Source organism: Scylla paramamosain, chromosome 19 (genome assembly GCF_035594125.1).
Source record: "Scylla paramamosain isolate STU-SP2022 chromosome 19, ASM3559412v1, whole genome shotgun sequence".
NCBI classification, from domain to species: Eukaryota; Metazoa; Arthropoda; class Malacostraca; order Decapoda; family Portunidae; genus Scylla; species Scylla paramamosain.
Window position 1 is genome coordinate 9,425,606 of NC_087169.1, and position 72,089 is coordinate 9,497,694.

The 72,089-nt window shown below is 43.4% G+C and overlaps 1 protein-coding gene across 1 annotated transcript; it reads left to right on the plus strand.

The window, feature by feature from the left end:
- The first annotated feature begins 23,735 nt into the window (after positions 1–23,735).
- Positions 23,736–57,642, plus strand: LOC135109472 (uncharacterized protein K02A2.6-like). The gene is made up of 4 exons (XM_064020851.1): positions 23,736–24,001; positions 24,098–24,579; positions 24,622–28,330; positions 57,503–57,642. The coding sequence occupies exons 1-3, from the start codon at positions 23,736–23,738 to the stop codon at positions 26,313–26,315; spliced, it is 2,442 nt and encodes an 813-aa protein (XP_063876921.1). The 3' UTR covers positions 26,316–28,330; positions 57,503–57,642.
- Positions 57,643–72,089: the final 14,447 nt, after the last annotated feature.

The window sequence follows — 72,089 nt, forward strand, 5'->3', positions numbered from 1 at the left end:
CTCTCATGACCTCTGGCACCTAGCCAAAAGCATCTCCAGTAACTTTGCTTTTTCTTTCCCTCCTTTACTTCAACCAGGTGGCACCACTGCTATCACATCTATCTCTAAAGCTGAACTCTTCACTCAAATCTTTGCTAAAAACTCTACCTTGGATGATTCAGGACTTGTTCCTCCCTCTCCTCCACCCTCTGACTACTTCATGCTACCTATTTAAAATTCTTCACAGTGATGTTTTCCATGCCCTCACTGGCCTAAACCATTAGAAGGCTTATGGACCTGATGGGGTCCTTCCTATCGTTCTCTGAAACTGCACCTCCGTGCTTCTACCTTGCCTAGTTAAATTCTTTCAACTCTGTCTATCAACATCTACCTTTCCTTTTTATTGGAAGTTTGCCTACATTCAGCCTGTTCCTAAAAAGGATGACCATTCTAATTCTTCAAACTACAGTCCTATTGCTTTAATTTTCTGCCTATCTAAAGTTTTTGAATCTATCCTCAACAGGAAGATTCTTAAACATCTATCACTTCACAACCTTCTATCTGACTGCCAGTATGGGTTGCATCAAGGCTGCTCTACTGGTGATCTTCTGGCTTTCCTTACTGAGTCTTGGTCATCCTGTTTTAGAGATTTTGATGAAACTTTTGCTGTTGCCTTAAACATATGAAAAGCTTTTGGTAGAGTCTGGCACAACTCTGTCTATCAACATCTACCTTTCCTCCTTGCTGGAAGTTTGCCTACATTCAGCCTGTTCCTAAAAAGGGTGACCATTCTAATTCCTCAAACTACAGTCCTATTGCTTTAATTTTATGTCAGCAAATCACACCTCTGCTAGAGGTCGCTTCCCCATGAGATACACTTTGCCGCTTCACCCCACCAGTTGCTGTGCTTCCTTCGCGCCGTCCTGACAGTTTTCAGCAGCTGTGAGTTTGGCAGCCTTCTTCCCATGATCCTTCTGGAGAAAGGCTTTGCTACAGCCTGTGACCCAGTTTGGGGCTGGCTGCAACACCACCCGTGATCCGTTTTGGAGCGGGGAGGGAAGTGCTTTGTTGATGCACTTGTGGAGCTGACGACTCTCACACTGAGCTGCACCGCCACCTTGCTGTCGCCGCCACCATGTCAGATGTTCCAGGCAGTTCCACCAGCAAACGGAGGTCGAGTAAGGATGGCGATTCTGAACATGCCAGGCATGTGAGGAAAGGATCCTCGCATAGGACTAGCTCCAGGAGCAGCCCTTCTCAGCAGGAGGCTCTTCAGGGCAAAAACAAAAGGCCCCAAGGTCATGTCTCTGGTGATGGCGGTGACTCTGCTTCCCAGCACACACGTTCCTTGTCTTGTACCTCACGGGATGAGGCATTTGTGCCATCCTGGCACATGGTGATGGACGCTTTGGCTGCTTTACGTAGCGATATGGAGAAATTGAAGGAGGAAAGAAACTTAGGCCCCAGTCGGGGGGCTGATGATGCCATGGTGGCCGCCGATGTAAACATTGGCCCTACTGGCCGTGTGGTGCCTCCCTTGGGCGCGTCCATAGGATTTTCTGGTTTTACTCCAGCTGAGCATTACCTTTCCAGTGATGATTGTGTCTCGCAGGATGGCTGGCAGCCTGACAGTGTTCTTCTGCAGTATGCCAGGGCTTACGGTCCTGTGGATGAGGTGTCTGATGGTACTGACCAGCATGTTGCTGATATGGTTAACCATGTATTTGTTCACGGATTGCAAGAGGAGTATAAGGAGAATTTGGAGGATGCTGCAGCCAAGAGGCCAGACAACTGTCATGCCTTAGCACCCGTGGCTTGCAACTCACAAGTTTTAGATGCACTGAAGACAGATGCCAAGAAGGCAGACTTCCGTTTGAAGGATGTTGGAAAAGACATTATTAAGGCTGCCACAATTTTGACTAAGTCACTCACAGTGCTTGACAAGATCGCCCAGACTGGCCAACCAGATGTTGCCCAGGAAGTGGGCATGCTTAATGGTGCCCTGGCACTCCTGGGTCATGCTAATCATAAGAACAACCTGGCTCGCCGGTTCATCCTCAAGCGCAAAATCAACCAGAAGTATGCTCATCTCTGTTCAGACAAGGTGCCCATGACTTGTCTTCTGTTTGGGGATGATGTCTCACTCTCGGCCAAGCACATTAAGGAGTCTGAAGTTAAGGACTAAGATTGCTCCAAGGAAACCGATCTCTACCTCGAAGTTTGGTCCTGGCAAGTTTAGGGGCTCTTCTGGGAAACTGCCATACAGGGTTTTATGTCCAGGTTTCATCCATATGGCCAATGCACACATGGTCCCCGGAGTGAGCACCGGCAATCCTTCTCACGGCAGGATCCTGAGACAAAAAACTTCCAAGGCCGGGGTCACAATCCCCGGCAGTAACTGAGATGAGTCATCCTTTTCAAGCTGGCAGACTTCACAATTTTGTACATGAGTGGCATGCCATTACCAGTGATCCAAATATTTTAGATATTGTTCAGCATTGCCATTTAGATATTGATGTTGCTAACATTGGTCCCTTATTTGCTGAAGAAGTTGAGTATGTGTTTAATGTCGAGGAAAAGGAAATTGTTTGCCAGGAAATTGTACAGCTTTTGGGTCTGGGGGTTATCAAGGAGACCCAGAGACTGGAGGGGCAAATTCTTTCCCCTATTTTGTTAAGAGAGAAGAAGGATGGTGGGTTTAGGATGATCCTTAACCTGGCAAAATTTAATAAATTTTTAGATTACAAACACTTCAAGATGGAAAATTTTGAGCAGGCGATTTGACGTGTTAACAGCGGTGTCTTCATGGCCTCTGTCGATTTGCGGCATGTCTATTATTCTGTTAAGATAGCTGAGGAGCAACAACGTTTTCTGTGTTTCAAGTGGCAAGGAAAAATTTATCAATTCACATGTCTCCCTAATGGGGTTGCGGATGGTCCCCGTCTGTTCACTAAATTAATGAAATCTGTTTTTGCTGTACTTAGAGAGAAGGGACATATCATCATGAGTTTCACTGATGATACTCTTATTTGTCACAGCACTTTTGATGGATGTTGTGAGAGTGTGCATGCCGCTGTTGACTTGCTCAAGAAGTTAGGTTTCTCTATTAACGAAGGCAAATCTGTCTTGGTCTCCACTAAGCACTTGGAGTATTTGGGGAACATTATAGATTCTTAGACTATGACAGTAACATTACCTGATCGTAGGATACACAAGATACTGCAATGCTGTGAGGAATTGTTACATAGTGACAGAGCCAAAATTCGGAATGTGGCTAGAGTTGTTGGGCTATTAGTTGCAGCCGTTCCAGCAGCAAAGATGGGGAAACTGCATTACAGGCGGTTAGAATGTGCTAAGATTACTGCATTAAAAGATGCAAAAGGTAACTTTGACCAGTGGATGGTGGTCACTCATGAGATTGGACTTGCTTTGGTAGGTATCTCACATTGCATTGCAAAACAGACAGATTTTTCGGAAGGGTACAGAATTGGAACTATACTGATGCATCGAATTTAGGTTGGGGTGGCCACCTCAATCAACAAAAAGTTAACGGGAGATGGTCATTATCAGAATCTGCCTTGCACATCAACGCAAAGGAACTCAAAGCCATCTTCCTGGTAGTGCGCTCATTTGCATCTCTTCTCAAAGGATGACATGTTCGGGTGTTTTGTGATAACACGACGGCGGTGAACTATGTCAATGAAATGGGCGGCACACGGTCCTCACTGTGTAATGACATTTGCTGTGACCTTTGGGAGTGGTGTGCGGTGAATGATACCTGGCTTACCTGCTCTCATGTACCGGGTAAAGTCAATCTCATGGCAGATGCTGCATCTCGGACATTCAATGACAGGCATGAGTGGAAACTGAATGAAGAACTCTTTAGGGCCCTTTCTGAAGTATTTGGGGTTCCGAGTATTGATCTCTTTGCTTCTAGACTGAATGCTCAAGTGACTCGTTTCTGCTCCTGGAAACCTGACCCAGATGCAGAACATTTTGATGCCTCTTCCATCTGCTGGTCGCAGTTTGAACTAATCTACCTTTTTCCACCCTTTGCTCTGATTGCCAGGTGCCTACAGAAAATTTGAGCAGATTCAGTGAAGGGGTGGATGGTGTTGCCTCTCTGACCGTCCCAGCCCTGGTTGGGGACTCTACTCACTTTGCTGGTCAAAGGACCACAGCTGATTCCAAGGGGGGCACACGTCTTGCGTCACCCATTGATGGAGGAGGAACATCCCATTCTCTGACACACCCGACTGATGGCTTGCCTCTTATCTGGCAACGTCTGCGAGACAGGGGCATTTCTCAGGCAGGTACGGACATCATCCTTGCCTCCTGGAGACCTGCGACTGCGAGGCAGTACCAGCCATATGTCAACAGGTGGCTACAGTTTTGTAGTAGCTGGAACATCGATCCCTTTGCTCCCACTGTAACTGGTGTTGTGAATTTTCTGTCTGTCACTCTCCACAGAGGTGTTGGTTATACTTCAATCAACACTGCCGGGGGTGCACTTTCCTCCCTGGGGATTACTGTGGATGGTTGTAGTGCAGGAAGCCATCCTCTTGTCACCAGGTTCTTAAGGGGAGTTTTTAACTTGCGGCCGTCTGTCCCTAGGTATACAAGAACTTGGGATGTTCAGCAGGTGCTACAGCATCTGCATGCCATGGATCCTTTGTCCTCCCTCTCTTTAAAGGACTTAACACTGAAGCTTGTGATGTTGATGGCACTTACGCAGGCTGCCAGAATACAAACTTTGCACTGTTTGTTGCTGAGGAATATTAGTTTTGGGCAGGATTCTGTTTGTGTTTGGTTAGGGGAAACTTTTAAACAGTGCAGGTCAAAGTTCAATGTGCAGTTTGTGACCTTTAAAGCATATTCTACAGACATTAGATTGTGTGTGTGTGTGAAACTCTGAAAATGTATATTGCTAGGACAGAGGAGTTCAGAAATTTTGCAAATCAGGAGAATGGGAAGTTACTCCTAAGTTTTATCAAGCCCCACAAGCATGTAACGAGGGACACTGTTGCAAGATGGATTCGAACAGTGCTCTATCTGTTGGGCATAGACTCCAGCCAGTATTCAGCAGGCAGTGTTCGGCCTGCAGCTGCATCAAAAGCCAAAGCCATGGCTCTATTGATTGGACACATCATGGCAAGGGCTGGGTGGTCCAGGGCTGCCACTTTTGCCAAATTCTATGACAAGGAGATTGTCCCGAGTCACGATCCTTTCCAAGATGCTGTCTTTCAATAGTCTGTTCATTTTGTTTGCATAAGAGATGTTGTCTCTTGTCACCTGGTCCATGGCTATGTAAATTCCTTATTATATTGAAGTTTGGTTGCTGCATGTCTACAGTACGACACCCACATGGCTTCAAAACCTCATGGGGAAGTGACCTCTAGCAGAGGTGTGATTTGCTGACGTAAAATTAATGAAGTACATGAGACTTACCATGGGTCAGTTAAAATGTGCTTCGAATTTTATGAAGCAAATCACCTCTGCTAGAAGGGAGCTTTCACATGCCCGCCTCCCCCACCCTACGCTCAGTAGCGTCTTGTGGCTTACATATTTCTAGCAGTGCAAAATGTTCAGTTACTTTCTCGTGGTTGGTCGTACTCTTTAAAGTCTGGTGGCGTGAAGCGGCAAAGTGTATTTCATGTGAAAGCTCCCTTCTAGCAGAGGTGATTTGCTTCATAAAATTCGAAGCACATTTCAACTGACCTACGGTAAGTCTCATGTACTTCATTAATTTTCTGCCTATTTTCCAAACTACCCTCTTACGACTTCTATCCTTCTCTCTGTAACTTCATCTCAAGTTTCCTTTCTGACCACTCTATTGCTGCTGTGGTAGGTGGTCACTGTTCTTCTCCTAAGTCTATTGATAGTGGTATTCCTGTCACCCACTCTCTTCCTATTATTCATCAATAATCTTCTCAACCAAACTTCTTGCTCTATCCACTCCTACACTGATGATACCACCATGCACTTTTCACATCTTTTCATAGACATCCAACCCTTCAGGAAGTAAAGAGTTCACACAGGGAAGCTACAGAATGTCTGACTTCTGATCTCTCAAAAATTTTTGATTGCAGCAGAGCAAATTTAGTATTGTTCAATGCCTCAAAAACTCAATTCCTCCATCTATCAACTCAACACAACCTTCCAGACAATTATCCCCTCTCCTTTAGTGACATTCCACTGTCCCTCCTCCTCTACAATGAATATCCTCAGTCTTTTCTTTACTGATAATCTAAACTGGAAACTTCACATCTCATCTCTAATTAAAACAACTTCTATAAAGTTAGGAATTTTGAGACGTCTCCACCAGTTTTTCTCACCCTTCCAGCTGCTAACTCTGTACAGGTGCCTTATCCATCCATGTATAGAGTATGCAAAAAAGCTTTTCATTTCACCAACTCCTCTCCTCTAACTGACTGTCTTCAGCCTCTTTCTCATCACCACAATGTTGCATCTCTTGCTATCTTCTACTGCTATTTTCATGTTAACTGCTCTTCTAATCTTGCTAACTGCATGCCTCCCCTCCTCCCACAGCCTTGCTGCACAAGACTTTCTTCTTTCTCTCACCCCTCTGTCTCTCACCTCTCTAATGCAAGAGTTAACCAGTATTCTTAGTCATTCATCCCTTTCTCAGGTAAACTCTGGAACTCCCTACCTGCTTCTATATTTCCACCTTTCTATGACTTGAACTCCTTCAAGAGAGAGGTTTCAAGACAGTTACCCTTCAATTTTTGACTACTGCTTTGGACTGTATTCAGGAGTAGCATCTCAGTGGGCCTTTTTTTCTTTTTTTTTGGATTTTTGCTGCCCTTGGCTGGTACCCCTCCTACATAAGAAAAAAAAACATGCTATGCGAGTAAAAAGCATTGCATATCTCTTAAGCTCTTTATGACTTTCTTTGGCATAGAATGGTCCAAAGAAATCTGCTGCTGAGTAGGTAAATGGAGGTGATGTTTCTAGTCTATCAGTAGGCAAGTTTGCCATCTTCTGTCCCTGTATTGTACTTTTAACTTTAAGACAAGTAATGCACTTTGAAATATGCCTTGATTCTAGGGATGATCCTCCAACTATCCAGTATCTACATGACCTGATTTAATTTATAGTTATGCCCCTGCCTTGATAATTTGTTCTTTTGTGGTGGTGGCATATTATCAGGTTGGTTATATGTGAAGTTTTGGGAAGGATGACTGGATGTTTGGATTCATTCCCCAGATTAGAAAGCTTTAATCTTCCTTCAACCCTCATGACACAATCCTTATCAATGAAGGGATCCAACTTATAAAAGGAACAGGTGTTGTCTATTACTTTTGCTCTTTTGCCATATCCCCTTTAATTAAAGAATTATGGGTAGCAGTTGATTTCAATACTACTTTGGAATGTCTTTGCTTGGAGTTGTTTTATAATTTCATTTTTAGCTTCTGACACTTCTGCTACATTTACTGGCACATATTTGTGTCTCTTTACTTTAGTACTGCCATCGCCTTTTCTTTTGAAGCTGTTCAGAAGCTTAAGGCATACAGCAACTCCCCCCTTTGCTTTAAACCAATCAGAAAAATACTCAAGTCTTTTTAGGATGTCTGTGGACTGTTGTGTACCTACAGCATGGCATACAACTTTTTTTTCACTTCAGGGTCATGTTCATCCATGACTTTGTACTGGGGATAACTATCCTTTTCACTATGTTGCCAAAGGAATCCTGAGCCATTCCACCAGATTTTGCTATTATAAAGTTCATTTGCTGTGATGCCTCTAGATGCATGATCTGCTGGGTTATTCTGTGTCGCTATAAATTTCCACTGATCTCATGAAGTATGATCTTTAATTGTTTCTACATATACATGGAATCTCTTTGATTCATTTGCAGTGTAGCCAAGGACTACTGTGCTGTCTGTCCAAAACATTTCTTCAACATTATTGTACTCAAGTTCTTCCTTTAGGAGTTTATGGATCTAACTGACACCACTGCTATTACTAGTTCTAGTCTGGGAATTGTCATGGATTTTAGAGATGTGACACATGACTTTGCCATTGCTAATGCACAATGAATTTGGCCAGTCCTGCTAATTAACTTAACATATGAACACTGACCATATCCTTCTTGGCAAGCATCTGGAAAGTAATGGAGTTCAACCTTTTCTACTTCACTAAAGTTATCAGGTTTGTAACACCTAGGTATTTTTAGCTGATCTAGCTTGTGCAGCTCATCCCCCCATTTTATCCATTTAGGTTTAACATGATCTGACACCTCATCATCCAACCAACTGCACTCTTACACAATTCTTATAAAATTTGTTTTCCAACAATTATGAGAAGTGACACTAAAACCTAATGGATCATACATAGAGCTCACTGTTGATGGAATGCCTGTCCTAGTTAGTGGCTTGTGTTTCAGCTTTATTCTAAATTGAAATGTGTCAGATTTTATGCACCATTCAACTCCCAGATTTCTTTCTATAGGCAGTGTATCTTCATTCTTACTAAAATCAAAACTTTTAACTCCATCTACTGTCTCAAGAGAAGTTGCAGCTAATACATCTTTGTTGTTTGACGAAAAACTTATGAAACTTCCCTTTTGACATAATTCTTTTCTCTGTTGAATAAGAGTGACAGTTTCAGTCAATGTGGCTACTGATTTCAAACCATCATCAACATAAAAGTTATTTTTTCAAACTTGGCTGCATCAGATCCACACCCATAGTCATCTGTAGCTTTCTTAAGTGCAAAGTTAGCTATACTTGGAGATGATGTAGTAGCCCCAAACAAGTGAGCTGTTGTTCTATTTTCAGCTGTTGCATCATTAAGGTCACCATTTTTCCACCAAACAAATCTTAACATGTTCTGGTGTAGTGCTGGAAAAATAATTATGTATATTTCTACTTTTTTTTAGGCTAAGGCCCATGTAATGTGCGGGGATGACCAGAGTCTCAGTACCATGTGACTAACCCCCCCCCTTCCCCTCCTCTCTTCAGTGTCCTTTTGTCCTTGCTTTTTCCCCCCCCCCCTCTCAGCGTCACTGTGTTGACCACTTCTATGATAAATTTACCCCGTGAATAAACGTAATTTCTCCTGCTTGGCCAGGTTATAGAGGCGAATTTTTCACTTAATCCCAGAGAATGGGGAGCCCTTAATACGATAAAATTAATTCTATAATGGTAAGGTCTTAAACCAGCTCAAACAAATCCCAGATAATTACGCCGCGCCAATGAGGTTGACGAATCTGATAAGTCTTCTTTGCTTCGCCGTCCTCTTACCCCTGTTGCTACACAAGCCGGGAAGAAATACCAGACTTTGACTAATTCCCCAATTGATTTCAAAAGTCCATTGAATTAAACTTCTTAAAGTAACAACTATAAAGTAAACAGTAACTTAATTATTCATATTTTTCATCCCTGAACTCACAACCTAGTCGCCCCCCCCACTAAAAACAAAATTATGACTCTTAATAAATTTCCCCATTGGAAACCTTTATCCTTAGTTTCCTGCCGATTTCCTCACAAGCAAAGCCAGACTCTCTTGGATTCTCCTCAGGTGAGCATGTAGTCTGATAATCTCCTCCTCCATTCCTGTTATATTAAGTAAGTGTTTGTTTAACAATAATTTTACTAAAGCCAGACTCTCTTGGATTCTCCTCAGATATCCCTGTTGATAAACTATTTCTGAGTGGATAGATATTCGCATTTTTTCGTTTTTTTTTTTTTGTTGGTTTTCTCCATGTGACTAGTGAAACCACCTGGTTCGAGATCACCGTGTGAGACTGTCCTCAGGTCTATACATACTTTTTGGTTATATTTGTTGTTTATTTATTTATTCTCTGGTCTCCCCCGCAACTCAGTAGTCGCGAAAATATCTCCATCGTAGTTTTTTATGTAACTGAAGAGTACGCTACCATTTATTTTGTATTTCTGAATTATGTAACTGAAGAGTACGCTACCATTTATTTTGTATTTCTGAATTCCTTTCTTTTTATTATTATTATTTCGGATTATTCCATTATTTATTAAAAATCTATAAGTGTCAGTATTTGTATTTCTTTTAATCCAGTGAAAGGATTTAGTAATTATCGTCTGCCACAAGGGAATTTTTTTTTCCGTGGGCACTAAACTGGGTTGACCTTCACTTGATGGTACATTGCTTCTATATCACATACAAGAGCAATGCTTTCTTGCCTAAACCTACATAGCACTTCAATAAGTTTGTTGGTAAGGTCTGGGCCATATAACAGATGGTTGATTAGTGACTGATTCCTGTAATTTGCACTACAGTCAAATACAACTCTCAACTTCTTTGGTTTCCTTGGATGATAAACTCCATAATATGGAATGTACCAGCCCTTACTATTAGAGGTGCTGATGGTCATTGATTATGGCTTTATTGGCAAATGTACAACAAGCAGCCTTGCTGGGCTGTGAGTGGCTAGCCGGCATAGGGCTGCAGGCAGCCAGTGGTGCCAGCCAGCCCAACCTATCATATGACAATAACTACCTCTTACATCTCCCTCCTCAGTTAATGGTACAATGCCATTGTATAATTAAAGAACATAAACATAGTAATGAGAATAAAACAATATGGAACTAAGAGTGAGGCAAAAATACTGAAAACCATAGCAGCAAAAGCAAAAGAAAAAAATAAAACTAGCTAAACAAACGTGGTTTACATGACCCACTTGTCCTTAGTGAAAACAATGGGTAAGCTGCAACTACATCACGTATTCTTGTGACCATACTGGCTGTCTATGTTGACAGTAGGACTGAGGAGTCCTGGGCATCTTGGTAGCAGGGTCAGGATCAGGTGGCTCTGCCTCGTTGTCTGAGCTGTCCTGCCCAGAACCTGTTGGTAGGTTCGTTGGTGTGAGTGGCTGCGTCTATTGCAGATGGAGATCCTTCTGCTGCTGGTTAGCTTCACTAGGTATTGCCAGTGTGGGCGAGCTGCTATTATGATCCCAGTTGTATCCCACATTTTTCTGTCCGTGTCTTGCACCCGCACCTGCATGCCTGGCTCCAAGGGTGGCAGGCAACACTGTACCTCACCTCTCACCAGGGGAAGCTTATCTTGAGTCTTCACCATTGCTTGTTCCCTTCACCTCAGGCTCCTTTTCCAGTGTTGGTTGATCTTGTAGTGCTGTCTTACTACAGGTACACTGTCACACAGCTGGCGGCCAGTTGCCAGCTATGCTGGAGACTTATTCACATCTCTTAGGGGTGTATTAAGGTATGGGAGGAGAGCCTTTGATGCCCAGTTGTTGTCTAGGCTGCCACCTGGGCCTGTGTTACTCCTCAGGAGCTTCTTGGCAGCTTTGACGGCCACCTCAGCTCTGCTGTTCGACTAAGGAAAGTGTGCTGAGGGGAACCACACCTTTACTCTCCATGTCCCCAGAAAAGCAGCCATCTCTGCACTGACCAAGTTAGTGCCTCTGTCAGTGGATACCTGCTCTGGCGGTTCCCACCTTGTGAAAAACTGCCTTAAGCGATTGATGATCTTGCTGGAACTGGCATCGTTTGGGAAGAGGGTGAGCTCCAACCAACTAGTAAGTCTATCAGCATAAGCCAGGTATGTGTTCCCTTCCAGCTGGAACATGTCAGCGACAACTTACTGAAATGGATAGCTGGGCGGTGGGGTGATAATCAGTGCTTCTGGGATCAGGGACGCAGCATGCTCCTCACATTCCTGGCACAGATTGTGGTGGTGCTGAAGGTCACCCTCCATTCCTGGCCAATATATTGAGTGCCTGGCCCTCCATAGCATGGAATCTAGCCCCTGGTGTCCTGCATGGAGGCTGGAAATGACTCTGTGGCAGAGGGGAACAGGTATTACCAAACAAACACTCCCCTTGCTGAAAGTGTAGGTGATTAGGTCTTCAGTTATCACCAACCTATCTCTCACTGCATAACAGGGGTGCAGGCACAGTGTTTCTTGTGCTTTGTGTGGATGCCAGTCTCCTGACTGCACCTTGTTGATCACCAGCTGGTATTCTGGGTCCTCTGCTGCTGCCCTGGCCACAGTTTTCTCATCCATGATGATTCTGCTGTCCTGGTTCAGTACTGCCACTGTCACCGCACATGTTGCAGCCACTATGTTCCATTTTTGGTCCATATCGTCCTCATCCGGCTTTGCCTCGAGAGCAGGGAATCGCAAGAAGGAGTTAGCTGCTTTGTTCTGCTTGCCCAGCAGGTATTTAACAGTGAACCTGTACTGCAGGGTCTTCTCCTTAAGACTAAACAGTCTCGGGTTCAATACGTCAGCAAGGGACCAGTCTCTGAACAGCCCCATTAATGGACGATGATCTGTCACCACAATGAGGATGGGGCATCCAAGGAGGAATAAACAGGCCTTGCGCAAACACAGTTAACGCCTCTCCCTCAATTGCTGAATACCCAGCTTCTGCTGAACTTAGGTGGCAGCTGCTGCAAAGAGTGAGATACTAGCCCCCTTTGCAGCACAATGGGAAATCTGGTGAGGTGCATGTGCAGTGCTGCTGCAATACCACAAACCCAATTCCTTCCTTGGACCAGTCTGTTATGACCGCTGTAGGCTGGGATGTCGTAATACATGAGGCCATCCTTGGCCAGCTGGCATAGGGTAGCCTGTGCTTGGTGGAATTTCTGTTGCAGTTGGTCATCCCAGTATACTCATTTGCCAGCTGGTCTCCTGAGAAGCTCTCGGAATGGCCCCATGACAGGTGCAGTAACCAGAAATGGTACTAGTTGATTAACTATGCCATGGCCATGCCAGTGGATTTGAGATGATTGATTGTAATGTGGCAAATTGATTTGTACTCTCTCTCTCTCTCTCTCTCTCTCTCTCTCTCTCTCTCTGAAGTAATAAACATTGAAACATTTTGAAACATTTATTTATAGCCAAGTCATTTTACATACTGGTATATATATGAGTATATCAAATCTTTACAGTTAAACCAAGCTAGCCTATATAAAGTAGAACTTTTCAGGCAAGTACTTATCAGAGTATAAATCGATTATACTGACTGGTGGAATAAGAACTATTTTTATAATAATAGTAACTAAAACGCTAGCTACAACGAACGAAATGTTTTTTCCGAAGTGAATTTAAATAATTAAAATAATTAAAATAATAATAATAATAATAATAATTAAAATGATAATAATAATAATAATAATAATAATAATAATAATTGTAATACTAATAATATTAATGGTAATAATCATAATGAAAATAGAAATGATAACAATAATAATAATAGTAATAATAATAGTAATAATAATAATAATAATAATAATAATAATAATAATAATGACAATAATAATATTAATATTATTGATAATAATAGCAATAGTATAGATAATAATAATGATCATAACAAATAATAACTAATATAATCAATAATAATAATAAAAATGATAATGATAATAATAGTAATAGTAATAATAATAATAATAATAATAATAATAATAATAATAATAATAATAATAATAACAATCACAACTAACTGACACAATGTATATTTTACAAATCATCAATAGTAAAATTAGAACAACACTTGGTACATATGATTTAGCAGAACATAAATTAGTAGCTAGACAAGATATGTTTTTTTAGCATTGTTTTAAATGCATTGAGAGATGATGCTTCTTGAATTTTGCGAGGAATAGTATTCCATATAACAGGTCCTAGATAATTAGTTGAATGCTGAAACTTAGAAAGGCGGTGTATTGGTAAAGTAAGATGATCACGGTGGCGCGTACTATAATCATGTGATGGAAGAATGCTGTGAATATAATGTTTATTGTTATACATGTGTGTGGCTATAGCAAGCTTTGTTATATCATTAAGTTTTAAAAGTTTGGTCTGTTTGAAAAGAGGGTCAGTGTGTTCAAGGTAGGTGCTGTTAGTTATAATTCTGACAACTTTCTTGAGCTGTAATTTTAAAGGAGTTAGGAATGTATGGTAAGTAGTGGACCAAATAGGGTTACAGTATGTTAGCAATGTGTGAATGTGAGCAAAGTAGATGGATTTTAGGACATACGGTGGCATAAAATCTCTGATTTGATAAAGTAATGCAATATGTCTCGATATTTTTAGTGTAATATTATCTATATGGTACCTAAAATTTAAAGAGCTATCATAGTAACACCAAGGAACTTGAATTTATCGATTTTAGTAATTATTCTGTTATTTATTCGTACATTAGGTAAATCCAGCATAGTTTTACCAGTGAATAGCATAAAGTAAGTTTTGTCAGTGTTTATTGTGAGCCTATTGCAAAGGCACCATTGATATAATTTTTTAAGTTCATTGTTAGCACTAAAAAGTTGATTCGGATCTGTTCCTATTAGATAAACTGTCATATCATCGGCAAATAAGATGCTTTTAGAGTCAGAAAAAATATCAGAAATATCATTGATGTAGAGGAGAAATAATAGAGGTCCAAGCACACTACCTTGTGGTACACCGAGAGTAATTAAGGTTGAAGATGATTTTGCATAACTAAAGGAAGTGTATTGACGCCTGTTTGTTAAGTAATCTGTAAACCATGAAAAAATAGGGCTGCGAATTCCATAGTGGTGCATTTTACTAAGGAGAACTTTATGGTTTATTGTGTCAAATGCCTTAGCAAAATCAATGAATACTGATAAAACAGAAAACTTCTTGTCAATAGCTGTAAATATGTCATTAGAAAATTTATTCAATGCTTTAAAAGTGCTACAATTTTGTCTAAAACCATACTGCGAAGGATTAAGAATATTTTTGTGTTCTAAGTAATTAATTAAATGTTTTCTCATTAATGTCTCAAATATTTTGGAAAATATTGTAAGTTGAGAAATTGGTCTATAATTTTTGGGGTCATCATGAGGGCCAGATTTATAAATGGGGGTAATTTTTGCAGTTTTCAACTTGTCAGGGAAAATTCCATTTGTTACAGACTGATTAAAAAGTATTGTTAAAGGGATTGATAAAAGATTAGAGTTACTTTTGATGATGGTAGCCGATATATCATTTATATCAGAGGTTTTGTTTTTAAGAGACTTAATTACTGAATTAATTTCATATATAGTGATAATGGGAACTACCATGGAATTTGAATAATTTTCTTTGAGGTAATCTAATGGATTTTTATTTGAGTGAGGAAGTTTGCTCTCCAGATCAGGTGCAATTTTAGAAAAATAATTACTGAAGGCATGTGAGATGTCTAAAGGATCACTTAGTACTTTATTATCATATTGCAATGTCTTGATTGTGTGTTTATTTTGAAAGTTACCTTTTAGTTCATTTATTCCTTACCAAATTTTCTTCGTATTATTTTTAAAGTTTATGAAGATTTGGCGATAATAGTTAGTTTTGGCAGATTGAACAACTTGAGTGAGCTGATTTCTGTACTGTTTAAAAATGTGATGTGAAACTATTCCTAATTTATACATTTTAAATAATTTACATTTATGTTTGACTGAGTTAAGTATTCCACTAGATAACCATGCATTATGAAGTCTTTTAGCTGTTATAAATTTAGTTTTGATAGGAAAGCATTTATTGTAGCATTCATTACCTATATTGTGGAAAAGGTTAAAATTTTCATTTGTATTTGGCAGGACAAGTAGTTCTTCCCAGTTTATGCCTTCTAATTCACTAGTAAATTTGTTATTATATATTGGCATTAATAACTCTGTATGTTATCTTATGTTTAGTATTTGGAAAGGCTTCAATGTTGATATTTATGAATATAGGAAGGTGATCTGATATTGAAAAGTGAATGATACCTGATAGAGAGCGAGGTAGGAAATTAGTCCAGATGTGATCTAGCAGTGAAGGTTAGCCAAGGGCAGAACTATCAGGAAATCTTGTAGGTCTGGACATATGAGGGAAAAAATTAAGTGATTGTAAGGAATTCAGAAACAAATTGGTAGGGAGGTGAGATGAGTGTTCTAGTAAGTTAATGTTGAAGTCACCTATAATGATTGATTTATTATGTCTGAATGTCGTTATTTAATAACTCATTCATGATGTTAGAAAATTCATTGACAGCTATGTGTTTGCTGTTGGGCCTGTAAATTACTGAAATGATATATTTAGTGTTCCCTAATTCTAGCTTAGAAGTGCAGATTTCAATGTTTTCATTAATGAAAGAATATAGCATTAGTGGTTCTGCTTTCATATGATTTTTAGTAAAAACAGTGATCCCTCCGTGTTCTCTGACAGTCCTTGTTAAGTGGAGTGACTCATAACCCTCCAAAAAATAAAGGTGTTTAGTGTTTTGCTGTAGCCATGTTTCTGTAACTGCAATGACTTCAGGTGGTTTAGGTAAACAATTTAGAAAAGACTTCAGTATATCAAAGTTTTTCTGTAAAGATCTAATGTTAATATGTATAACACTGATGTAGTTGTTAGCTAATGGGTTTAAAGCTGAAGTGTATTCTTCAAAGTTGTAATACTTAGATAAACAGTTGATGTCTTGATGTCCTGCAATTTTTTTAATTTGACTTAATTCTAGGTTGAAAGTGTTAGTTGTGTTATTAATGAGATTATCATCATATAATGAATTATATAAATTTTCCATAAAGTAATACTAAAGAACAAACAAACAAGCAAATAATAGAAAAAAGATAGAACAACAAAGCATATATGGCTCCTAAGGTATGCCAAAGAAAATAAGTAGATGGGCTCATGAATCAGATGGAATAAGTGCCATCTTAAGAGGTAAATCAAATGATGTGATAATTGTAGTATTAGGGACATAAACAATATCAACAGTTATAAATAGTAGTAGTGATAGTGGTGGCAATAATAGTAGTTATAGTAGTAGTAGTAGTAGTAGTAGTAGTGGTAGTAGTAGTAGTAGTAGTAAGAGGATTAGTAGTATAAGGAACAGTAGTAGTAGTAGTAAGAGGATTAATAGTATAAGGAACAGTAGTAGTAGTCGTGCAAGTTAATGTATTAACAATATTAGCTATAGTAATTATAGTAGTAGTTGTAGTAGCAGGAGTAATAGCAGTAGTAGTGGTGTTAACAGTATAATGTAGTAATAATAACGATAGCGGTAGTAGCAGTAGCAAGTAGTAGTAGTGGTGGTATTAATAGCAATGGTGGTAGTAGTATTAGTGATAGTAGTAGTAGTAGTAGTAGTAGTAGTAGTGGTAGTAGTTGCAGCAGCAATAGTATTATTGATGTTATTAATAGTAGCAGTAGTAATTTTAGTAATAAAAGTAGGAGAAACCATTCAACATAAACAAACAGTTATATTAATTTACTTTCACATCTAAGTGGTTGTTACTCCTTTCAGTGCTGGGTACTTATCTAGAAAGTCTGTAAGTGCTGCTTCAGTAGTGATGACATGTTTTTGATTAGAAATTCGAAGCTTCACATATATCCTACCATCCTGTGTATAGCACTGTTGAAAGATTTGCCTATGTTGTTTTCTTATATCCCATACTTTTTAAATAGTAACCGGCGTTTGGGTGTCAAGCTTTCATTGATATATAAGTTTGGCTTAACTGTTACACATGCACTCATTATGTCATATTTCTGTTGTCTACTGTGCAGTTTAACAATGATTGGTCTTATGGAGTTTTGGGTATTCCTTGAGCCAAGCCTATGTGCTACATTTATGTCTTTATTTTCAATATTTATGTGGAGGTTATCTTTAATTGTTCTTATTGTTTTTTCTGTGGTGTTTTCATTCTGCTCCTCCACTGGCAAGTTTGGCCCACTAATAATGAGAGTATCCCGTCTTTCATACAGATTCACTTCTTCAATTTCATTTTCTAATTCTGCAATTTTGTTTTCAAGTTGAACAATGTGATTTTGCATCTTTTCTACTGTCTGGTCTTTCTGATTAATTAGGATCTGCACAGCTTTCACAATGGTGTTAACAATAGTTTTACCTTCCTCTGATGTGGTGGCGGTGTCAGCGGTAACGAGACTCAGAAGGTCGGTGGGTGAGGTACACACAGGGTTAGTCACGTTGGTAGTGGTCAGCACTGATGGCGCAGAAGGGGTAGGTGAGGAAACCACTGGAGGAGCTGCTGGCCCAGTAGACGTACCCTGCTGGGCTGTCTGACCGGCCGCCTGGTTATGCTGTCCTCTTGTCTTTGTCATCTTGTTGCTGTTGGAATATCACTAACACAGAATATTGTCGCAAGTAATCCTAAACCACAGGTTGAAATAGTGAGGGTCGTTCACTGTTGTTGATGACGTCACAGTAATGGGGAGCGGATCCAAATGTTACAAGCTACGTATTTCGTATATATTTACTCCCATGTCATGAGTATTATATTGCCGTTTGTTAGAGGGCTTGTGAAGAGAGACGCCAGCTGCCGTTGTCTGCCTTTATTGAGACTGGTACAAGAACAGCACGTCTACCCCGTATGCTGGTCGTGGTGCAACTGCCCCTGTCGCGGCGCGACTCACAGGCGCCGCTGGTGGCCGCGGGTCCCACAGTTGCCAGTTCGCCATATACATATACATAGACATCCTACAACTTCCCTCCCCCGGAGATAGTACAGGGGCATGACAATGGCACTGAACAATCAATGTGACATAATAAGTAAAAAAAAAATGTGGTCCGTTACACAAAATTAGTGACAATGCCTGTGGACACTGACGAGTGAGCACACATCCTTTCATTAATCAACATAAATCATCAAAACTTATATCTTTGCCCGCGGTGCTACCAGTCACAACACAACATAACATGTCCTGATACTTAACATTAAGACATTTTCACTCCACATAGTCATCTAGCCATCCAGGCCTGGCTACCCGGTGGCGGGGGCGGTTAGGCGATGGCTCTGGTGGTGGCTCCTGTGGCTTTGGAGGTGGTACTGGGTTGGGCTGGGCGAGCGGTTTCAGGTGCAGGCGTGTGCGGAGAGACAGCCTGCCACTTCCGTCGAGCTTCACTAGGTACTGCCTGTTGCCTCTTGCCTCCACAACAATACCTGCCCTGTGCCAGGTCTTGTTAGCCTGATTCTGCACCAAGACCCTGCTTCCAGGGGCGATGTTGGAGCGGCTGCACCCATTTGCGTGATCCTTCATCTTGCTGTGTTGTCTGGCCATCTGCCGCTCTCGTTCACGGAGTGTCCGTCCCCAATGTTCGTCAATCCTGTAGTTTAGCGAGATAGCGGGGACACCATCCCGTAGCTGACGACCCGTTGCCAGCTGAGCCGGAGACTTATCAATATCACGGAGGGGCGTGTTCAGGTACTGCAGCAGGGCGAGAGAAACCTTGTCACTGTTGAGGCTCCCGTTCGTTCCTATGTTGCCCCGCAGCATTCTCTTCGCAGATTTTACTGCAGCTTCTGCACGCCCGTTGCTCTGAGGGTAGTGAGCGGAAGAGAGACGCACAGTGACGCCCCATCTCTTGAAGAATTCCGTCATCTCTTCACTCACCAAATTAGTTCCGCCATCCATCGACACTTGTTCTGGTGCGCCCCACCTCGCAAAGTAGAGCCTCAGCTGGTTCATAATCTTGCTCGAGGTTGCACCACTGGGCAGCTGCGCCACCTCCAGCCAGCCAGTTAGCCTGTCAGCATAAGCTAAGTATGAGCACCCATCTAGCTGAAAGACGTCCACTACTGTCTGCTGGAATGGATACTCAGGGGGTGGCGTGAGGATCAGTGTCTCAGGTGGCTGCGATGGTGCGTGAGCGTTGCAGGTGTCGCAGGAGGCCCGGTGATGTTGCAAGTCTCCTTCTAAGCCTGGCCAGTACACCGTCTGCCTGGGTCTCCTAAGCATGGAGTCCAGGCCCTGGTGGCTTGCATGGAGGTTTGCTGCCACTTGACGGCGCAGCCCGTCAGGGATAACCAGACGTACATGACCCTGGTCATATGTGTAGGTAACTAAGCCATGTGACACCGACAATCTGTCCCTGACGCTGTAGAAATGCCGCAAGCATTCAATCTCCTGCGCTCTGTGGGGATGCCAGTCACCTGCCAGCACCTTAGCCACCAAGAGCTGGTATGCCGGGTCCTGCTGTGATGCTCGAAGAACCACTTCCTCATCCAGGGTGAGACACTCATTAAAGGTGAGTGCTGCTATGGTGGCTGCAGCCATCGCTCCTGCCAGTTCCTCCACCTGCTCTTCGTCGTGTCCATCGGGTGACGCTTTGAGTGTGGGGTATCTTGAGAGGAAGTCGGCTGCACAGTTCCTTTTACTGGGCAGGTAACGGACAGTGAAGCGGTACTGGAGTGTCCTCTCCTTCAGGCGGAACAGCCGCGGGTTCACTATGTCCGTGAGCGCTCGATCACCCAGAGGCTTTACCAGGGGGCGGTGGTCCGTCACCAGCATCAAGTTAGGGCAGCCCAACAAGAACAGGCGAGCCTTATGGAGACACCAAGCCACGGCGAGCGCCTCACCTTCCACTGGAGTGTAACCTGCCTCAGCAGCTGTTAGGTGACGGCTGCCACACAGCGCCAGGCGCCAGCCAGTCTTACAGCAGAATGGTGCGTCCACAGCTGAACAACGGCAGTGTTGCTGGAGGATGACGAAGCCTAGCCCCTCCTTGCTCCGGTCAGTCATCACAGCAGTGGGCCGGGTACGGTCGTAGTAAGTCAGTCCGTCCTTAGCCAGCAGACATATCGTGTCCTTTGCCTGTTCAAGCTTCTGCCGCAGCTGCTCGTCCCAGTACACTTTCTTGCCAGTAGGCTTCTTAAGTAGGTCCCGGAAGGGCTCCATGATGGGGGCTGATGCAACGAAGGGTGCCAGTTGATTCACGAATCCATACCAAGACCTCACATCAGTGATGGAGGGCTGTTCAGGCATGGAGAACTTCCGTATGGCAGCCAGGCGTTCATCTGCAGGCCTGTAGGTGACCCAGTCGAGATGGAAGCCAACGAACTCTGCCTCACGACGACAGAACTGAAACTTCTCTGGCTTCAGAGTGATGCCCTTCCTGGCGCACAGCTCAAGGAAGTCAAAGGTGTGCCAGAAGGCCTCCTCAATGCTGGCATCATAGAGCAGAGTGTCATCGATGCACTTATGCTTCCGGGGAAAATCCATGATGGCATCATCGAATCTCTTCATGTATGCATCTGTTGCTGAGCAGTGCCCCATAGGTGTTCTGCGGTACTGATAGCGACCCCAGGGAGTAATGAAGGTCGTCAAACTCCTGCTTTCTTCATCAAGCTCGACTTGGTGGAATCCCCAGTGAGCGTCCATCACAGTCTTATAGGAGTGTGGGGGGATGTCTGACACCATGTCGAAAGGCGCGGTCGTGTGGTGTGTTTCTCGGCGGCACCATGCATTTAGCCTCTGGAAGTCCACAGTCCTTCGCGGCTTGCCAGACTTTTTGGCCACCACCACCATATGCGCACACCATTCCGTGGCCTCGCCCGCGGGAACAGGGCGAATCACGCCTCTTTTGACGTCATCGTCGAGTTGTTGCTTAACCTCAGCCCTCCAGTGCTTGGGAACTGAAGCAGGGGTGTGGCAGGCGTGGGGCTGCGCGCCATCCAGCAGGTGAATGTGATGCGGAGCACCTTCCATGACGGGTAGCGGGTTCCTGTCAGTGTTGAATGCTGTAGACGAGAACTGCCCCAGCAACCATTCCTCCAGATGGGGAATGTTCTCCTCCAGTGGTGGCAGCGGCAGCGAGGAAGGTCTGGTCGGGGGGCAGTCGGAGAGGCCTTCCGTAGTCTCTGCAGCAGCAACATACGACTGTGGGTGAGGGAAGCCGCTGTGCACCAGCCTCAACTCCTTACAGGCAGTGCACGAGAGATACAGGCGCTCCACTGACTTTACAAAGTGCACCTCCTGCAGTGTTGAGCGTCCTGGGAGGCTGATGTGGCAGGGCGCTGCTCCAAGGCTAGCCAATGGTATCTTGGCCAGGTCTCTGAGGCCAGCCCGACGCTGCAACAGCGCAGGCCGAAGACCGAGCGAAGACATCAGGGCTGGACCAGCCACGCACACCTGGGCCCCCGTGTCAGCCACCGCTGTAGTGGTGCAAGCTTGGCCTCCCACCTGTGGGACCAACTGCACCTGCAGGAGTGGCTCTGGGGCGATACCGGCGGCGCCGACGGTCACGTTTCCCGGAGCTCCTGCACCTCCTCTTAAAGTGCCCAGGCTTCCTGCACGCAACACAAGTGGCATGCTGCGCGGGGCAGGAGGCTCTACCCGGAGCATGCCTATACCCACACCAGCAGCACGACTTGTGGGGGTCTCTGGCAGGGTGGCGGGAGGCGGCAACCATGGTCTGGGGAAAGGTGACGTCATCGTCGCTGACGTCATCAGGCGTGACGTCAGTGCCCGCCAACTCACATTCGCGCGAGTTTTTCCCGCCATGCATGGAGGTGGCGTCCCGGCGTGCCGCCTCAAACGAGACACAAAAGGCCCTAAGGCTCTCCACATCACCAAATGTATGACACTGTCTAAACACCTCTTGTTTTAGGGCCGAGTCACTCAGACCTACCAACACTTTGCGCAGAAGTATATACTCGTACTCTGAGAGGTCGCACTCACATTGCGGGCACTGGAATTCACAATCCATGGCGCGCTGGGCACACCGCACGAAAAAAGCACTGACAGGCTCGTCGACGGCCTGACAAACACTAAAGAAGTCAGACCAGCGCACTGCCTGATTCGATGCCCGCAACACAATCTTCCCTATGGCATCCAGGGCGTCCTTCTTAGACAAGGCTTGCCACTCATCTGTAGTGAACTTTACGTCCAGGGCGCGCTGCAGGTCAGCCACACACAACAGGCGGATGTGGAGCACGGCTTCCTGGTCCGGCCATCTTGAGAGGGACAGCCATGCCTCCACCGAGCGCCGCCATGTCCTGAAGCCTGCCGAGGACATCTCCAGCATGCATTTCTCCGGCGTGGCCCCTGCGGGAGCCTTTCCAGAGGGACGCTGGCCAGTGGCAGAAAGTGACGCCAGGCTGGCTTGCAGTGATGCGATGGCCTGCTGCTGTGCCAAGAAAGCAGACTGAGCTTGAAAGACCAGCGATGGGAACACTCTGCCTGCTGCAGGACTCCGGCGGCCTCGCGGAGTTGCACCAAGGCGACGTGGCAACGGCATGATGAGCAGTACGTAGCTTCGAGGTCACTGCGCCATGTTAGAGGGCTTGTGAAGAGAGACGCCAGCTGCCGTTGTCTGCCTTTATTGAGACTGGTACAAGAACAGCACATCTACCCCGTATGCTGGTCGTGGTGCAACTGCCCCTGTCGCGGCGCGACTCACGGGCGCCGCTGGTGGCCGCGGGTCCCACAGTTGCCAGTTCGCCATATACATATACATAGACATCCTACACCGTTGTAGACATGTTAGGGTATAAGCATACCTGGAGCAGCCAGTGCAAGGGACTGGCTGGCGAAATACGTAAACAAAGCGATCAGGTGGTGTAGGCAGTGTGGTAGTGCGCAGCTCAGGTATGGACGTCCGTTCACCACGACAGTCAGTTATAAATATGATTATAACTGAGCAGCATCTCTCATGGCTGACTGTGATGGAGTGGAACTGAGTGAGAGACCAAGACTGACTGCTCATGACTGGATAACTGACTGACTGTGTCTCAGACTGGTATTGAACTCAAACTGATCTGAACTGCCTGAGCTCCCTACCTGTGGGTTGTATTTATCCCATCTAAGGACTGGAAGTTGGTATTATTGGATAATTTGTACGATATGTTTTCCCGGCGGCAAGCCAAGCACTGCTTGTCGCCAAGAGTGTATACTCAGTTCCGGGCCGAGCCCAATAAAGGAGAGATGTGTGTCCCTGTGTCTCGTTCCCCTGCCTAGCTATCTTACATGGCGCCGTGAGACCCTTACCTACACCGGTCAAGATGCCTCTACCTCGCCGATCCCCTCGCTCGACGCCTAGGGCCTCGACGACAGTGGTTCCTCGCAGCCTCCAGCCGCTGCTCCAACAGGCAAAGCAGACCATCAGTGACCAGCAACAAGCCATCACCACCTTGCAGGCCAACATGGCGGCGCTCATCACACGAGGCAACGTGGCGCCCGCCCCTCGGGTGCCTCACTCGGCTGCCCCCGAGAAATGCGACCTGGATATGACACCAGCTGCATTCAGGTCGTGGAAACGGTCCATGGAGTGCTGGCTTCTCCTCTGCAAGTGGCCACGCTAGGAAGCGGTCCATCAGGTCAGACTCCTCTGTGGCCCCCTGCTGCAACGTGCCTTGGACGCCAGATTCACCTTCAACCAGTGGAGCGCCCTCACACAGCAGGAGGCGCTGGACGCCATTGGTAACCTAGTGCTTCGCTCCTCCACCCCGGCAGTGCAGTGGGCAGAGTTTTTCGGTGTCAGCCAAGGGCAGGACGAGTGTGTTAGTGACTACTTCGTACGGGGCGCCCAGAAAGTCAACGACTGCGCTTTCGAGTGTCCCCAGTGCAGCCTCAACCTCTCTGAGTACTTGCTATTGAAAAAGCTTGTGGTAGGCATCCGTGACACGGGCCTCAAACAGCAGGTGTATCAGGCGTGTGACTCGTTAGGCAGTGTGGACGCCCTAAGGGCCATGTGTTGTGCATATGAGGCAGCCCGCCAACACACCACAGGCGTGGGCGGTTGGCGGGAAAGCAGTCGCGCGGCTGGCACCGTGCGGGCCGAGGAGAACGGGAACCAGACGCTCGACGCCGCCGCTGCCACCACCTCTGGCAAGACACAGCCCTCACGTACTTGCTGGAACTGTGATACTTCGCACGCCCCTGACTGAGCTTCCTGCCCGGCCAGGGAAGCAGTCTGCGTCGCCTGTCGTAAGAAAGGCCACTTCAAGAGGTGCTGCAGGAGCTCCAAGCGCCCACACGGCACTGCATCTGCCTACGCCGTCTCGGGATCAGTGACAACGGCAGGCGCGAACGTGTCCCGCCAACCCACCATAGAGGTAACAGTGGCGCTTGGCAAGGGCGCCAAGCACCGCACAGCAGCTGTGGCGGACACCGGCGCCCAGGTGTGCGTCGCGGGGGCGGCCCTCCTGTCCAGTCTCAACATACAACCCACGCAGCTACAGGGATGTGCAGGCTTGCGGGATGTAGCGGACTTGCCCTTACGGTGCCTCGGATCGTGCCGGTGTGACATTTACCTTGGCGGCCATGCTACACAGCAAGAAGTATACTTCGTACCCTCCGCCAGGTCGCTGTTCCTGTCACTGAGCGCGTGCAAGGAGCTGGGGCTGGTGCCCGCCGGCTTCCCTCACCACTCCCTGCCGACAGTGCAAGCAGTGGAAGCGCGTGACACGACCGCCGAGCCTGCCCAGCCGCCTGCCAAGCCCGCTACGATACCATTCCCGCCACACGAGGAGCACGTACGACGGCTAGAGGAGTGGCTACTACAACACTTCTCGGCCTCCGCCTTCAACACCACAAGGAGCCCGCTGCCCGTGATGGACGGCGAGCCTCACCACATCCACCTGGCACCCAACGCTGTCCCCTACGCCTGCCACACGCCCGCCTCGGTGCCGAAACACTGGGAGGACGAGGTGAAAGCCCAGCTGGAAGACGACGTACGGCGAGGCGTCATCGAGCCCGTCCCGGCAGGGGAACCCACGGAGTGGTGTGCCCGCATGGTTGTGGTAGCAAAGAAATCAGGGCAACCGCGGCGCACCGTCGATTACCAGCGCCTCAACGCCGCATGCCGCAGAGAGACACACCACACCCCCGCCCCCTTCGACATGGTGTCTAGTGTCCCCAAACATTGCTTCAAGACAGTGGCTGACGCTTATTGCGGGTACCACCAAGTCAGGCTGGACGAGGAGAGTCGAAGTCTCACCACCTTCATCACCCCATGGGGGAGGTTCAGGTACCTCCGGACCCCCATGGGCCACTGTTCTGCTGGCGACGCATACACAAAGCGCTTCGATGACGCCATCCAAGGCATCGTGAGGAAGCACAAGTGTATCGACGACATCCTCCTCTACGACAGCAACATCGAAGACGCATTCTGGCACACGTACGAGTTTCTGGCGACCTGTGCAGCCAAGGGGATTACTTTGAAGCCTGAAAAATTCCAGTTCGCACGGAGGGAGGTGGATTTCGTGGGTTTTCGCCTCGGCTGGGAGGAGTACAAACCCACAGACGAGCGCCTAGTGGCAATCAAAAGCTTCAGGATGCCTGACAAGCCCTCCATCTCAGACATCAGGTCGTGGTACGGGTTTGTCAATCAACTTTCCCCATTCCTCGCCACAGCCCCAATCATGAACGCCTTCAGGGAGCTCCTGAAGAAGTCGTGCGGAAAGGCTGTGTACTGGGACGAGCACCTGCAGGAGAAATTCCGCCGCGCTCAGGACACCATATGCCAGCTTGCAAAGGACGGCCTGGCACATTACGACAAAACCCGCCCCACAGTTGCCCTCACAGACTGGAGCAGGGAGGGCATTGGATTCATTATCCTGCAGCAGTTCTGCCACTGCTAGTCTGCTGCCGCTCCCTTCTGCTGCAGGGCGGGCTGGCGTCTGGCCCTGTGCGGAAGCCGCCACCTCACGGCCGCCGAGACTGGTTACGCCGCGGTAGAGGCACACCACAGCCACCTTGGCTGTGGTGTGGTGCCTCCAGAAAGCCCGGCTGTTCTTGTTGGAGTGCCTGAACCTCACCATCGTCACCGACCACCGCCCTCTCACCAAGCTGCTGGGGGACAGGGCCCTCACAGAAGTCATCAACCCACGACTCTTCCGGCTCAAGGAGCGAACGCTACAGTACCGCTTTCAAGTCAAATATCTGCCAGGAAAAAGGAACGCCGCAGCCGACTTCCTGTCCAGGTACCCAGCCCTCAGAAGCCCCACCACAGACACCGACGCCGACCTGGATGAGGACCTCACCGAGGCAGTAGCAGCCGTGGTCATCACCACAGCCGAACACGAAGGTCACATTCTCGACGAGTCAGCGGTGAGAAAATCTGCAGCCGACGACCCTGTCTACCAACTACTACTGGCCAAAGTGTTGGCCGCGGACTGGCACCCACACAAGGCGCAAGAAGTGGCCTGCCTGCGCCCGTTCTATGGCGTGAGGGACCGGTTGGCAGTCTCTCAAGACCTTGTCACATACACCTTTGACCAGGGTTGTGTGCGACTCGTGATTCCTGAGCCCCTCCGCCCACAGGTAGCAGCAAACTTACACGTTGGTCACCAAGGGCTAGATTCCATGCTGCGGAGGGCAAGGCAATGTGTATACTGGCCCGGGTTGGAAGGGGACCTGCAGCACTACCGGGCGTCGTGCACGTCATGTGAGACGCACGCTCCCTCTCAGCCCTCAGAAACACTCGTCATCACGCCGCCCCCAGAGTACCCATTCCAATCCACAGTGGCGGACATGTTTCAGCATGAGGGGCACACCTACATGGTCTACGCTGACAGGCTCACTGGATGGCTAGAACTCGCCCATTTCCCACACGGTGCTACATCTAATAAAATCGAGTCAAATGAGGCAGTACTTCACGCGATGGGGCGCCCCGGAACAGCTGTCCACTGATGGGGGGCCGAACCTGGCGAGCGAGGAAATGTCGGAATTCCTCAAGAAGTGGGGTGTCATTGCACGCCTGTCCTCAGCACAGTACCCACAGTCAAACGGGCGGGCCGAAGCAGCGGTCAAGACGGCCAAAAGGATCATCAGAGCCAACACAGGTAGCGGGGGCTCATTGGACACGGACAAAACCTCCCTCGCTGTGCTGCAGTACCTTAACACCCCGCTGCGATCTGTCAACAAGTCCCCCGCCCAACTTGCCACCGGAAGGCAGCTGCGTGATGGCGTGCCAACGGCCCGACGACATTACAAGGTGGACAGGCACTGGGGAAGGACGCTGCGTGAGAGAGAAGTGAAAATGGGGGAGGAAGGCAACACCCTGATGGCAACCTGCACACCCAGACAGCTCCGGCCCCTGTTCCCCGGCACACGAGTAAGGATGCAGAACCAGGCCTCGGGCACGTGGGACCGCACGGGCTTGATCGTGGAGGCGCTGCCCTACAGGCAGTACACTGTCAGGCTTGATGGTAGCGGCCGAATAAACCTCAGGAACAGGAAGCATCTGCGGCCCGTCGCTGAGTCAACCCCACCGCCCGCACCGCCAACCTTGCGCCCACCAACCCCGCCGGCCGCTCAACCAACCACGACACCCGCACAAGTCTCAACCCCCACCCAACCTCAGCTACGCCCCGCACCCAGGAGGCAGGTGCGGCGACCGGGGTGGCTGAGCGACTATGTGTAACACACACACACACACACACACACACACATACACATATCAGATTAATGTGTTGCGGGCACACATTTATCTTACGGGGGGATATTGAATATATTATTATTTGTACGATATGTTTTCCCGGCGGCAAGCCAAGCACTGCTTGTCGCCAAGAGTATATCCTCAGTTCCGGGCCGAGCCCAATAAAGGAGAGACGTGTGTTCCTGTGTCTCGTTCCCCTGCCTAGCTGTCTTACAGGTATGAAATTCCCTTGAGAGGTTGAGAAAGGGGGACGAACGCAAGTGTTATCCCTAAGGACTGGAAGTGAGTGTGTGTCCCCTTGAGGTTAAGAAAGGAGGAGAAATGACCAGAAGGGAAGACAAACATATGTACGCAGGTGTTATCCCTAAGGACTAGAAGTGCCTGAGAAATTCCCTTGAGAGGTGGAGAAAGGACTGGCTGGCCATGGTACACGTGGGATGAATATATGAAATAGTGAAATATATATATATATATATATATATATATATATATATATATATATATATATATATATATATATATATATATATATATATATATATAATAAAAGTAATTGTTGAGACTGATACAGATGCCTTCCCCCACGAAAAATGCTCCCTTGCATTTAGATATAACAATAAGGCAGTAGGATGATACAGATGATACATGACATGAGAGAATGCAGAACGAGAACCTTAATAATAACATACAAACATGATAAGATAATATAATACATGTACAACACACATGAGAGAGAAATATACACATATATACATGATATTGAAATTGGATGATTAAATTTTGGAATGGCAACGAAGTTTCAGTTTGTAAGGTGTGTGTGTGTGGTTAAGCTTGAGTCGCTTGAAGGATCTGTTAAATCAAAACTTAATGATACCTGATGTGCACACTCATAATCGAATCCCTTGTTCACACACTTCAAATGATCGACATGGACGATTTGTTCCCCTAAGGTTTTGAGATGCAGAATTTTTACATTGTGGCCATGGAGAGATTTGATTGCATGGTGTGGCCTAAAGAAAATAGATCTAATATGTGTCATGAGCGAGTGATGGACGGTGTGAAGCACAATGAGGACAGAGTGCACAGTGTTGAAAGATAAATTTTCTTCATATCATCAGATTCGAGGTAATAAGTAACACTAGAACAGAAGACGTCTGAACGTTGATGTTTCCTTATTTCATCCATGGCAGGATGTGAATATATGAAATTATGGGATTAAATTCTTGAATCGTGAGATGCCAGTGAGCAAATCGACCTGTGAAGTTATTGCCTTCGAAAGTCTCTGTGAGAGCATAATGATCAGTGTAGACATGAATCTTATAGCCTAAGATGAGTTCACGGAAATGACGTAACTCCCAGATCACGGCGAGATTTTCATGCTTTGTGACGTCATAGTTTTGCTCTGACTTGTTGAGAAGTCTGTTAGCGTAAGCTAGTACGTGATGTTTACCAAGTGAATCTTTCTGCTTATTTTTTATTTATTTATTTTTTTTCATGTAGGAGGGACACTGGCCAAGGACAACAAAAATCCCACCCCCCCAAAAAAAAAAGCCCACTGAGATGCCAGTCCCAGAAAAGGGACTAGCAGTAGTAAAAAATTGAAGGATAAGTCCTCTTGAAAAAAAAATTCAAGTCATAGGAAGGTGAAAATACAGAAGCAGGCAGGGAGTTTCAGAGTTTACCAGAGAAACGGATGAATGATTAAGAACACTGGTTAACTCTTGCATTAAGGAGGTGGGCAGAATAGGAGTGAGAGAAAGAAGAGTCTTCTTGTGCAGCGAGGCCACGGGAGGAGGGAAAGCATGCAGTTAGCAAGATCAGAAGAGCAGTTAGAATGAAAATAGGGGTAGAAGACAGCTAGAGATGCAACATTGTGGCAATGAGAGAGAGGCTGAAGACAATCAGAGGAGAGGAGTTAATGAGACAAGAAAAGCTTTTTGATTCCACCCTGTCTAGAAGAGTGGAACCCCCCCCAGACATGTGAAGCACACTCCATACATGGACGGATAAGGCCCTTGTACGGAGTTAGCAGCTGGAGGTGAGAAAAACTGGCGGAGATGTCTCAGAATACCTAACTTCATAGAAGCTGTTTTAGCCAGAGAAGAGATGTGAAGTTTCCAGTTCAGATTATAAGTAAAGGACAAACCAAGGATGTTCAGTGTAAAAGAGGGAGATGGTTGAGTGTCACTGAAGAAGAGGAGATAGTTGTCAGGAAGGTTGTGTCGAGTTGATAGATGGAGGAATTGAGTTTTTGAGACATTGAACAATACCAAGTTTGCTCTGCCCCAATCAGAAATTTTAGAGAGATCAGAAGTCAGGCATTCCGTGGCTTCCCTGCATGAAATGCTTACTTCCTGAAGGGTTGGACATCTATGAAAAGATGTGGAAAAGTGTAGGGTGGTACCATCTGCGTAGAAGTGGATAGGGCAAGAAGTTTGGTTTAGAAGGTCATTGATGAATAATAAGAAGAGAGTGGGTGACAGGACACCACTGAGGAACACCACTCTTAATAGATTTAGGAGAAAAACAGTGACCGTCTACCACAGCAGCAATAGAACGGTCAGAAGGAAACTTGAGGTGATGTTACAGAGAGAAGGATAGAAGCTGTAGGAGGATAGTTTGGAAATCAAAGCTTTGTGCCAGATTCTCTCAAAAGCTTTTGATGTGTCCAAGGCAACAGCAAAAGTTTCACCAAAATCTCTAAAAGAGGATGATGAAGACTCTGCAAGGGAAACCAGATCATCAGTAGAGCAGCCTTGACAGAACCCATAATGTCGATCAGATAGAAGGTTGTGAAGATGTTTAAGAATCTTCCTGTTGAGGATAGATTAAAAAACTTTAGATAGGCAGGAAATTAAAGCAATAGGACGGTAGTTTGAAGGATTAAAGTGGTCACCCTTTTTAAGAACAGGCTGAATGTAGGCAAACTTCCAGCAAGAAGAAAAGGTAGATGTTGACAAAGTTGAAAGAGTTTGACTAGGCAAAGTGCAAGCACGGATGCACAGTTTTGGAGAACAATAGGAGGGATCCCATCAGGGTTTAGGCCAACGAGGGCATGAAAAACATCATTGTGAAGAATTTTAATAGGTAGCATGAAGTAGTCAGAGGGTGGAGGAGAGGGAGGAACAAACCCTGAATCGTCCAAAGTAGAGTTTTTGGCAAAAGTTTGAGCGAAGAGTTCAGCTTTAGAAATAGATGTGATAACAGTGGTGCCATCTGGTTGAAATAAAGGAGGGAAAGAAGAAGCAAAGTTACTGGAGATATTTCTGGCTAGATGCCAGAAGTCACGAGGGGAGTTAGATCTTGAAAGATAAACTTTCTGTTAATGAAGGAGTTTTTGGCTAGTTAGAGAACAGACTTGGCATGGTTCTTGGCAGAAATATAAAGTGCATGAGATTTTGGTGACGGAAGGCTCAAATACCTTTTGTGGGCCACCTCTCTATCATGTATAGCACGAGAACAAGCTGTGTTAAACCAAGGTTTGGAAGGTTTAGGTCGAGAAAAAGAGTGAGGAACGTACATCTCCATGCCAGACACTATCACCTGTGTTATGTGCTCAGCACATAAAGACGGGTCTCTGATACGGAAGGAGTAGTCATTCCAAGGTAAATCAGCAAAATACCTCCTCAGGTCCCCCCAACTAGCAGAGGCAAAACGCCACAGGCACCTTCTCTTAGGGGTATCCTGAAGAGGGATTGGAGTGATAGGACAAGATACAGATATGAGATTGTGATCAGAGGAGCCCAATGGAGAAGAGAGGGTGAGAGTATAAGCAGAAAGATTAGAGATCAGGAAAAAGTCAAGAATGTTGGGCATATCTCCAAGACGGTCAGGAATACGAGTAGGGTATTGCACCAGTTGCTCTGGGTTGTGGAGGATAGCAAAGTTGAAGGCTAGTTCACCAGGATGGTCAGTGAAGGGAGAGGAAAGCCAAAGCTGGTGGTGAACATTGAAGTTTCCAGGAATGGAGATCTCTGCAAAAGGGAAGAGAGTCAGAATGTGCTCCACTTTGGTAGTTAAGTAGTCAAAGAATTTCTTATAGTAAGTAGAGATAGGTGAGAGGTATACTGCACAGATAATTTTAGTTCGAGAGTGACTCTGTAGTCATAGTCAGATGGTGGAAAACTTGAAAGACTCAAGAGTGTGGGCACAAGAGCAAGTTAAGTTGTTGCGGCGCACATAAACGCAACATCCAGCTTTGGATCGTAAATGAGGATAGAGAAAGTTGCAGCGAACAGAAAAGGGCTACTGTCAGTTGCCTCAGACACCTGAGTTTCAGTGAGGAAAAGAAGATGAGGTTTAGAAGAGGAGAGTTGGCGTTCTACAGATCTTAGACCACGAATGTTGCAGAAGTTAATGAAGAAAAGTTGAGGGGGGTGTCAAGACACTTAAAATCGTCGTCAGAAGGGCAGTCCGACCTCCGGTCATTTGTGGTCCCCTCCCCAGATGGGGACTCCGAGGCTGGTGTAGGAGTCGCCCTGATAATTTTGAAATTTTGAGTGAAGGGTATGTGTGTGTGTTATTAGGTGGTTGTAGTTTTGTGTGAAGGAAGAGAGAGGGCAGGCTGTGACTGCCCTCTCGTGTTGTGAGACACAAAGGGAAACGTTCAGTGAGGTCACAGCTGGGTTAAATGATAAGTTCATAGCACCCCCTGATCCAGTGCTTTAAACCTCACTGGATTCCAAAGCCAAAATCGTTAATATGTATGATAAAATGTTTCTCGAAATTTGGAAAAGCAAGAACAGGTTCTTGACATAAGGCAGTTTTGAGAAGATCAAAGGAATCTTGTTCCTTTTAAGACCAGATGAATGCATCTATTTTCTTGAGCAAATGAGTGAGAGGTTGAGCGATAATGCTGAAACTTTTGATGAACTGGCGATTAAATCCAGCAAGATCGATGAATTTCCTTATCTGATCGATATTAGCAGGAACAGGGAAAATTTTCACACTATTTACCTTGTCATTTAAAGTGTGAATACTATCTCTGTCGACTTTGTGACCAAGGAATTTGACTTGCTGTTTGAGAAACGAGCATTTGCTGAGTTTGATATTTAAATCAGTAGCTTGAAAGCGTGACAGAACGAGAGACAGCGTGTGAAAATGATCCTTGATGATGATAACGTCATCAAGGTAACAGAACATGGTTTTACCGATAAGACCTGAGAGAATAGAATTCATCAATCTCTGAAACGTTACAGGCGAGTTATGTAGACCTTGGGCCATGCGTTTGAACATAAATTGGCCAGAGGAGGTAATGAAAGCAGTATATGGCCGTGAAGTTTCCTCTAATTCGACTTGAAAAAATCCTGAGTGGAAGTCTAGGGTAGAAAATACCGCGTTTGAATCACCGTGAGACTGAAGAAGGTTGCCTAACCTTGGCATTGGATAACGGTCAGGAATGGTAGATGCGTTGAGTTTCCTGAAATCGACAACGACACACTAATCGCCTTGTTTCTTTGGAACGAGTAACAAGGGAGTGTTATAAGGTGAACAGGCAGGTTCCACTACATCCTGAAGTAACATACCTCGCACAGCTTCGTCAAGCAGAACACGACGACCGTGTGGCACTCTGTAGCTCGGGGTGTAAGATGAATAGAGTGAGTGATGACGTCTGTGTGGTCCAGAGGTTCACCAGGGAGCGAGACAACGTTCCTGAAAGAATTTAGGAGAGCGAGTAATTCATGTTGAGCTTCTGGGAAATCAAGTACAGATATGTGATTATCCGTGATAGGCGGGAGAGAAGACATGGCATGGCTGTCAGATGCAGATACATTATTAATAGAAGAAGAAGGTAAATCATCCAAGATTTCAACCTTTTCAGAGTAAGGCAAGGCTTCTCCGAGTAGAACACCAGCTTTGAGCTTGATAGGCATAGATGTGACATTTTTTCGCCCAATTTTACAAAAACCATTTTCATCGATGGTAGTAAGAACGGATTCTAACTCAAAACCTTTGCATGGAGATTGTTTTGCATAAAAGAGGATATCAGTGCCTGATACAGCAGATTTAACCTTGGCGTTTACAACGTATAAAGCACATTCAGATAGCGTTACCGAATCTGCTAGCAAAATGTGTTTACAAGTAGTTACACCGTGGTTTGATTGGGAAGTTGATTGAGAATGAGGTTGTGAGACAGGCAAATTAGATGACGTAACACAAGAATCCCGTGTAGATAACATCTGATCGCTAGTAGAAGGAAGAGTTGCAACAAATGTCACTACACCAGCAAGAGAGGAAGTATCAGAGGGAAGAACAGTAGGAATATAAGTATCCCCCTGAGCAATTTCACTGATGTCATATTTGCACATGGTGTTGAAGCCTGTGAGAAGATCAGCATTGAAAGATACATCAGATACAATATAAGAATAATCACAAATGTCTGGTTCCTGGGGTGATAAAGATAGCGATAAAAGTACTTTCCCATGAGGTAAGATAATTTTCCCAGATATACCATTTAGATTGACATCAGGAGGAAATGTAGTGATGAGATCCTGAGAAGAGGAAGAGAGTTTCTGAAATACATCCATTTTGATAATGTTCACAGCAGCACCCGTGTCAAAGGCCTTGTGTGATACAGTGACAAGTAACATCAGTGATAATACCATTGAATAATCTAGCATATCGAATGTTAATTGAAGGAAGTGCCGAGTTAGGAGGATGTGTGAAGCATACCTTGTGTTTTGTACGATGTTTAGGTACATAGTAAGGAGAGGACTTCGGGATAGGCGATATTATGGTGGACTGGTCAGAGAAAGGCGCGAAGAGTTTTCCAACAATGTGTGTGTAGCCTGTGGCTGTGAGTGATAATGCCTGCAGTCTTGTAAGAAGTGACCTACCCTTTTGTGGAAGGAACAGAAAGCTTCAGGATTGAAGGAGTGTCTTCCTGAACTATCGAGAACAACTTTACACTGTGCAAGAACATGACCTAGCAGCTTGCAACGGTTGCAGGTGACATTTTTTCGTCTTGATTTCGATCGAGTGTACTGATAGCGAGATGAAGGGAATGTACGTCTAATGTAACGTCTACGAGAAGGAGGAGAACTGAAAGGTGGGTAATGAGGAAAGGTGGGTGAGTCAGGTGAGGAAGTAACAAGAGCCCGAACAAGTTCAGAGGTGGGAAGTGGACGCTTATCAGAAATGATTTTGCAGATGTCGTAGATGTAGTCTGATTTGTGAAATTCGATGTCACTTGCGACCTGGAAATTTGGAGCATCGAGAAAGGAGGTAAACAAGATATAAGCTATAAGCCTTTTCAACCCATCTGATGATGGTGAGTCATTTGTAAACCAATTTGAGTCTTGTAGCTGAGTGATCAATTCTGAGATGAGAAAGGAAGCAATGTTTTCTGCCTGGTAAGGATTAGAGTGTGAGCGGACGTGTTGTGAGATAAATTTGGAGAGCTTGAGAAGAGAATGAGTGGCTCCAAGATTGGAATGACTTTGGAAATTATTTCTGAGGTGAAATCATTAAAGGCGGTGAGTGAAGCAAATCTGTCTGACTTCACTAACAGTCCAGCGAGACTCAAAGGCTCGTGCCAGATGCGTGATTTTAAGATGGAAATATTTTCCTTATCTGATGTGGCTGCACGTCGAGTGCATTCCTCCTCAATTCTTTGAATAAACTGATGAACAGTCTCTGTGCCAGTTCCAGAAAAATTAGGGAGGTGATGAGATTCGTGTATGAAGGTGATATGAGGAGTAGTGGTGGTTTCAGTGGACATTGTGGCAGGTAATGAAGGAGAGAGTGCAGACTGTGAGCGAGTTTGCATGACTGTACAGATAATTAAGACATATAAATATAACAAAAAACATAATACACAGCACAAAATATAACACAGAATAATACAAAATAATAACACAGCCAACAACAATAATAATGAAGGCAGAAGGGAATGATATAAACACTGATAGGCAGACAGAAAGACAGTGAAACGGCAGGAGACGGATAGGCAGACAGATAGACAGACAGACAGACAGACAGGTAGATAAACAGACAGATAGGCACCACTTAATAATAGAAGAAGGAAGAGTGAAAGCAAGAATAATCTGGATCGGATTGATACTTAAATGTTGGCCAGGAAGTGACAGCGGATGACCAGAGGAACACAGCTGGGCAGACGTGAGGAGATGACCTTGGACGGGTCCGGGCAGTGAAAGTGTTGACAGCTACAGGCGCGTAGAACGTCACCAGGAAGGTCGTCCGATTATGAGGGATGGCCGTGACCACTGGTGGAGAAGGTGGTGACTGGGGGTGGCTCGGAGAAGGAGCCAAGTCCGTGAGCACGTGGGTGGCGGCGATGAGGTCCGGCGGCAGGGCGTGGCGTGGAGCAGGGTGAGGCCACAGGGCGAGTCACATGGGATGGTTCGGGGTAGGAGCCAAGGGACACCGCTCCTCCGTAGGGAAACAGGAACAACAATCAGCGGCGACGATGAGGTGCTTGTGGGAGGAGCAGGGCGTGGCCAGAAGAGAGAGAGCACGTGGCGTATCAGCATACGCACTTGTCTCGATAGGGCGTGATATTCTCGCCTCGCTGTGTACTTAGGAGTCTTGATGTGTCTTCGATCGCACAACACCGCTTGGATACCACTGTCCTAGAAAGTCTTTCGCTACTTGTGTTGTTCTGGAGTTGATGAATGATGATGCTTTTTAATTGCCCAGTCCATGAAGTTGCTTCGAGTGTCGGTAGCATGGAGAACCGAAGTGAGGCGGTGACTCTAGTGACTTGGAAATCGTGGGTAGTTAACTGACATTATGTTGATGTGTATGAATAAAAGACACGATGACGAGAGTTCTTGATGTAATGGGTGACGGATTTGTACACGCTGGGTTCGAGACGATTGATTGTAACGTGGCGAATTGATTTGTACTTTCTCTCTCTCTCTCTGGAGTGATATGATTTATAACTGAGCAGCGTCTCTCACGGCTGACTGTGATGGAGCGGAACTGAGTGAGAGACCAAGACTGTGACTGGGTGACTGACTGACAGTGTCTCTGACTGGGACTGAACTCAAACATATCTAAACTGAATGAGCTTGCTACCTGCAGGCTGTATTTATCTGAACTAAGGACTGGAAGTGGGTATGAAATTCCCTTGAGAGGTAGAAAAAGGGGGACGACGCAGGTGTTATCCGTAAGTGCTGGAAGTGGGTAAGAGGTTAAGAAACGAAGAGAAATGACCAGGGAGAAAGACGAATATATATATATATATATATATATATATATATATATATATATATATATATATATATATATATATATATATATATATATATATATACATGCAAGTGTTATCCCTAAGAACTAGAAATGGGTGTGAAATTCCCTTGAGAGGTGGAGAAAGGACTGGCTGGCCATGGTACACGTGGGATGAATATACGAAAAAGTGAAATATGCATATATATAGTAAAAGTAATTGTTGAGACTAATATATATATATATATATATATATATATATATATATATATATATATATATATATATATATATATATATATATATATATATATATATATATATATATATATATATATATATATATATATATATATATATATATAACTATGACTCCTGGAGGTCCCGGGATGGTGTCATGCCGTGACTCCCCGAATGACGTGAAAAACCTCCTTGAGACTTAGTTACTGGGGAAGTCTGCCTCCTAGTGGCGCCCGCTGGAAACGTAGGAACAAGCCTGAAGGATTGGGCCTACGGCTAAATTGCTTCCCCACGAGATGAATGTGAGGCGGGGAGTTGGACAAATATTCCACCCTCCCTTCTCATAGACGTTCATAGACTAATGGGGTTCCGCCAGGCTTCGGAGCCCAGAACAGCTTCAATGATCCGGAGTCCTTCTGCTCCTTCGAGTTCTCTATCTCGTTGGGGTGGGGGCCGTCAGGGTGATTTGCCGAGTCGGTGGGTCAAACCCACTTACCCTCGACAGTGGTAGTCACTCTGGCGTTTCCGGGATGACGGCCCGCTGGTGGGGGGGTAGCGCTCTTCCTGCCTTCAAATACCAGCGGGTTAATGGCTTTGATAATGGGGTACACGGTGCGGATGCGGTACCAGTCCCCCCCGGGTCCAAGGGGCGGGCATAGAGCCTCTGTGTTCGTCCTGAGGACCAAGGGCGTCCTAGCAGAGTTTGTAGTCTGCGAAATGGTGTTTCGTGCTGCGGCGGGCCTAGAAGCTCATGTAGCCAACCGCCTGGCTGAGGGTGGCGTCCTCAGAACCAGAATTCTGTCGGGGGCGACCTCGGCAGGTAGGTTTCGCATCACCTGTGCCGTTGAAGACGGTAGGTGTGAGTAGTGCTGGCCCTGCCCACTACCCTGTCGTCCCCCCCCAAAGGGGTTGTCCTGGCCGCCTGTTATCGGCTGCTTGGTCACCAAGCGCGGGTAAACGGCGGTCGGACAAAGCATGACTCGATCAAGGTCTGTGGGTTGCCATGGCTGGGAGTAAATGAGCCATACGTCTGGTAGTGAAAATAAGACTTGCGCGCGCACTTGGTCACTTGAATGAAGCTAGCTGGTCACTAAAACCTACAACACCAGGCATAACATTATAAATTATTTAATTTCTTAAAGAAAGGGGACATCTCTATGAATGAAATATTTAACCAAGTAAAGTGCAATAGTGCAGTTTTTATGTGCGTATTATTTTTTTTTCCTGAGGATGTACGATAATATACGTCAAGATACGATAATTTTAGTGGCTCGGTACGACAGTGTGGCCTATAAAAGTTATCACATCTATGTCTCAGACTCTCAGTCAACTATCAGTCAGTCAGTGTCACTTGTGAAATTAGCACATAGCCGTAAGTATGCAAAACTTTATGTTTATCTTTTTTTTTTTCAGTAAAGTCACAGGAATTTGTTCCAATCATTATTTATTTCACTTAGCACTGTTTAATTAAAGAACTAATTGTAAAGAGAAGGAAAGCCTGACCGATGGCTAAATTAATATCTATTTTTCGCTGCGGGTAACTATCGCAACAATTCGAAGATGCCAAATAATAATAATAATAATAAAAAAGACTTCTCATTTTAATTCTGAGAACAACGATGTACTTTTCAGCGCGCTATGATCTTTGACAACAAAGTTATTGAGTATCAAAAATTCCTTCCCGAACCCAACCCGTAGGTAACCCGCCGAACAGTAATCACCCGGAGTGCGATAACAAGGCGATAACAAGGTGAATGAATTCTCTCTCTCTCTCTCTCTCTCTCTCTCTCTCTCTCTCTCTCTCTCTCTCTCTCTCTCTCTCTCTCTCTCTCTCCTTTTGGGCATTTCATTTGGATGGAAAAAAATCTACTTCCAATTTTACTAGCTGGGTATAAGTCCATCCTCACCCTCACGATGGGTACTGCAGAGTAAATTCTTATATGACCTATCTTCAGCACAGCGATGATTGACGAATAAACAAAGACACTGACGTTACTATTTTATATATATATATATATATATATATATATATATATATATATATATATATATATATATATATATATATATATATATATATATATATATATATATATATATATATATATATATATATATATATATATATATATATATATATATATATATATATATATATTACAAATAAAAATGAAGACTTACTTGGGATTATTTTGCAATCATGAGAAATCCTAGGAACTATACAGCATTATTATAACTAAAAGTTCAGACTTTCTTTTGATTATTTTACAATCATCAGTAATTCTAGGGTATGTTTTTATTACAACAGAAAATGAAGACATTCTTGATGTTATTTTACAGTCATCAGAAATCTTAAGAACTATATTATTATAACTAGAAGTGAAGACTTCTGATTATTTTAGAATTATCAATATCTAGGCAGTTTCATTGCCCCTAAAATGAAGACATCCTTGATATTATTTCACAAGTATCAGAAATTCCTAGATAGATTTTATTGCGACTAAAAGTGAAGATTTTTTATGTAATTACATGGCTATCATCAGTCAGAAACTCCTATCCTTTCATGTCCTGAAAATGAGAACTCAGATACTCGTACATGAATAACGGAGTGTAAAACAAAACAAAACAAACAAACACAAAAAAGAAGTCTAGCAACTGTTATAGTACCGCAATGACACAACCTCAAACAAGACTCAGCTTGGTAGCTATTCGGGACTCCATGATGAGCGGAACATTGTAGCGCATTGCCCAAGGTGAGTATGTGAGGGGGTTTGGTCTCTTCGACGACTTAGGTGAAAAGTCCTCTTGTGAAGAATGCCACCCCAGCAAACTCTGGCAATCTGTGGAGGCATGAGGAAGAAAGAGATCACATGCAAACATATCTTATGATTGGTATAGCCATCTGCCTATCTCTAATGGGCATTTTGAGGCTAATAATGTGGTATGAATTGTACAGATACATGCACCACTGTGCATCTTGATATCTTTCCTTTCCGCTAAGTTTGCATCTTTTCTGCTATCTTCCCATTCTCCAATTTCTCTTTGTTTTCTTCAAATATGTGTCATATTTTTTTACACTTTCACTAGACCTAAACACTGATCCATCCCCTCCTTTATAATAAGTAAATAAAATGTGTGTGTGTATGTGTGTGTGTGTGTGTGTGTGTGTGTGTGTGTGTCTGTGTGTGTGTGTGTGTGTGTGAGAGAGAGAGAGAGAGAGAGAGAGAGAGAGAGAGAGAGAGAGAGAGAGAGAGAGAGGCTTCTTGTCTACACGCACACGTAGGTACATATAAAAATACATTATACTATTGAGGAATCATAATTCAAACATTCATTTTACCTTGTGAAATAATGGATCATGAACCGCAGGACGCAAGTGTAGGACACATTCCCCCTTTCCGCTGCCTACGATAAGGAGATAAGGGGAGATAAGGACTACACACAGTTGCCGTCTCCCAGACTCAAACACTTACCTAGACACATCTTATGTAAAAGCAATATTCAGTGCCTCTCACAAGTAAAGTTATTTTGTCAGTACAATATAAGTTATATTTATCTTGCAACTAGTGTGTAGCCTTCCGTGGAATGTAGAGCTCCGTAACAGGTCGTCTGGTCATGTTGCTCTATATACATTTATTTCCACGATTTTCACTTCCCTTTTCTTTTAGAATGTCTTGAGGGAGTGATACTGCCTGAAACATTCACCTAGGTGCAGCCCAACATCGCATCCTTGGCACATTGTGGTGACCAGTTTGCGTTTTTTTTCCTTCCTCTGTTGTTTTGCAAACAATGCATTTCTGTTGTTCCTTGTGTGGTTTTCCTGTTGGGGGGAGGAACATGAACTGGGTAGCGCGTTGCGACTCCTTTCTCTCGCAGGTGTTCCAGTGCTTCCCGAGCTGCACGGCTTTGTTTACCTGGGCGTGAATGCATAGGCATCTATGTACCAAATCTACCCAGTATTTCTTTTAATACTTTATTTCTGAATAACCTTAGAGATGACCTCTCGCCTGTTTTTGTCATATAAATGTTGCAGGCGTTCAACATGTAGATATCTACCAAGTGGGAAATACTTTCTTGTACCAATTTACACTTTTTCTGAGGCTGTTCACTGAACTTAGCTGCATGTCAGCTTTATCATTAAGCCTTATGTTTGTTATAATAAATGATCAAAGATATGCTCCTTTGTTTCCCAATGATTTTTTTTTTTTTTTTTGTATCTTTCATTTAGTCAGTGTGGATAATAGAGAGCAGATGCACTTCTCTTTATCATGCCATTTTATTGCAATCATGTCACGTGTCTTGTATGTGGTCACGTCACTTTTTTTTTTTTTTTTTTTTTCTCCAAAGTTCGGTATATACTTTCTCTTTGCCTCTCCTCTCATTTGCCTTTCTCCTCCTCTATCGATACGAGTCTTTACTCTGGCCCGGCTGAACGCCGATTGGCGTGGGGGACAGTGAGGTCCGGTTTACACTAGTCCGTTTTTACGGATCCGTCTCCGTTTACCGTCCAACAATGATGTCACAAAAAAGGAGTCCTTACTGAACGGAGGAGTTCACAGTCGTCTCCGTACCCATGTTTATCTATATGACTGCGTGGAGAAGAGACCTCCTCGACAAGGAATTCGTATACTTCTTGCCACCTTGATGCTCGCAGCTGACGAAAAGAGGCCAGTGAGGAAAAGAGTGTCATTTATTGCAGAGTAAAGAGATATAAGTAACTACACCCTAGTGAATCCCAGAACGCACGGTCGGGGCAGTAGTGTCTGCTATATCGATGCACGGTGTTGGGAGAAGGAGGCTATACAAGTATTTTCTGGTTGTCTGGTTGTCAATTATTAAAGCATTGTCATTACCATAGCTGCTGATTGAAGCTTGAGCGTTTCTGCAGTTTCTTGGGATGAAACCTGTTCAGTCCATCCTTGTGCTTGTGTTTACATACTTTGCAGTGTTGCCGCACTTCACGCTGGAACTCCAATCACTCCTCTATTTCCACGAAGTGTAAAAATGTTTAATTTGCAATATAGCATTATTACATTACAAAGCTGGAATTCAATAACGTTTGTTTATATACTTGAGTGTCATACCTAAACCATTCAAAATATCAATACGTGCAACACGGCCTGTCTCTCTGTACAAAGTTAAACTTGGTTCATCTCTTCCGCTATAAGGCGTCTGTTCACGCGGAGGCAGAAACGGAGCCCGGTTCCCACTATAGTCGCTCGAACGGAAACGGTGGTGACTTCGCTGTTAGAAATGGAATCTGTAAAAACGGAATAGTGTATACCGGACCTGAGAGACGTGCTCTGAAGCAACGGCTACGGCTATCGTATGGCAAAGGGTGAGGGGAGGGAGGAATAGCGAAGGAAGGATGGGGTGGTTCGTCGCCCGCCCTATTCACTATGCTGCTCTCCCTCACAGCAAAACATTTGTTTTAAAATTCTAGAGGGTTTATTTGGGGAGCTGGGTCAAAACGAATCACACAGTGGGGTAGAAGATTTCTTCTATATACCTCTGCAATCTCAACTCTCAAGAAAGGGGTGAGGTAAACTAAGTGGGGAAGGTTAACTTTATACTTACATAAAAAGTTGGGATAGCTGACGCCTGGCTCGTACACGTAAGAGATGCATGCGTCCATGTCTCTCTCTCTCTCTCTCTCTCTCTCTCTCTCATTATTGATTTTGTTACCTTATTTCGCTGTTCGTTATCCTGTCTCCCACAGTATCCATTTGGGAATACATTATGCAGAAAAAAAATAAATGAATAAATGTTGAAATTAGAAGTTAAATGTATCAAGTCACTTCACTGATCATAACTCTTGTTAGGCACTGTTATCTCGATTTTATAATGACCTGAGATATTCTGGTTTTTCATGGAAAGACTCCTGCTTCCGTGTTAGGGACATATCTCCATGTGCTGACTGGCATGGAGGCGTACATTTCACACTCTTTCCTTGCCCAAAATTTCCCCTAAAATTGGTTGAATTCAGCATCTTTTGCTATATACAATGGAGGGTCACCCTGCAAAGGGCAAATGATCCCTCCATCTTCTGAAGTTTATGCAGTTTATGTACATTTTTGTATGGAATAATGACAAACTCTACTTCATATACCCAGAACTTTTCTCATGAGTGGAAATCAATTTTTTTTTCCAGAACAAATAAGATAGGTGGGCTGCGTGTTAAAAAAAAGTGACTTCTGGCATCTAACCAAAAATATCTTCAACAGCTTCACTTTTCGTTCTTTTATCTCAACCTGAATCTACAGACTTCATTCATACCTTTCTTAGAAGAATCAGCACTAGATGATTCAGGGCTTGTTCCTCCCTTTGTGAGGAAGACACAACGTTGGGTTTTTGTACCTGAGTCAGCAGAGTCAGTGTCTTGGGCACATAATGAACAACGCCAGACGTACTGTTCTGGGTCACTGGGGTCAGTACCGCGTCATTTGTAGTAATTAGTACATTTAAGTACCAATTCTCTTAATTTGTAACACTTCACTTCTCACTGATTAATTCCTTTTATATTTTGTCATTTTTAGTGATTTTCTTTTTACACCACCATTTTTTTTTACCTACCGTTTTACTTGCTTTGAATATTTTGTAGCGGGACTATATGACCGCGATGTTGCGGCGCCTTCCCTTTATTTTAACTCAATCAGTCCTCCGTTTCCTCTACTCTCCAACCATTTCATTCCTCCTATTAGGATTCTTACAAATTTTTTTTTTTTTTTTATGCCATCTTTAGCGTTTACCTCCAGAAAGGTTATAGACCTTGTGAAGCCCTTATTGTTTGCTGCAGCTGTGCTTCCGTGTTTGCATCTTGCATCTTGCTCTTACAACAATGTCTAATAACATTTACCGATCTCTCCTTTTGCTGTAAGTTTATGTGCATGCTACATTTATGTCTCTTGAGATATTTCTTAAGGAAAATTTGATGAATGTGTATGGGTGATTAGTACATTTAAATCCCAGGCCATTTAAATTTTCACGTTTTAGTTTTTTATTCTTTTATATTTGATCTATATCTTACTTTGTTACTTTCATCTTTTATCTTAACATTAATAGTATTTTCAGGCAATTTTACAATTCGGGCCCATATGACCTTAGTTGTTGCGGCGACACGCAATAATTTTTTTTTTTTAATCACTTCACTTGGCTTTCTCCTAGGATGTTCCGGCAGTAAGGTTCCTGTTTGTAAGAACGGTAACTCATTGCTAATAAGCAACGTTTAAACCTCACCCATAAGATAGTATCGTCCTTCTGGAGGAAGTGGCAACATGGTTACTCCCTTATGTTCCTGATCAAGAAAAATGGCACATAGACAATTTTTTTTTAAAAAAGAGTTGGAGACATTGTCTTTGTACAAGATAATAAAAATGTGAGAGGGAAGTGAAAATGAGCACATATTGTAAAATCAGATCCAGACACACGGTAAAGTGCCAGTATCCGTTATAAAGTGCAGAAACACAGAAAAAAAAAAAAAAATGGGAGAGAGATATTATTATGATCAGTGATCTGATCATGGTAGTAATTTTGACAGCTGAAGAGCACAGCACATAAATTGAATAGGAGTGGAAATTTGTATGTCTGATTCAATGTGCTAGAGGCATCTGCAAAAGGTTCTGCATCTGCTAAATGGGGGAACCTGAGAAGGTATTATTCTGATTTTCCTTGAAATGACTAATACTTCCATGTCAGAGATCTGTCTCTGTGTGCTAAACGCATAACAGAGGTGATAGGGTCTGGCATGGAGGCGTACATTCTTCACTCTTTCTCTCGACCTAAACTTTCCAAACCTTGGTTTAACACAGCCTTTTCTCGTGCTATACATGATACAGAGGTGGCCTACAGAAGGTACTTGAATCTTCCATCACCTGAATTTCATGTATTTTATATTTCTCCCCAGATAATGCCAAGTCTGTTTCCAAAGTAGCCAAAAACTCCTTCATTAATAGAAAGTGCCAAATTCTTTTAAGATCTAACTCCCCTCGTGATTTCTGGCACCTAGCCAAAACATTTCCAATAATTTTGCTTCTTCATCTTTCTCTCCTTTATTTCAACCTGATGACACCACTGCCCTCTCATCTGTTTCTAAAGCTGAACTTTTCAAAGCTCATACCTATGCTAAAAATTCTACATTGAATGATTCAAGGCTTATCCCTCCCTCTCCTCCATCCTCTGACTACTTCAAGGTACCCATTAAGATCCTTCGTAGTGATGTTTTCCATGCCCTCGCTGGCCTGAACCCTCGTAAGTTTTATGGACCTGACAGGGTCCCTCCTATTGTTCTCTGAAACTGTGCCTCTGTGCTTGCACTTTACCTAGTCAAAGTCTTCAACTCTGTCTATCAATATCTACCTTTCCTTCTTGCTAGAAATTTGCCTACATTCAGCCAGTTCATAAAATTGATAATAGCTCTAATCCCTCAAACTACAGTCCTGTTGTTTTAAAATTCCTGCCTCTTTTAAGTTTTTGAATCTAACTTCAACAGAAAGATTCTTAAATATTTATGACTTCACAACCTTTTGTATATCTGATCGCCAGCATGGGTTCTGTCGAGGCTGCTGTATTGGTCATCTTCTGGTTTTCCTTATTTTTAGGGATTTTGGTAAAACATTTGCTGTTGCCTTATATATATATATATATATATATATATATATATATATATATATATATATATATATATATATATATATATATATATATATATATATATATATATATATATAGAGAGAGAGAGAGAGAGAGAGAGAGAGAGAGAGAGAGAGAGAGAGAGAGAGAGAGATTTTGATAGAATCTGGCACAAAGCTTTGATTTCCAAACTACGCACCCATGGCTTCTAGCCTCTCTGTAACTTCATCTGAAGTTTTCTTTCTGACCGTTCTATTGCTGCTATGGTAAACGGTCCCACCCTTGTACACTGAACATCTTCAGTCTGTCCTTTACTTATAATGTAAGCTAGAAACTTATGTCATCTCTATCTAAATAGCTTTTATGAAGCTATTTAGATAATCTTCGCCGGTTTTTCTCATCCCCCCAAAAAACTGGTAACTCGGTATAAGGGTCCATGTATGGAGTATGTTTCACATATAAGGGGAAGTTCCACTCATAACGCTCTTTTTGACAGAATGGAATCAAAAGTTTTTCGTCTTATCACCTCCTCTCCTCTAACTGACTGTCTTCAGCCTCTCTCGCAGCAATGTTGCTATCTTCTACGTTATTTTCATGCTAACTGCTCTTCTGATCCTGCAAAATGAATGCCTCTCTTCTTCCTGCGACCTCGCTGCACAAGACTTTCTTCCTTCTCTCACCTCCATTCTGTCCGCTTCTCTAATGCAAGAGTTAATCAGTATTCTCAATCACTAATCCCTTTCTTTGGTAAACTTTGGAACTCTCTGCCTGCTTCTGTATTTCCTCTATATGACATGAATTCTTTAATGAGGGATGTTTCAAGGTACTTATCCTCTGCTATTTGATCATTCTATTTAATATTTAAGTGGCCTGCTTTATTCAAATTGTTGTTTCCCTAGGCCAGTGAGTCTCTTAAAAATAAAAAAAAGTAAATAAAGTAAATAAATAAATAAATAAACAAATAGATAATAAAATAAAATAAAACTTCATTTCAGCGGGAGGGAGGTGTTCTTGAGATTTTTTAGACGAAAATTCAGAAATGTAAATAGGTAATTCAATTTCTTTATATATGCATTGTATTTGGCGTTTTTTTTTTTTTTACATAGGAGGGACACTGGCTAAGGGAAACAAAAGTCTAAAAAAAAACAAAAAAAAGCCCACTGAGATGCCGGTCCTTGAATAGCGTAAGAAGCGCTAGTCAAAAATTGAAGGATAAGTGTCATGAAACTTCCCTCTTTAAGGAGTTCAGGTCATAGAAAGGTAATAGGAAGGTGAAAAATACAAAAGCAGGCAGGGAGCTCCAGAGTTTACCAGAGAAAAGGAATGAATGACTGAGAATGCTGGTTAACTCTTGCATTAAAGAGGTGGACAGAAGAGGGGTGAGAGAAAGAAGAAAATCTTGTGCAGTGAGGCTGCGAGAGGAGCGGAAGCATGCAGTTAGCAAGATCAGAAGAGAAGTTAGCATGAAAACAGTGGTAGAAGATAGCAAGAAATGCAACATTGCGGTGATGAGAAAGAGGCTGAAGACAGGAGAGTAGTTGATGAGACGAAAAGCTTTTGATTCCACCCTGTCTAAAAGAGCGGTATGAGTGAAACCCCCCCCCACACGTGAAGCATACTCCATACATGGACGGATAAGGTCCTTGTACAGAGTTAGCTGGTGTGGGGGGAGGGGTGAGAAAAACTGGCAGAGACGTCTCAGAACACCTAACTTCATAGAAGCTGTTTTAGCTAGAAATGAGATGTAAAGTTTCCAGTTTATATTATAAGAAAAAAGACAGACCGAGGATGTTCAGTGTAGAAGAGGGGAACAGGTGAGTGTCATTAAAGAAGAGGGGATAGTTGTCTAGAAGGTTGTGTCAAGTTGATAGATGGAAGAACTGAGTTTTTGAGGCATTGAACAATACCAAGTTTGCTCTATCCCCGATCAGAAATTTTAGAGAGACCAGAAGTCAGGCGTTCTGTTGCTTTCCTGCATGAACTGTTTACTACCTGAAGGGTTGGACATCTATGAAAAGACATGGAAAATTGCAGGGTGGTATCATCAGCGTAGGAGTGGATAGGTCAAGAACTTTGATTTAGAAGATCATTGATGAATAATAGGAAGAGAGTAGGTGACAGGAAAGAACCCTGAGAAACACCACTGTTAATAGATTTAAGAAAAGAACAGTGACCCTCTACCACAGCAGCAATAGAACGATCAGAAAGGAAACTTGAGATGAAGTTACAGAGAGAAGGATAGAAGCTGTAAGAGGTTAGTTTGGAAATTAAAGCTTTGTGCCAGACTCTATCAAAAGCTTTAGATATGTCTAATGCAACAGCAAAAGTTTTACCAAAATCTCTAAAACAGGATGACCAAGACTCGGCAAGGAAAGCCAGAAGATCACCAGTAGAGTGGTCTTGACGGAACCCATACACAGATAGAAAGCTGTGAAGTGATAGATGTTTAAGAATCTTTCTGTTGTGGATAGATTAAAAAAACTTTAAACAGGCAGGAAATTAAAGCAATAGGACGGTAGTTTGAGGGATTAGAACGGTCACCCTTTTTTAGGAACAGGCTGAATGTAGGCATCCTTCCAGCAAGAAGGAAAGGTAAATGTTGATATAGTTGAAAGAGTTTCACTAGGCAAGGTGCAAGCATGGAGGCGCAGTTTTGGAGAGCAATAGTAGGGACCCCATCAGGTCCATTACCCTTCCGATGGTTTAGGCCAGCGAAGGCATGGAAAACATCATTGCAAAGAATTTTAATAGGTAGTATGAAGTTGTCAAAGCGTGGAGGAGAGGGAGAAACAAGCCCTGAATCGTCCAAGGTAGAGTTTTTAGTAAAGGTCTGAGCGAAGAGTTCAGCTTTAGAGGTAGATGTGATAGCAGTGGTGCATCTGGTTGAAATAAAAGAAGGAAAGAAGAAGAAGCAAAGTTATTGGAGATGTTTTTGGCTAGATGCCAGAAGTCACGAGGGGAATTAGATTTTGAAAGATTTTGACACTTTCTATAAATGAAGGAATTTTTGGATAGTTGGATAACAGACTTGGCATGGTTCTGGGCAAAGATATAAAGTTCATGAGATTTTGGTGACGGAAGCTCAAGTACCTTTTGTAGGCCACCTCTCTATCATGCATAGCACGAGAACAGGCTGTGTTGAACCAATGTTTGGAAGATTTAGCTTGAGAAAGAGTGAAGAATGTATGCCTTCATGCCGGACACTATCACTTCTGTTATGCGCTCCGCACACAGAGACGGAAAATCAGCAAAATACCTCCTCAGGTACCCCCAACTAGCAGAGACAAAACGCCAGAGGCACCTCCGCTTAAGAGGGATCCTGAGGAGGGATTGGAGCAATAGGACGAGACACAGATATGATATTGTGATCGGAGGAGCCTAACAGAGAAGAGAGGATAACAGCATAAGCAGAAGGGTTAGAGGTTAGGAAAAGGTCAAGAATGTTGGGCGTATCTCCAAGACGGTCAGGAATATAAGTAGGGTTTTGCACCAATTGCTTTAGGTCGTGGAGGATAGCAAGGTTGAAGGCTAGTTCACCAAGATAGTCAGTGAAGAGAGAGGGAAGCCAAAGGTGGTAGTGAACAATGAAGTCTCCAAGAATGGAGATCTCTGCAAATGGGAAGAGAGTCAGAATGTGCTCCACTTTCGAAGTTAAGTAGTCAAAGAATTTCATATAAGAGTTCGGTGAGAGGTATACAGCAGAGATAAATTTACTTTGAGAGTGACTTTGCAGTCGTAACCAGATGGTGGTAAACTCAGAAGATTCAAGAACGTGGGCACGAGAGGAGGTTAAGTCACTGCGCACATAAATGGAACATCCAGTTTTGGATTGAAAGTGAGGATAGAGAAAGTAGGAGGGAACAGAAAAGGGGCTACTGTCAGTTGCCTCAGACACCTGTGTTTCAGTAAGGAAAAGAAAATGAGGTTTAGCAGAGGAGAGATGATGTTCTACAGATTGAAAATTAGATCTAAGACCGCAAATGTTGCAGAAGTTAATGAAGAAAAGATGAGAGGGTTGTCAAGACACTTTGGGTCGATAGCAAAAGAACAGTCCGACCTGGGGACATTTGTGGTCCCCTCCTCAGATGGGGACTCCGAGGGTAGTGTAAGAGTCGCCATGAAAACTTTGAATTTTGAGTGAAGGATGTGTGTGTGTAATTAGGTGCTTGTAGTTTTGTGTGAAGGAAGAGCGTTGTCTTTAGAAGGCAGGTTGTGACTGTCCCTTTGTATTGTAAGACACAAAGGGAAACGTTGAGTGAGGTTACAGCTGGTTTTAATGAAAAGTTCACAGCACCCCCTGATCCAGTGTCTTAGACCTCACTGGGAGTAATTATCGTTTCGGCAGGTGCCTACTGCCTCCTTCTGTGAATTTGGCCGAAAATTTTATCCTTGTAAGAGTAATAGAGTAAATGCATTGTTTATAGTTATTGATTTGTGTATTAGTTGTTATCATTATGTGATTAGCTCTTGTACGCCGTGGACCAATTTTTATGGCCTGCCTATCGTTTAGGTAGCTGGCAGTCGTCGCTGGTATGGGCCTGGCAGCCGTGTGTTTCTGTGTAAGTTAAAATGTACTTGTGATATGATCCAAATTAAGTGGATATGGCGAGTCACGGGAGCAGTGATACGCAAGTGGGTGTGCGCATCCACTTAATCCTTTATGGTAGTGGTCGTATCCGGGCGGTCATTTATTTTCTTTTGTCCATTAACAAACCTATCTGTGTTGAAATGTTCCCTCAGGTTCACTGAATTTTCACTTTGCCGCTCAATAAAGTATTGTAACAAGCTCACGATTCATTGTAAATGAGGCAACATCTCTGCATGTTTCTGAATAGGGTGACCGCTCTACTCCTTCAAAATATACACGTATTATTTCGATTTCTTGTCTTCCTAAAATCTGAATCTTTTTCCAACAGGAAGACTTTCAAACATTTATCACTTCACATTATTATATTTAAACGTCTGTATGGCAGTATAAGTTTCATCATAGACGCTACTGGAGATCTAACTTTTCTCACTGAATCTTGTTCATTCATTTTAATTCCCAACCTACCGTCTCATAATTTATATCCTTCTCTATATAACTCCATCTCAGGTTTCCTCTCTGACTGTTCTCTTGTTGTGATAGCAGGTCATTCTTCCAAGTATACTTAAGGGGAAGGAACGCCTGTTGCTCTTAGAGGTGACATTCATATTTGTCTGATCCTCATGATTTTTGGTGTGTATGTACCTTAGTACCTACAAAAGCAAATTCCCAATTTTCGCTGAAATTCGCCGATTAGTTTTGTAATTTTTTTTTTAAGCAAAAAAGTGACATTGAAAAAATTTCTTCTCACTTGTTTTTCATTCAATTGCTATAAAATTTAGTGTCGATAATATACATGTATCTTCACTTCCTCAAAGATAGATTTTTTGTTAAACATTTCATTTTGAAATAAAAACTAAAAATTTTTTCTTCAAACTTTTTCAATAAAAAAAAAAAAAATCTAGCACAGTATGAAGAGCTTCTTTGAAAATCGATCTTTGGGCAAAAATAGCCCGTTCTTTCCTCTTTCCAACAATACCTTTACATCTCCATTATCTTGTAGGACAACGAAGGAGAAACGCTTGATGCATGAAAAACTTAAGTTTTAAGATACGAACCGTTTTCTTCTGGGAAGTGTGTAATTCCATATGGTGGGTTTTTCTGGTAAAATTTTATATGCATTAAGAAAAAAAAAAAAAAAAATTATATATATATATATATATATATATATATATATATATATATATATATATATATATATATATATATATATATATATATATATATATATATATATATATATATATAACAAAAAGGAAATCATCGTTTATGATCATATTCAGGGCTGATTGGCACCTGGTCCTCTCTTGTATGATAAGATATTACTCACTTGCAGGTGAGTTTATCAGAGGGCGCCACCCTCCTCTTTGTCGCCAGGATCATTAGCAGCTGCCTGGCTGGTAGTCTTCACTTTCTTCTCTTGAATGGGGTTTCTTTTCGGTCCTCTTCTGTACAGTTGTTCTGCTTTCTTGAATGCCTAACCCAGCTAAAGTGTTTCGTGAGGCACCAAATCCAAGTAAACTTGGATTCAAGTACCCGATTGTGATCTAATACAGTCAGAGTGGCAACAAATGTAACTCTTTTGGTCGCAATATACTTAGTTTTGCTGCATTCAGCCCATAGATTAGAATGCTATGGTGGTGGTGGTGAAACAAAGGCAGCGTGTGGTGGCGACTTGTTGCCACAACGCAAGTCCTCTTGATTATTTTTCTTTTCCCTCATCTTTGCCGCATCTATCTGTGCACGCTTTGCCTTATTATAACGAGGCATGCTTCCAAATATAAATTAAAATGAAGCAGCTTTAGATAGTAGAGCACACACACTGACGTCTGGCAGGACTGACCGCAGTGGCCAGCCTTCCTCTGAGTCCCTCGTGGCTCATCAGTGATGTTGCTAACTGAAGCTCCACATATATTAAAACAAGAAAACACTGAAAAAAAAAAAAAAACTGCTTTAAAATTATCACCAGATGACCAGAAGCCAGATGACCGAACACTTGGCAAGCACGTGGCGCGCGGGGCATTTAAAGCCCTTTAATAATGATAACTAAAGGCGATCTAAAAATATAAGGAATAATGGTATCAACTTGTGGTTTTCACAAAAAAACGCCAGACATGTTAAGGATGATTATGATGTTAATAACTCAACTCAACTCTGAGTCGAAAAATGTATTTTTCTAAGGAGTTCCCTCCCCTTACAAGGTCCTTCCTCTATACTCTCATCCAATCTTTATCACTCATCAGTCATCTAAATCCAACTCGTTGATCTATCCTTTCATACGCTGCACTTTTCCACGTTTTTTCCTATTCCTCCATTTATCAAGTCCACACAACCTGCCAGATAACTATACCCTATATTTCATTGACACAATTGGAGATATCACGACTTCTAGTTCATACTCTCAGCCGCTAGATGTCTGTAGTGTCGTTCTTGTAGAAAATAGGATGTGGACAACTTGAAATCTCTCTTTTTATGAATATTTTTCTATATACTTATAGTCATTGTATTTTTCTCATTCTTTCTCTCCATGTTTGAATATTATATATATGCAGTCTATCCATTTACTATATACATTGTTCAGTACGATAACTGAGAGTCCTTTACTATGTTTACTGGCAGCCATTAATGGATGTTTCCAATTTTTTTCTTGAATCAGATTTATAGACTGCCACAACACATACAAACACAGTCATCACCTCCAGTTTTGTTATTGTTGATAGATATACATGTTGATCGAAATACAGTTCTTTTTCTGAGAGTTCACCGCTTAAAACTATACAATAATGCGCCTGGCAGCGTGACAGGATTCTAAGAATCTGACTGTTTCATAATGTATGCCATTATTTCAATAGTCACTGACTCTGATATGTGTTTTCTTTACGTTATTTGACCTAAGTATAATGTCTTGTTGCATGCATTGCCTTTTCTGCAAGAGCTGGCTTTTCTAATGTATGTAAAAGCTCTCTTTATGGGATTTCTTGTATTACTTTTTAGGTATATATTATATAAAATTATATTGTTACAACCACAGTTCCCAGCCCCTTCACAAAGCTGCCGCACCCGGATTAGCTTCCCTGAAACACTTGATACATGGACTCAGTGCAGGGCCCATATATATATATATATATATATATATATATATATATATATATATATATATATATATATATATATATATATATATATATATATATATATATATATTGTAACGCCCGGGTATTATTGTTGTTTAGTCTAAGTTGCCTTTATTTCTTTCTGTGGGATTGAGTGTGTGACGTGCGTGTGTGTGTGTCAGCTGTGCCTGGTGTCTGGCAGTGGTGCATGGATGGCGGGAGAGAAGTCGCGTGACTGCAGTGACTGGGCAGTGTGTTGTTGGCCCCGCTCTGGATAACTTGTCTTTGCGTGTCCTCCGTGCCGAGTGCCTGTTGCGTGAGCCTGAAGAGTTTGACTGTCCCTGCCTGTGTCTGTAACTGCCTGTAACTAACGGAACTAGTAAAGGAAGAAAGTGTTGCCCACTGTTTGTCTACCCGCTCTGTCTGGCTGTGCGTGAATCACGTGGGACGTGGTACCCTTAGCATCTCTTGTCTAGCCTGCTGGTGTTCCCGAGTGCTGTCCTGACTGTCGGGGAATTGTGGGCATCTACGGGAGTGCTGAGGTTTGTGCTTTCGTAACAATGGTGTCAGGAGTGGGATGCTAAGTGTGTGCTCGTACAGACCTACGTGACTCGAGTGGAGAAACCATGACAGACAAGGTGGTAGACAAAATGGCGGGCGAGAGTGGTGCTGCTGACCAGTGTGAGGGACTGAGTGGGTCTAGTCACGACTCTAGTGATGCTGGTGACGAGAAGCCCACCCAGATGGACCTCCTCATGTCCCAACTGGCGAGTATGGCTCAGAAGCAGGAGGAAAGGCACGAGCAAACCGTGGCAACACAAGCTGCCCAAACTGAACGACTGATGGAAGCCCTGCAAAGCAGCCTAGGTTCTCTGAGGGCTGAAACGCAGGCGTATACTGATCGCTCGTGTGAGGCAGTGAAACAGGAGGTAAAAAGTGAACTCCAAGCCTTGCGGGAAGAGGTGGCAGACCTGCGTGAGGGCGCGAGTGTTTGGCGGCAGGGCGCGTGGCCGCCACGTGGCGTCTTGGCGGGAGGTGTACAGCTGCCCGCAACCCCCGCCTGGCCTCCCGTGACTAGCCCAGGACCTGAAGGGAGTGTGGCCTCAGCCCCACCTGCTGTTGGGGGCCTTGGATGGGGCCCTGTGGGGGAAGCAGGTCCTTGGGAAGCACCCGAGATGGCCGTTGGGGGCTGGCCGCCCACCCGGGACAGGAGGGGAGGGCTTAGCCTGCCCCCTACACCGCCGGGCTCACCTCCCCGTGCCGCCTCCCCGCCCCCGAGCCCTAAGGCAGCCCGCTCGTCACCTCGTCACGTGAGACGCAAGCCAGCGGAGTACGATGGTAAGGTCAGCTGGGAGTCTTACGTCGCCCAGTTCGATATGCTGGCCTTGGCCCAGGGCTGGGGGGAGGCAGAGAAGGCCCTGCAACTAGCGACAGCGCTGCGAGGCCCGGCGTTGGAAGTGCTGGGTCATCTCCCTGCCAGCCAGCGCACCTCATACGCAGCAGTGTCCGAAACTTTGCGGCGACGTTTCGGACACCGTCATCAGGCGGAGGTATACCGCGCCCAGCTTAAGAAGAGGACGCGAGAGAAGGACGAAACCCTTTCCCAGCTGGCGCAGGACGTAGAAGGGCTGGTGAGGAGGGCGTATCCAAGCGCGGCCGAGGACATGGTCGTTGTTCTGGCGCGCGACGCGTTCGTAGACGCCCTCCAGGACCACCAGCTCCAAATCTATGTGAAGCAGGCACACCCAGCTGACGTGCAGGTGGCGTTGGCACGGGCTATGGAGTTTGAGGCCTTCCTACAGACGACGACCAGCCTCTCTTCTCTTGCCCAGCCTCGCGGTGAGGTACGGGGCCGGAAGGCGAAGGTGAAGCACAAGGCGGCGTCACGGGAGGCGAGCCCGTCCGAGTTCGCCGGCCGCTGTTGGGGCTGCAGTGAGAGAGGCCATAGACGCAGCCAATGTCCGAGGGGACGAGGGACGCGCTCCCTCGATCGGCCTAACTCCAAAGCCTTCCAGACGTGCTGCGCCGCATGCGGCAAATCGGGCCACCGCTCCAGCGCCTCCCCCAAGCCCAAGGAGGTTGCTGAGGCGGGAAACAGCAGCGGGCTGGAGGAGGGGGCGACCTCACAGCCTGCCAAGGTGCCAATGCCCCGTGCTGTGTAAAGTGCCACCTCACCGTCAGCGCAGTGCAGGTACGAGGTGCGGTTGATGGAAGGCCTTGCTGCATGACCATTGACAGCGGGGCTGAGCGCACCATCGTGCAGCGGAGGCTGGTAAGTGCTGAGTGGCTCCCGTGCACCGTGGACAGGCTGTGTGGAGTAACGGGGGACTGCATGCCGTTGCAAGGCCCAGTAGACGTTCGAATAAGTGTCGGCAGCGCGGAGGTGAACCTGCCCGTGTATGTTGCCGAGCTGGAGGAAGAGTGTCTGCTGGGTTACGACTACCTGAAGAAGACCAGGGCCTGCGTAGACTTTGGACGGAAGGTGATAAAGGTATGTGGATACGATGTGCCTTTCCTTCCGGAGGTCGGCCGGTCGGAGGTAGTGACGACACGGCGGATGCAGTTGGCCCCGCGCTCTGAGTGTCGAGTACAGTGTCGACTCGCACGGCCGATGCAGAGCACGGAGGGCCTAGTGGAACCAGCCAGCGACTGTCGACTGGCTGACGGAGTGGCGGTCGGAAGGAGCCTCGTGCAAGCGGGGGAGAAGGTAGTCACTGTCTTACTGGCTAACTTCTCCGACGAGGCTCGCAACATACCCGCCGGAACAGCGGTGGGCGAGTGCGTGGAGGTGCAGCGTGCCGAGGCACCGCCGCAGGGTGAGAAGGCGGCCGAGGGAGCCCCGCTGCCGAGCTTCCTGGAGGATCTAGCGACCCGGAGACAGCTGTCACCACCCCCAGCGAGCCAGAGGAGGCCGAGGCTGAGGAGTCAGGGGTGGGCGACGGCCGCGACTCAGAGCCAGCAGAGGAACCTCAGCCCCACTCGGCCGCGCAGGGACAGACGCCGCCCACGGCGTTATGATGATTTTGTGTTGATTGACTCTGAGGGAGAGATATAAGGAGAGGCAAGGTCGGGTCGACCTTTTTGTAAAGGAGGGGGTGATGTAACGCCCGGGTATTATTGTTGTTTAGTCTAAGTTGCCTTTATTTCTTTCTGTGGGATTGAGTGTGTGACGTGCGTGTGTGTGTGTCAGCTGTGCCTGGTGTCTGGCAGTGGTGCATGGATGGCGGGAGAGAAGTCGCGTGACTGCAGTGACTGGGCAGTGTGTTGTTGGCCCCGCTCTGGATAACTTGTCTTTGCGTGTCCTCCGTGCCGAGTGCCTGTTGCGTGAGCCTGAAGAGTTTGACTGTCCCTGCCTGTGTCTGTAACTGCCTGTAACTAACGGAACTAGTAAAGGAAGAAAGTGTTGCCCACTGTTTGTCTACCCGCTCTGTCTGGCTGTGCGTGAATCACGTGGGACGTGGTACCCTTAGCATCTCTTGTCTAGCCTGCTGGTGTTCCCGAGTGCTGTCCTGACTGTCGGGGAATTGTGGGCATCTACGGGAGTGCTGAGGTTTGTGCTTTCGTAACAATATATATAAGAAATCTTACAGAAAGGAAAATAAAGTTATTTTTATTTTTTCTTCTATTTAGGCATGCTGAAAGCATCGATTAGAAGGATAACCGGCATGACTTCGAAAAGCTTGGAGATGGATGTCACAATTGAGGATTTGTCTGACGAGAAAATATCTGTCCTAAAGGCTCGTGGATATGGCAAGTTTCAACGCCTCGTCCTCACTGAGCCGGGCGGTGCCGTCTATCCACACGAGTAAGTACTAACTAATCCTCATTAATGATGTCGTATGATGTTATAAATCTGCTGTTTAAAGACATCAAAACTGTCATAAGTACCCAAAGCATGTGCATCAGGTCCTGCTTCAAGATGACTACGTCATACATTCCATTGCGTTACAATGCATTGCTGCACCAAGGCACATATTTGACTCTTCCACTATGAAGAGATGCATAATATTGACTAGTCAGTCATTGCTGGTAACATCACCAATTAACAGACTGGAAATCCATGTCAACTGAATGACATCATGATTATGAAAAGCTTGCAGGATTCGTGAATTATCTGATGTAGAAAGGTAGTCTACCAGCAACGTTCGCTCAACTTGTCTCTGCCACGCAATTCTTCTTATTTCTTTCTCTACCAGTAGCCAATTCTGTGAACACAAAATTGTATTCTTGGACACTAAAGTCTTGAAATGTTTCTTTTCAGGTACCGGCAGCTGTCTCAGGCCTACCACAATTTTCATTTTAGGAGTGATGACATCGTGGTGATGTCCTACCCGCGGAGTGGCTCCACCTGGACTCGTGAGATCTTGTGGGCAATGGTTAACTTGGATCGCCTTCACCTGGCTGAGAACCACCATGTCAACACCCGTGTTTTTCCAATTCATTATGTAAGATCTGTAAAAAAAAAAAGTAAATATTCGCAAGTCTTAGCAATCTGTAATATATATATATATATATATATATATATATATATATATATATATATATATATATATATATATATATATATATATATATATATATATATATATATATACAGTAAGATTATGAAACTAGTGATTTCGTGAAATCCCTAGAACTTTCAGAGAATTCGTGAAATTACTGTTTCACTTAGGGACTTCATGAAATTACTAAAATATTTAGGGATTTCATGTATTTACTGGTTTCACTGTAAACCCTCGTCACCTCAAAGCATCGTCATGAGTAAACAAAATGTACAGCCATGGCTGATAATCCTTGAGCAGATGGTGGTGAATAACTAGACAGGGTGCACGAACAAGTAGATCTTTCAAACCACTCTCAACTTAGAGATGGAGTGGTCGGAACTTCAGTGGTTCGAAAATTTGCTTCTAGAATCGGAATTTCAGTGGTTCGAAAACGTGCTTCTAGACATGTCAGACTCGCCGCGGACGTTGGACAGGTAAGCGTGCTTCTTCTTTACTCCGCACTTAAGTATTATTTCATGTTATTTTTCCATGTTATTTATGTTATTTCTCATTTTGTATAGAGCTTACACAGTTGTACAGTGTAAATAATGATGCGCTGCCTAGTGAACAGGTGTACACCTGCTATTGTGTGGTGAAGGGTTACAACTTACTATTAAAGGCCAGTGTTAACTTTAAGTGATTGTGTCTGCCTTAACCCCAAGTTTGACTGCAAGTGTGGCATAACACATATTAACACAATTAACCTACGTATAACAAGGGTACTTTTGATTATCACTTGAACTTTACACAATTTGTTACTTGAACTTTACACAGTTTGTTTATTCAGTTTGTTTGTTTCAGATTGCTTTTGAAACACAACCAAAGCTAAATACTGGGACGGTAGAGCATGCTGAATCAGTCTATTCTTGCAGTGCAAAATGGCACAACCTAAAGAGTCTAGCTTTGAGACAAAATTCAAGAAAATGTTATTTGATGAATATGCAGTGTCAGAAATATCTTATTCCTAAAGTGGATTATTATAAAACCATTGATGATTTGAAAGCAGTAGCTGAAGTTTCCACTATCAAGTCATGTCACCAATACTACATTCTTAACAAATATGAAGTACTTTTGTGTGGTGATGTGGAGAAACTTATCAAGAAGAGAAAGTCACCAGAAGATCGCCCAATCTACTATGCCACTATAGAAGATACCTATGACATAATCAACAAAGCTCACATTGAAACTGGCCATGGCGGTCGTGACAGAATGTTGAAGCACCTTGGACAGAAATATGCCAACATAACTGATGCTGTTGAACTCTTTAAGTCATATTGCTGTGTGTGTCAAGAGAAGAAGAAACGTCCCAAGACTACTGGTGTTGTTGTAATGCCTATTCTGTCTAGTGAGTTAACTCCCGTATCAAGTTGACCTGGTTGATTTGCAGTCATCTCCACAAGAACAGTTCAAGTGGATTATGGTTTATCAGTGTCACCTTACAAAATTCGTCATACAAAGACCTCTGACTTCTAAGAGAGCTGCAGAAGTGGCATTTCAACTTTTGGATATATTCCTCCTCTTTGAAGCACCAGCCAACCTCCAGAGTGACAGTGGTTCAGAATTTACAGCTCAGGTTATTACAGAACTAAAGCAGTTGTGGCCTCAGCTCAAACTAGTTCATGGCAAATCCAGGCATCCGCAAAGCCAGGGCTCTGTGGAAAGAGCAAATGCTGATATCAAAGACATTCTAGTGGCATGGATGAATGACAATAACACGCAGGACTGGACAGTTGGAGTTAAATTCGATCAGTGACAGAAGAATTGTGCTCACCATGCTGGAATAATTAGAACACCATACAAAGTCATGTTTGGAGAGGACCCTAAAGTTGACCTGACATCGTCTAGTCTCCCGCCTGAAATACTTGAAAGACTAAAATCTGAAGATGATCTTCTAACAGTACTTCAGCCATCATCATCTATCAATACTGAGTCAACATCTGATGAAAATGATGTGCAAATCTCTGCCACACATGAAGAAATTGATGAGCAACCTTCTGTCTCTGGTGAGCAACCATCTGCTCCTGTCAGTGAGTTAACATCACTACCTGCAACCAGCCAGCCGCCAGCAGTGAGCGAGAATTCTGAACCCTTTGACAAGCGGCTTGAAGACATAAGCAATCAACGTAAAAGAGCACGTGAGTCACAGTTATCCCTGGCAGAACGAATGGTAAAGCGCTCTCGTATTGATCTAAAGGCAGGTGAAGTTGGAGACAATGTTGCTGTTCCAGTTCCTATGGTTGACAGAGGGAGATGTGACCCAAGAACCATTATTGGAGTTATTGTTGACAGAGATGAAAATGACTTCTACAGAACTGCAGTGAAAGCTGGGATATTGAGCACAAAGTATTCCAGGAATCAGTTTGACCTCTGTCCTCAGATACTTAAATGAAACTGATGTCAACACAGGCTGTACTATTACACTCCGTCAAGCCCTCAGGTCTACAGCTTCTGGTGGGCAAGGGTTCTCCCACTATGACTGTAGCAAAGTGTCAGACAAACAGATGCAAGTGTTTTAGAGCAAAGAAACTTTGTAATAGCAGGTGTTACAGCAGTCTGACTTGTAAAAATAAGCCCTAGCTTTAATGTGCTAGCTATGCAAAATTATGTATGTTTGTATGTATGTATGTTTACAAAATTCCTGTGTTATACTAATACATTCTACTTGATTTTATACATGATTTTTATGATATGATGATTTATGAATAAAATTTCAAAATAAATCTTCTGTTGTTCTATGTATTTACTATCAGGGATCAGATATTTTAGTAATTTCATGAAGTGAAATTAATTTCACGAATTCCCTGAAAGTTTTAGCGATTTCACGAAATCCCTAGTTTCACAATCTTACTGTAATATATATATATATATATATATATATATATATATATATATATATATATATATATATATATATATATATATATATATATATATATATATATATATATATATATATATATATATATATATATATATATATATATATACTAAGATATTATAGTCAGTGTATTATACGTCTGTAAAAGTTTTAGACGAATCTGCGTTGAAATCAGGTGTCTACCAGGGCGTAAATCTACAAATTTTATGCCATATTTCATATTTACTGGTTTAGTTAGGTTTAGTTACGTTTATTTATAATAGGATGCTTGCAGCAAGAGCAAGATTAAGATCATGGCGGCCATCACAAGAAGAACAAGAGTAATAGTAGGTATCTCCCTATTTATCTTTGGTGGTAAGAGGTGGTATTTGGCTCTATTCGTATTTTCCCCACCCAAAAATCCTGCTTTCCCACCAGGTCCTCAACAATGTAAGGATAGGAGCCGAAAAAAAAAGAAAAAGAAAAGGAAACGGCCGCGCGACTTAATATTTACCAGGTCTTGTCCTTAGATTTTTTTTTTTTTTTTTGTCGCCATATTTCGTATAGCCATATTTCGTATAACCATATTTCGTGTATTTTGGCCTGCCGCATCCAAAAACCCCGCTTTCCCGCCAGGTACCCAAGCTTGTTGGAGATAGGGAGAAGGATATAGACGAAAGAGGTGAAGGCATGTTCTGCATTTTTACCAAAAAAAAAAAAAGATAAATAAAATAAATGAATAAATAAATAAAAATAAATAAATAAATAAATAAATAAATAATTAAATAAATAAATAAACAAATTGTAAAGTAGCATCATACCTTTACTTGTGGCTTAGTTTGGATGCGTGTGTATGACGTTCTGTAGATAACTTGTGTCTTCTCTACTAGACAGTTTTATTTTCATTATAAATTGTTTTATTTATCTGGAAGTATCTATTATCATTTCGAAAAAAAAAAAAATAGAAATATGAAAGTACAGTTTTATATATATATATATATATATATATATATATATATATATATATATATATATATATATATATATATATATATATATATATATATATATATATATATATATATATATATATATATATATAAACAGTTACGATATACCAGCTATACACAAATTGTTATTTACCTTAGTGGCAAAAAAAAATTGAGAGAGGAGGAGAAAACAAGTGAGCGGGAAGCAGAGAAGTTACGACCCGCTGAATTTTATAGTCAGTTTTGTTGAAAAGCCTTTAATTATTTCACTTCCCTTCCTTCCTAATTCTAGCATACTGAAATTACTACCTCAAAAAGAGCAGGATCCAAAGTTCATAAGAAGACAATTAAATTCCAACTGGCCCCTTTACTGAACTTTAGAAAGCAGAAATTAATTAAAAAGTTCCCGCCGACCAAGCGAGGCTTTGCGGGACGCGTCTCATGCCGTCCGGTGTCGTACCACATCTCTCCAGGGTCCACATTTCTCCCAGGTGACGCCACTGCGCATGCGCATCACATCGAGACAGCAGCATCAAAACATCATTCAGGTATTTTATATATTTTTACGTATTATCAACTACTTTTTGTGGTTTTATTGACAAATCACTATTGCTTCATTGTAAATGGATATGTTAGGGTAGTAAAGAAAAATAATGGGTGATGAGTACCAAAATCTCCCTGTGCAAGTATCGAGTCCTACCACCATGTTATGCATTTTACGCAGTCAACATCGTTATGGAGTTTTATTGACAAATTACTAATGCTTCATTGTCTGTGGAATATTTAACTATAGGAATGCACCAAGTAAACAAGAGTAGTGAATGATAACAGAGCACCAAAATCTTCTCCCTTTGCATATGTCAAGTCCTAGCACCATGTTTTATGTTTAGAATATTCCACAGATAATGGAGCATTAGTAATTTGTCAATAAAATCTATACCGATGTTGGCAATACCTAAGATACATAAATATAAAACATGGTGGTAGGACTTGACATATGCAAAGAGAGAAGATTTTGGTGCTCTGTTACAGCTATTGTTTACTTGCCTCATTCCTATCCTAACATGTCCAGATACAATAAGGCAATAGTAATTTGTAACTAAAATCTCAAAAAGTAGTTGGTAATAACTGAAAATATAGAACATAACTGGATGATGTTTAGATGCCGTCGCCTCGATATGGTGCGCATGCGCAGTGGCGTCAGAGATCTGGCACGACACCGGCTCCCCGTTCCTCCCCATTTCACTCCACTCCCATCACGTGACCAATCCACCTGGCAAGTCTCTCTTGGCATGGCGTGTGAGGGCCCGAGACGTGAGAAAGTCGTACTTCAGAGAGCATGCAAGGGGGGATATTGATGGTATGCCTCACACAGTTGACTATAATGTGTACCCTATGGAAGGCATTGATTTCGTTGCTCTCAGTATTAGGCAAGGGGAATTGCCTTGGTGTGGCTCCACTGGTCAGCGTGGTTGTGTTGCGTCCATTTTGTGGGAGCGAACTCTGTCTCTCCTTTTCTATCAAAGTGTAGCGTCTTGTGGTGCCTCTGTGTGTCTTCGTTGTTTACATGCGAGTGACCCTGTCCTGTGGTACTGTCTCTGGACAGAGGATATATTTTTTGTATGTGCTCCTTGATTAACTTTCTTCCGTTTCTTCAGACTCGTCACTCTTAGGGGGACCGATTCTATTTATAAGGGATCGAAGATTGCTTAAACACGAAGCCGGGTTGTCGAAATATTTTTTTGACCAGTGGGTGGACGCTGCTGTGAGCGGTTTGGTCATAAAATATTATGGTCTAGCTTAATCATGTCATATTTGTGTCTGTTTATCTCGTGTACGTGTATTTGCGTGTCCTTTCTCAGCACGTGTGAAGAGTTTGAATTGTATTTTCCCTGTGGGTTGAGACGGTGGTGACCCTGAGGTGATAAGCTGTCTGTGTGCGACGGGTGAATTGGCCTGGATCTACGTGGTATTTTGCCCCAACACTGGGCTGCAAGGGTGGTAGCTTAGTGAGAGCTGATCCGAATCAGGGCAGCTGTAAGAGGGGCTGGATCTGGATGCAACAAAACATATATGACATAATGATACTAGAGAGACAAGAAATGTTCATCTTTCTACACAAGTATAAAGAGTAACTGTGTTGAGTGAGTTCATAATGCCACTGAGTCAGCAATATCTTAGACGGTTTCCTGGCCAGATCCATAACTGATCTGCATCAGGCAACCAAGAATTAAGAAACCCTTGAAACACTTACCTTGTTCTTGATCCTTGAAACGGTCATGACAAGATTTTTTTTATTGACCATCTTACGGTGTTGAGCTTTATCTCAGAATTGAGAAACAGTAACATTGCTTCCAGACGCTCCGTAGTGACACTCGTGCAGGACTACTGAATTTCTGAATGATGCTATAGGAATGCAATTGAGAAAGGGCTGATCAATGGTTTGTGCTAAAAAAATAATAAAAAAATAATAAAAAAATAAGATGAAACTGCATGGACTGTCTATTACATTACTCTGAATTCATTGCTGGAATTTCCTATTTAGTGGTAAAGCTATGTCTGCGTCCTTCAACACAGTGGTAAGTTACCCAGTAACCCTCTGATAACACTGTGTAACATGATTTTTGTCCTTGGGTAACAACCGTTATTTTCTATTTGCTTATGCCTAGAAAACATGGAAAAACACTGATATTTACTTCTAATTTTGCTGCTGTGGCCAGGATAATGATATTTATAAAATTTACCTATTCCCACTGGGAGAAAGTGACGAACTTGGACTTTCATTTGCACAAAGTAGAAGCAAAACGACTAATGGTACAAAAGTAGCATTTACTTATTCAAGGATTACACAAGAACATCAGAAATGAGTAGTTTTCCGCGATTTACGCTTATACTGTAAATTACTTTCACGAATCAGGCCCCAAATATAATCTCCCATCGTGTTTTCATTATATGACCCTTGGTAGCGGCGTTCGAAGTCCAGTATATTCTGGTGGAAGCGCTCGCCTTGCTCCTCATATCTTCCTTGAATTTATCAAGATGAGAATCAAGGATATGAATTTTGAGGGATATCCTGTAACCCATCTTGCTGTAGTTTTTCACCAAGGTCCCAACAAGCTCCACATAGTTTTCGGCTTTGTGATTTCCCAAGAAGCCAAGAACCACTGTGACAAAGCTGTTCTATGCTGCTTTCTCCGTCCTTGTGAGCTTCTTGGGGAATTCCTTGCACTCCGTGACCTTCTTGATTTGCGTACCGACGAAGACACCGGCACCCACTTTTGCCACATACAGCTTTGAGATACTTGAAAGCTGCAGACTCCTTATCTAGAGGTCTGACGAATTGTTTCATTAAGTTTCACAAGTGCAGTTTTTAAGTGCAGTGGAGGAAACGGTACCTTTCTGGGGTACAATAATGGCTACCATTCGACATTGTTGTTCCCGACGTAAATTCGGACTGCTGTGGCCAGTCCCTCTTGTGGTGCCACGGTGTCTGCTGTCCCAAAGGTAAAAATAACAAAAGAAACTTGGTAAAGCTGCCTTGGAAATCCATCAAGAAGGCCATTATTTTGAAGTCTCCGATAACCTCCCAACAGTACTCTTCATATTTTAAGACATCTAGCAAGATCTTGACACTTTTGTATTTCTCTGAGCTGGACAAAATGAGCGAGGGGAAGAGAGGGATACATGTTCCCGTTATGAATCAGCATTGCTTTGAGGTTCCTACACGAGCTGTCGATGAAGAGGGGCCGCTCGTTGGGGTTACAGGCGATTCCAATTGCCTCAAACGGACTGGTCACATTGTGACAAAAACAAAGCTTGTCTTGACGAGTAAAAAAGTTTAAAAATGCTGGTGATGCTTTCTCTGAGATGATATTTTCACACTTTCATCTATCAAATTCCACTCCTTGAGTCTTTGAGTCTCGACGTCAAAAAGCTCAGCATTGGACTTTGCGAGACCAAGATCTCTGATCAGGTCGTTGACGTCATTTTGGTTGGGGTAGTGAGGGTTCCTCTCCTCAGTTGCGCCTCTGAAATCTGGATCATTAACTTCATCATCCTCTAAACTAAACTTTTTCCTTTCTAAAAACTGCTACTCTCTCCTTGGAGGAGTCGGGTACGGGGAGCTCAGAGCAGTGTGGCACTGGCACAATGGATGACTTAAGGTCTGGATATATGATAACAGGTTAGTTTCAAAACATCGCTGTCCATATCAGAATAAAACAAAGTTTAAGAGGAATAATTGTTATTCTCTTTGATTTCTAGATAAAAACAATTAGGAATTAACATTTACTGACCAAAGACAGAAAAAGTTAATATTTTGTCACACGGTGTAATAATTCTCACTGCAAACATAGCAGTCAAAGTAATTCAAATAATGAGTTTTATTTCTTTTGTTTTCGTAAAAAAAAGACAGCTCATAACTACAGAATTGGTTCTACTCAGTGTGCTAAGAAACAATGTGGCGAACTAAGGAGATAACTATTTCAAGCTTATAACATCTATATTTGAAGAGTAGATAACATATACAATTGGTTAAGGTTAATCTCATTATAATGAGATTAAAAATTATACAAGGTTTGTAGACTATATGCAAGCATTGTTTTAAACTGTGCCAGTGATGAAGTGCGAACAAGCGCAATGGGAAGTTAATCCAAGGTTGCAGTGACACGAAAAAAAAATCGTCCCCAAGCCTCTGCATTTATGTTGGGAATAAAGATTTTAAGTGAGTGACCCCTAATGCTTAGTGATGGTGGAATTTTATACATTTCAAAACCTGTTGGGCATCTAAGGGAATAAAAGTACATGGAGAATACTCGATATTAAAAAAAAAAAAAAAAATAAATAAATAAAATAAATAAATAAATAAATGATTTATTTAAAATAATAATAATAATAATAATAATAATAATAATAATAATTATAATAATAATAAATAAAAAATAATAATAATAAAATAAAAGTTATATGAACAAATAAAAGTACCGATATCATATGATATTTGAAATTCTAAGATTTTAAAGAAACGGTAACTGATGTCAATGAAGAAAATAATTGACATGTCTAAATAGAATACTAAGTATAATGTTAAAATCAACAGAACCAAGTACTGATGATAATATTGATGATGATGAGGAGGATGATGACGATGCAAATGATGATGATAATAGTAATAATATAATAATAATAATAATAATAATAATAATAATAATAATAATAATAATAATAACAGCGTTACTTGTTTGTTACCTTTTCCAATACCTTCAGGGGCACCCACATAATTTAGTCCAGTAATTAAATGGCATAGGTTGGACAAAATTGTTTCTTTTTTTTTTTGTTTCTAAACCGATTTTGACAGGAAAATAAGTCTACTAAGCAGGATTAAAAAAAAAATAAATAAAAAATGCATCTACCCAGAACTGCTCTCTGTTAATAACCTAAATTTGTCTTAATCCAAGATGGCTGTCATCGCGTGTATTTAATTTAAAAAAAATTGGCACATTTTCCAAACTAATAGAACTATGAATGCAAACAAAGTTTCTAATCATATGTTTTTTGAGGTCAGGGAATTCATTTATAGCATTTTTAAATAAGACTGAGATGTTTTGAAAGCTTGACATGATAAGGCTCTCTGACTGCATGACACATGCAACTAAATCAGCTAGAAAACTCATACTATTATATACTCAACTTGAACTTATCCACATCATATATGTATAACTTAATCTAGCATCCTAAGAGCATGGTCATCCAGAGACTCTGTTTCCTGTTTACTGCATCTATTCTAAAGGCTGTCACCATTTGATCTGGATATAACTTCCTGCTGCCAACCACTTTGTACTAGATAGATTTCACAGCCACTTGTTCACTGCTTGATAGACTTACTGGGTGGCTGGAGATGATGTTAGCAGCACAGGTGATGGTGGCTCGTTGATACTCCGATGAAGATATATTGATAGCGTGGAGCTAGAGTTGGAGGTTCGTAGGTATTTGTTGATCTTGAGGTTATATTTGTGAAAGTGAAGGTAACACAATAGACAGAGTTACTTTCTTGATTTAATGATGAACAGAGATATACACGCGTGACATCGCGACACATATTGAAAAGTAACGCATGTGACGATGCTTCGAGCACTCTCTCTGATCTGAACTGGACTGGAACTCTCTCTCTCTCTCTCTCTCTCTCTCTCTCTCTCTCTCTCTCTCTCTCTCTCTCTCTCTCTCTCTCTCTCTCTCTCTCTCTTTTTTTTTTTTTAGGAAAGATGGAAGAAATTGGGTAGAGGGGGGATAAAGGATGGAGAAGAGCACTTGAAAAAGATAAGGGATAGTGGGAATAGAAAGATGATGGGCCAACCACCTTGCTGTTTTTTATTGTGTTGTGTAATAAAATATTAGCATGTTACTATGTGTGGTTATGTGTGTTGAAGTGTGAGAGAATGTGTGCCTGGGTGTGTGTGCGTGTGTTGGAATATGTGCTTAGGGGTAGCTAGCTAGCTAATTTGTGGTAAAGAAGCTCTATATGTTCTTGGAGTGTTAGTGAGCTCCTGAAGATTTTATAGTATTTGAGTATATTTGTGTGATTTTCTTTTAACCTTCTGAATAGTGTGTTGAGTCGTTTTCAGTAGCACTCCTCAACCCCTAACAGTGTTAAGGGTTGAAGGATGGGAGCGTACTGAACACAATGACAGGAGGAGGCAGTAGACACCTGCCGAAACGATAATTACTCCCAGTGAGGTCTTAAGCACTGTTCAGGGGGTGCTGTGAACTTATCATTAAACCCAGCTGTGACCTCACTGAACGTTTCCCTTTGTGTCTCACAACACAAGGAGGCAGTCACAGCCTGCCCTCTAAAGACAACTCTCTTCCTCCTCACAAAACTACAAGCACCTAATAACACACACACCCTTCACCCAAAAATTTTAAAATTATCATGGCGACTCCTACACCAGCCTCGGAGTCCCCATCAGGGGAGGGGACCATAAATGTCCCCAGGTCGGACTGCCTTTCCGTCGACGACCCTAAGTGTCTTGACACCCCCCTCAACTTTTTCTTCATTAACTTCTGCAACATTCGCGGTCTAAGATCTAATTTTCAATCTGTAGAACACCACCTCTCCTCTTCTAAACCTCATCTTCTTTTCCTCACTGAAACTCAGGTGTCTGAGGCAACTGACAGTAGCCCCTTTTCTGTTCCCTCCTACTTTCTCTATCCTCATTTTCGATCCAAAGCTGGATGCTGCGTTTATGTGCGCAATGACTTAACCTGCTCTCGTGCCCACGCTCTTGAATTTTCCGAGTTTTCCACCATCTGGCTACGACTACAGAGTCATTCTCATACTAAATTTATCTGTGCTGTATACCTCTCTCCTAACTCCTCTGACTATAAGAAATTCTTTGACTACTTAACTTCCAAAGTGGAGCACATTCTGACCCTCTTCCCTTTTGCAGAGATCTCCATTCTTGGAGACTTCAATGTTCACCACCAGCTTTGGCTTTCCTCTCCCTTCACTGACCATCCTGGTGAACTAGCCTACAACTTTGCTATCCTCCATGACCTAGAGCAATTGGTGCAACACCCTACTCGTATTCCTGACCGTCTTGGAGATACGCCCAACATTCTTGACCAACAACTCCTGACCTCTAATCCTTCTGCTTATGCTGTCACCCTTTCTTCTCCGTTGGGCTCCTCCGATCACAATCTCATATCTTGATCTTGTCCTATCACTCCAATCCCTCCTCAGGATCCCCCTAAGCGAAGGTGCCTCTGGCGTTTTGCCTCTGATAGTTGGGGGGACCTGAGGAGGTATTTTGCTGATTTTCCTTGGAATGACTACTGCTTCCGTGTCAGAGACCCGTCTTTGTGTGCTGAGCGCATAACAGAGGTGATAGTGTCTGGCATGGAGGCGTACATTCCTCACTCTTTTTCTCGTCCTAAACCTTCTAAACCTTGGTTTAACACAGCTTGTTCTCGTGCTATACATGATAGAGAGGTGGCCCACAAAAGGTACTTAAGCCTTCCTTCACCTGAATCTCATGCACTTTATATTTCTGCCCGGAACCATGCCAAGTCTGTTCTCCAACTAGCCAAAAACTCCATTAACAGAAAATGTCAAAACCTTTCAAGATCTAACTCCCCTCGTGATTTCTGGCATCTAGCCAAAAATATCTCCAATAACTTTGCTTCTTCTTCTTTCCCTCCTCTACTTCAACCAGATGGCACCACTGCTATCACATCTATTTCTAAAGCTGAACTCTTTGCTCAAACCTTTGCTAAAAACTCTACCTTGGACGATTCTGGACTTGTTCCTCCCTCTCCTCCACCCTCTGACTACTTCATGCCACGTATTAAAATTCTTCGTAATGATGTTTTCCATGCCCTCGCTGGCCTAAACCCTCGGAAGGCTTATGGACCTGATGGGGTCCCTCCTATTGTTCTCCGAAACTGTGCCTCCGTGCTTGCACCTTGCCTAGTCAAACTCTTTCAGCTCTGTCTGTCAACATCTACCTTTCCTTCTTGCTGGAAGTTTGCCTACATTCAACCTGTTCCTAAAAAGGGTGACCGCTCTAATCCCTCAAACTACCGTCCTATTGCTTTAACTTCCTGCCTATCTAAAGTTTTTGAATCTATCCTCAACGGGAAGATTCTTAAACATCTATCACTTCACAACCTTCTATCTGATCGCCAGTATGGGTTCCGTCAAGGGCGCTCTACTGGTGATCTTCTGGCTTTCCTTACTGAGTCTTGGTCATCCTCTTTTAGAGACTTTGGTGAAACTTTTGCTGTTGCCTTGGACATATGAAAAGCCTTTGATAGAGTCTGGCAGAAAGCTTTGATTTCAAAACTACCCTCCTACGGTTTCTATCCTTCTCTCTGTAACTTCATCTCAAGTTTCCTTTCTGACCGTTCTATTGCTGCTGTGGTAGACGGTCACTGTTCTTCTCCTAAATCTATTAACAGTGGTGTTCCTCAGGGTTCTGTCCTGTCACCCACTCTCTTCTTATTATTCATTAATGATCTTCTAAACCAAACTTCTTGTCCTATCCACGCCTACGCTGATGATACCACCCTGCACTTTTCCACGTCTTTTCATAGATGTCCAACCCTTCAGGAGGTAAACATATCACGCAGGGAAGCCACAGAACGCCTGACTTCTGATCTTTCTAAAATTTCTGATTGGAGCAGAGCAAACTTGGTATTGTTCAATGCCTCAAAAACTCAATTCCTCCATCTATCAACTCGACACAATCTTCCAGACAACTATCCCCTCTTCTTCAATGACACTCAACTGTCCCCCTCTTCTACACTGAACATCCTCGGTCTGTCCTTTACTTATAATCTGAACTGGAAACTTCACATCTCATCTCTAGCTAAAACAGCTTCTATGAAGTTAGGTGTTCTGAGACGTCTCCGCCAGTTTTTCTCACCCCCCCAGCTGCTAACTCTGTACAAGGGCCTTATCCGTCCATGTATGGAGTATGCTTCACATGTCTGGGGGGTTCCACTTATACTGCTCTTCTAGACAGGGTGGAATCAAAAGCTTTTCGTCTCATCAACTCCTCTCCTCTAACTGACTGTCTTCAGCCCCTCTCTCACCGCCGCAATGTTGCATATCTAGCTGTCTTCTACCGGTATTTTCATGCCAACTGCTCTTCTGATCTTGCTAACTGCATGCCTCCCCTCCTTCCGCGGCCTCGCTGCACAAGACTTTCTTCTTTCTCTCACCCCTATTCTGTCCACCTCTCTAACGCAAGAGTTAACCAGTATTCTCAATCATTCATCCCTTTCCCTGGTAAACTCTGGAACTCCTTGCCTGCTTCTGTATTTCCACC

What these genes read in the sequence shown, in the direction of transcription:
- LOC135109472 (XM_064020851.1), top strand. Translation starts at nt 23,736, where the DNA reads ATGCCTCTACCTCGCCGATCCCCTCGCTCGACGCCTAGGGCCTCGACG. An exon ending in TCGTGGAAACGGTCCATGGA is followed by an intron (nt 24,002 to 24,097) that starts GTGCTGGCTTCT and finishes CTTGGACGCCAG; the next exon opens with ATTCACCTTCAACCAGTGGA. An exon ending in TGGCAAGACACAGCCCTCAC is followed by an intron (nt 24,580 to 24,621) that starts GTACTTGCTGGA and finishes CCCCTGACTGAG; the next exon opens with CTTCCTGCCCGGCCAGGGAA.